General features: G+C 45.4%; 3 protein-coding genes and 1 long non-coding RNA gene across 5 annotated transcripts in view; 2 read left to right on the forward strand and 2 right to left on the reverse strand.

Moving 5' to 3' along the window:
* LOC135373826 (uncharacterized) overlaps positions 1–510 on the forward strand; it is a 643-nt gene extending 133 nt beyond the window's left edge. The window contains exon 2 of the long non-coding RNA XR_010416606.1: positions 389–510. This is a non-coding gene — a long non-coding RNA (uncharacterized LOC135373826). The remainder of the gene's footprint in view (positions 1–388) is intronic.
* A 4,752-nt stretch (positions 511–5,262) lies between these two features.
* LOC135373817 (uncharacterized) lies at positions 5,263–10,953 on the forward strand. The gene is made up of 3 exons (XM_064606881.1): positions 5,263–8,187; positions 9,096–9,252; positions 10,191–10,953. The coding sequence occupies exons 1-3, from the start codon at positions 7,986–7,988 to the stop codon at positions 10,450–10,452; spliced, it is 621 nt and encodes a 206-aa protein (XP_064462951.1). The 5' UTR covers positions 5,263–7,985; the 3' UTR covers positions 10,453–10,953.
* Positions 10,954–20,360: 9,407 nt separating this feature from the next.
* On the reverse strand, positions 20,361–47,940 carry LOC135373824 (uncharacterized). 2 transcript variants are annotated; one of them, XM_064606887.1, is made up of 11 exons: positions 47,815–47,940; positions 46,862–46,988; positions 42,950–43,083; positions 42,476–42,620; positions 41,336–41,469; positions 38,467–38,626; positions 31,402–31,532; positions 29,830–29,959; positions 26,388–26,521; positions 24,584–24,740; positions 20,361–20,643 (listed from the first exon to the last, which is right to left on the reverse strand). In XM_064606887.1, the coding sequence occupies exons 1-11, from the start codon at positions 47,855–47,857 to the stop codon at positions 20,394–20,396; spliced, it is 1,545 nt and encodes a 514-aa protein (XP_064462957.1). In that variant the 5' UTR covers positions 47,858–47,940; the 3' UTR covers positions 20,361–20,393. The 2 variants fall into 2 exon arrangements, with proteins under 2 accessions (XP_064462957.1, XP_064462956.1); XM_064606886.1 differs by having other exon boundaries at positions 46,862–47,000.
* Positions 47,941–71,175: 23,235 nt separating this feature from the next.
* On the reverse strand, positions 71,176–72,042 carry LOC135373809 (uncharacterized). Its single transcript, XM_064606876.1, has one exon. The coding sequence runs from the start codon at positions 72,040–72,042 to the stop codon at positions 71,176–71,178; it is 867 nt and encodes a 288-aa protein (XP_064462946.1).
* Positions 72,043–72,089: the final 47 nt, after the last annotated feature.

Below are 72,089 nucleotides of genomic sequence, written 5' to 3' on the forward strand. Positions count from 1 at the left end.
TTTGGTTATTTTTATTTCGAAACCATCACAGCTGGTAACCACAATACGCGGTCATGCGCTGTTTCTCGATTCGTTGCTTGCTGTTGTCACAATGAGCAACACAAGTTTAGAAATGCATGTCTATAGAACACCTCTACTTTATAGTGATTGTTGAGAGTATTGTCATCGGGTTATTTGCTTTAGCGTGTGGCATGTCCAAAGGCCGTACTCCAACGCAAATGCACGACACAGTATGAGAGACATATCGGAAAATGGAAACGTTAGCCGACTCTTTGATAATGCTGCTTGTTGTTGTTGCGTGGCACCCGATCAAGATCTTAGCCGTCCCACACTTTGTTCTGATTGAGAAAAGCATTCACAGGATGTTTCGTTTTCCTTTATTTTGCAGATTGCTTTTGTACAAGGATGATGCCAAACAAGAATCTGGTAATTTGTAACATGTCCTTCGGTAGTTAAATAAAAGAGTAGAAAAATAATGTGCTAAAATAAAAAAGGAATATATACACTGTTGTCTGGTCTCCGACATACATCATTATTTGGGTGTACTTATCACAGTGGCATGGGGAAAAAAATCATGCTGTCACGCGCCATGCATTTTTCAAACCGAAACCGAAACTACAGACGGTCTAAAGCTTGAAACAAGGGGGCTTCTGCAACCATTCAAAACCTAGGAATTCCAAACCGAAACTAAAACTACACATGGTCATAAACTATACGGAAACCAACCTTGGCGTCGGGTCCCGACATCCATTTTGTTAAAACCGAAACTGAAACTACAGACGGCCAAAGCTTGAAAATTATGGGGCGCTTGGTGGGAATTTCAAACCGAAACCAAAACTACACATGGTCAGAAACCAACCTAGCTGGCGCTCTAGCGCGGCAACCAACCTAGGTGGCGGGCCCCGACATCCATTTGTTTTTTCAAACGAAACCGAAACTACAGACGGCCAAAGCTTGAAAACTAGAGGGCGCTTGGTGGGAATTTCAAACCGAAACCAAAACTACACATGGTCGGAAACCTACCTGGCGCTCTGACGCGGCAACCAGCGTAGGTGACGGACTGATCGTGACGTCAACCCGATCGGAAAATGCTATTAAATGTCATCGGATGTTATTGCGTGTTATTAAATGTCATTTGCGTGTTATTACATGTCATTGCGTGTTATTAAACGTCATTGCGTGTTATTAAGTGTCATTAAATGTGCAACCAGGTGCCTATCAAACACTATCGACACGTGAGTTCCCATTATTTACCTGAGTTAACCGTTACCTTATCCTGGCGGCGCATGTTATTGAAACCTGGGAACCCATTGTTCACACTATCGATACATGATTTCCATTGTTTTCTGAGATATCTTATCGTGCGTGTGCGTGTCGCATGTAAATCTGAGCGGCCCATTGTTAACAAGTGCTATATCTATCACTACTGTATATGCTGACCCAGGGCAATGCTCTTCTGCGAAAGTTCTTCACGTTTCTCGCTGTTTATTCTAAATGATGATGCGGCCTTGCACCACAAAAGTAACAACTTTCGCATTGCACCCAAACATACAAGGTGCATATACTCTAGTGGCACCTGCTGCACAAGGTCAATAGGAAGCTCCATCAAAATAGTTGATCCTGTGTGATGCTCTTCCTGGGTTGCAGCTCTAAATGCCGCATCATCTCTTAATGGAGAATTCATCTCAGGAAAGCATACGTGTCCATTTTTGTACGATCCTTTCGTTGTGCACCGTGTGCAGCCGAAATAACCAGAATGAGATTTTACGCACAAGATGAATGCCCTGGCAGGTGCGTCGCACACAAATGCTTTAATTTTGATGGCCACGTGAGTACTGTTGATGAGGACTCCATCATGAAGTAACTGGTTCACTTCAGAGACAAATGGCTGCAAATATTCATTTACATTACGTGGTTTGTTGTTTCCACAATAAACACCGACAGCAAAGGGCTCACTTTTTTGCAGTTTACGACATGGCAGAGAATCGGCCAAAACTGCTCCGTTGTGCTTTTTGTTAGGGGCAAACCGTCTATATTCACGTTCAGCAGCAGCACTTCTGGCAGCATTTCTGTGTTCCGCAACGCGAACAGTAGTCCCGATGCGAGTCCAAAGTGATGGTACTTCCCCGGAGGAATATCTAAAATGTTAGACATGATTCGGGGAGTTTTAAGCAACGTCCTTGCTGAACTTGGGAGATCCGAGAAGGATGGTTGTGTTCGCAAAATCTTCAACAAGCCGGTTAAATGGCTGTGTTTTGTACCCGATTCCACACTCCAAACCCTCAATTTAGTGCAAAATGTATGCATAACATCTACATCGCTGCAGGCCTGCTCTGTACACAGCGTAGTGCGAAGGCCTTCGTTTGCGCTTTCCAAAGGGGAGGTGTATGACGCCTCGGTACCCACGTTGACTGGACAAGAACCACTAGAACCCTCCGTATCATGAGCTTCTGTCACTGCCAATGTTGACGTCTGTGCACTGACCTGCTCTTCGTTACCGTGAGAAGCTCCGAATTTTGCGCTCGCACCTCCTGTCAGATATGCGTTTTCTTGTGCCCGACATGTCACATCACTCTGCTGTTCAGCGAGCGCATCAGGGTCCACTGTAGCGATCGAGGGACCGTGGTCTGGGAGCGCACGACTTTCAAAACTTTCACTTTCGGGTAGCACGTCTTGGGCTACTGTGCTTTCTACATCATGCTGCACACGCCTGTACATGGACCGCTTTGACAACTTTGGCATGTCCCTAGCCTTTCAATGTAGTTCGAAGTGAAATATCAAGGAATTATCTTGCCTGAACTACCCATCTTCAACTTCCGCGCCGAACCACCAAAACATCACGACCATCAAACCGCCGAGGAAGAGGAAGGGGGACGGCCGTGCACTGGCTCAGGCAGTCAACGAGTTTCGAGGAGAGTTTCGTACATTTTCTATATCAATCAAAATAGGTTCAAAAATCTAACACAAATTCAAAAAGAAAGTATATGGAAGCCAGCGTAAATTTGTTTGTTGTCTGGTTTTAGTGGGTTTTAGCCACTGCTGAATTTATCGCTGCATTGAGAAATATATCACGATATACGATACCACCTAGACTTATTCTGAAGTAAGTAATTATCTGCAATTGTTATTGCAGATAACTATCATTAACAATTATTGCTACTGAACAAGCGTTGAACTATTTTCCAACACTCTGCACTGAGCACCATTTGCAATCGGTGCTACTATCGATGCTATTTCAGGATACTGAATAGCCACTTCAATCCGTATCCAATCCGGCGTGAGTTATGGTTGCGTGTGTGTTCGTATCATGGTTCATGTCCTTAACTTAAAAACCCGGGTTTTTAAGTTATGGATCTATACCACCAGCTCTCTTGCTACCTCTCTATCCGCTCGTTATGGTTCATATGTTCACTCTAGTTCCAGCAACAGACATACGATGCTCTGGCGATGTGCCAGTCGTGATTGTGGTGTTTCTTAAATATTGTGGTGCCCGCGTGTGGAAGTACGCCGCGTAGCTTCATAATACTCATCCCACAACGACATCGGTCGACGACGTGACTGCAGTTTGTACCCATGTCGGACGTACGCCGGGGATAAAATGCTTCGTTGTTTCCGTACACAGATAACGTTTTGTATTTGCCAGAACGAGAGCGTCTGAAGGACGGAGCTTTTTTTTTTTTGTGATTTCCCAGGTCCACGGTTTTCTCTTGCAACCACCAACCGTGTTATCGTAGTTCGCAAGTGGAACTTAAACAAAAAGAACACCTGTAATCGCAAACATCGTTTCATCGGGGGTGCTGTAAGTTAATAACACACCGTCAATGGCGTAGCCACGGGGGGGCTTGGGGGGCTCGAGCCCCCCCTACCTGCCACGACGGACCCACGCAAATCGCGCAAATCCGAGGAGAAAATAATAAATGGGGGGGGGGGGGCAGTGTGACGATCGCTAAAGTTCTTACAGTTCATGGCGTCTATCTAATCGGCACTCTTGAATGGTTTTCAGAGTATGAGCTTTTCAAAATCCTTCCGATCTCGTGACACCCCCTCATTGGACATCACTGCGTAATCGTATTGTGAACGCCCAAATCAATTACCGCATTTTGCGGTGTGCACAAGTATATTGTGTGTTGTCGCACCCAGGATCAGCGGGGGGGGGGGGGGGAGTTTTCGTATCGAGCCCCCCTACCTTGGCGGTCTCGCTACGCTACTGCACACCGTGTAGATCAGCGCTAGAATTTGGTACCAAATATATATTGAATATGGCAAACAAAACTTGCATAATAACTTTGAATCACTCACTCGTGGTTTATAACACAATTTAAACGACTTGTAGATTGTTTAAATTATGGGTTGGATGTGGAAGATCTTTCCTGAACCTCTTTTTTCGCTTGTATCTTTTTACCTGGTTAAAAAGTAGAGGTTACATGGCTAAATGAAAACTTTGCACATTCAAAACAACAACTCTTTGCATTATTTATACATTCCTCTTTGCACCGCTTTTGGGTTTTTGCCAAAAAGACATCCGGTTTCACAGACAGCACGCTCTGCGCCAACCACTGTGCTGATTGATACAGTTATCGCTTCTGATTTGAGGACAGAGAAGGTCGTATACGCCTTTTTCTGACAATTGAAATTGCCACGAAGAGGTGTACGACTCTTCAACGAAAGATTTAATTCTGCGTGGCGGTTGGCTCCGAGTGTCCTTAGTTGCGGAAGGACCGGAAGTCGTGGCGGGGCTTGTTTATGTTTACCCGAGAATGTAATGCATACATGCAAGGCATTCGGCGTTTCGTGGATCACCGGAATGTTGGCCAAGACTTGATGCATTCTCTGCATCATGAACAATACTATGCTATGGCAGGCTAAGAGCTCTAAGAGCGGTAGGTCAATAAATAACTTGTAGTAAATGTTACTAATGCCCGTGAAAACCATATCTACACAAAGCGTATGCTTCTCAGTAAAATGAGAGAGTGTCCTAGCGTCCTTACGCACACAAAACATATGCACATACAGTGCTGTCACTTTGCTTTACATTACTGATTTCTAAACAATTTTTTGCTGGGGACATGGTGAGCATTGTAGCGTCAAACTTGCTCTCACATGAGTCGAGACATGTATGCGATCGAGGAATCTCTGCAGCAGTACAAGATGAGTAAATGCTCTGTAGTGCACGTAACTAAGATCTACAAAATGGATATTCACACAAAGCATACGCTTATCACTTTTTCCGCACATATACGCTTAGCACTTAAGACACGCAAAATGTGGAACACAGATGTGTACACAAAAGTGTGCAGAAAATTTGTCATTAATTTGCTGGAATAACTTCTTCATCTCTAAACAAAAATTTGTTTACAAGGACATGGTGAACGTATGGGCCCTGAACTTGCTAAGTAATTAACCGTAATCGTTCTCTATGTCTGCATGCCACGGTGTCCTTCAGAATAACTTTGGCCACAGCAATCACGTGCACAGGACTTTCAGCAAACTGTCACGCTTGCAGTGCACATTTAGCCATTGTCTCTCTGCAATGATCTTAAATGTACTGGTGATAAGTGGCTCCAAAGCAACACATGCTCTTTGCCCAGACATAAGCACACCACAGCGAAGAACATTTGCACAAATAAAGAAGGATAAGATACACTGAAACTAGCATTCATAAAAAGAGGTAGCTGCTCCTCCTACTAGTAAAGAAGGATAGTGATACAGCCAAAAAAGGCTATTTGTTTTGTTGAGGTGACAAGCAGCTCACCAATGTGCTTCGGGTTTTCATTACTGAAGTACATTAGAACCGCAAAGTTTGAATAACCATGATTGATGATGCGAGAGGCAGCTCAATCAGATAATGATCTTTAAAACTTTCAGCATTGTCTTCTGTATTTTGCTGTGCCCTCCCTGGTGGTTCTTGGTGGCTTTGCATCAGGATTATATGCCACTGAGGTCTGGTGCAACTTTCAAAAAGGTCCACAATCGGTAAACTGAAACGTGGTTACAGGCTCGTGCATGACAGCAGCCATGTGAGCTGGAGTGTCTATTAGCAGCCGCTAAGGATATCAACCACAACATATATGAGCCCTTACTGCTTTTACTCATTTGTTGATTCTTTTTCAAAGTTTACGCTGACCCATTTCTGTGCCGTGCTGGCTCTGGTGGGACAGCCTGCGGATATCCTCGGGACAGTTGCCGTAGCGTGTCCCGTGACGGACGTCCTGGGTAATCCGAAACTTGTCCCGTATGGGACGCGGACGACGGGACCGAAATGGGACATCCTTGGGACTTTGTGTGTCGTCTGGGTAAGGGGCTACGGACGACGCGAAAGGTTCATGCGTGTTGTACGTCCATAGCCATGGGGGAATAAAAACGACCATTCAATCATTTCCCCACAAACGCACAGGGTCAATCGATTCCTCACAGTGTCATCCCGAGGATGACACTCGCGGATTGTTCGTGAAGAGTCATCAGGTACGTCCTGTGGCTGTTCCCCGGGGACCTAGCAGGATGAGAAATATTGTTTCTTCAGTTTACCTGCTAAAAATCCCGAAGCATTGAGTAACACATTTATTTCGTTTTCTAGGGCAATCCTAGGGGCGAGTGTCCTCTGTAGAATTTATCTGCCTAAAAACGTTCTATGATACATTGAGAATTTATCACGGAAAAAGATAGAAACATGAGAGAAACGATCCTGTCACACTGCTGACTGTTCTGCTGACTTTCAAATGTCTTACCCGACTGTATCGAGCCAGTGTCACTAAGAAACAGACTTTGCATCGAAGGGTAGTTAATGCTTCAAGCAATTCCTCGCTTGTGTATTGTTCGATCGTTTGCGTAATTGACTTCGACAGCGCACACTTCGCTTTGTGTCGGAGGCGACCAGGACTCTCGATTTTACGGAAGGCTGCGTAACAAGCAAAAAAAAATTAGTAACAGTACCTGTAGTATATATGTGTTTTATCTTTAGAACGGAATTCTCATATACCTTCGGAAGTGGGGTTCTCGAACTGAGTGCTCCTCATGATTTTTCTCCGTATTTGATAATTTATATTTCTCTATGCTTTCTTTCGAAACCGCCGGGCTCGTTGCCCGCCATAGGATGTACAGGAAAGGTACAGGTAAATTGCGGCTGTTTACCAAAGTGAGTGGAATCAGTAAAACAGAACACATCGGGACAATTCGTGTAGTTTCGTATCATTTACCATTTTTGGTAAAGAAAAGGAAGAAGCAAATAAGGTGCAATTAAACGAAACTACATTACGTCTCTAATGTATCATCACACTGTCCTAAAGTTGTCATTAATCGAGTTCTGAGGACATCCTGAGTGCACCATATAGTGCCCCACAGTGACGATGAGGACGCATGAATTGAGGATCAGATTTGACTTTCTTGCGGGTGCCACTCCTGTTCATACATGGTTCTCTTAGAACATCCTTGGGATGACAGTGTGTTCTTGGGTTTAGACCGAGATTAACGGGCAGCTTTACTACGGTGTTTACGACATCACATCCATTATTGTGTGACTGACGTGAACCAAAGTAATGAACACAGATAGTGAGGCATTATACGCACATATTCGTGAACTCTTATTTCGTGCAAAGAAAGGGCCGCTTGCTGGGACCCCCTCATGTAAACTGTTCACGCAGTAATGCAATCCTTCTCTTATTCATCTTCAGCCGCTTCGGAGGTATTTGAATAGATATGAGTTCGCCGTCCATTACACTTTGCTGTGCTTACGAAAAGACTATGTCCACTACCTGTCTCGGGTATTGCCCTCTCGCAATCATGCACCAGCTAGACACCGCCCTTCGACTCCTTTCCGGCACCATAATCGTTGAGAGATGCCCATTCCAGTGTCATACACACGGAACATTGTTCCACTGAAATCCCTCGAGTAGAATACTGCCACGACACGCACACTCTCCCTGAATTGTCACGGGCCCTCTTCTAAGAGAACCCATCAACGACCACGTGACAATTTAATAAACCTCAGTATGTCAAGCATTTCTAATTTACCTCCTATTTGCCAGTCTATTTTCGTTTTCCACCTCATTTTCAACCTTTTTTCCAGTCTAATGGAATACAGCAAGGATTGTGTTCCACGATTTCTGAAACATTACGGTTGCACTGATCCAGATTTTATTGAGATGTTCCTCGAGCAAGTACGCGATGAATGTGGAACTTCCAAGTGGAACTGTAAGTACAACAGCGAGAAGAATATCGTGGCATAATGCGCACTTCATTGCTTCATTGGCCACAGCCCGGTTGGTAACACCAGTGTTAAAGGAGCATGGAAAAGAAATTTCACTATATGAAAAAAGTTGGTTTTAGTTTGTCAAGCACATATGTAAAAATCATTCTCGTAAAATATTCTTACCGAACAATATATTGTTACAGCAGAATTCAATTTATAGAATCGCTTCCGTGGCGGAGGCTTAGCGCGATCGTCTCACGAGCCACTTCCCATTGACTGTGACGTCAAACGATAAAAGTGCTCTCATTCGTAACGGAAAATTCGAGGGATGCTCCTCTTTGACAGCTATTCATTGTGTTCTGTTGGTTTAAAGCATGAAACAAAGGTGCAAACAAAGGATAAAGCAATACGCTCATGATAATTTATAACGAGAATGCGATCGTGTCTTATAGCCCTTTTTATCTTATCGTATGTACGTATCTGTGTCACAAAGACTGCCGCTGGCTCACGTAAGGCGATAAGCAGGTTTCGGGCTGCTCACAAAGTAGTGCAACATGACGCGGCTCTTCTCATATTCGTCGCTGGAAAACAAGGCAAACAAAGTGCGCCCTTCATGTCTGAAACTGTCTTTGAAATCGTTCAACGATCGCAGCTTTGACAGGTACTGCAGCTGGACACACTTCCTTCCCCACGTTACCACCATATATTCACAAAAACGCGATTTAAGGAATGGGCGCCGCGATTAGTGCTGCCACCCCTGATCAGAATTTAACACGAAAAGCACAACATCGTATGAGACACTTAGCACACATGTCGTTAATGCCCCATAGCATCTTGTCGTTTTCATGCTAAATGTCTTATTAATTTACTGATATCTGAATTATACATATATTCGTATGTTCTGTTTCAGGTGGGACTGCACCGAAGTGCAACAAGGAAACAGTGACCGACGCCGACACTGAGTGCGGCACAAAATACACGCAGGAGCACGGCGTTAGTACTCTAAAACCCAATGAACAACCAGACAATGCAGACAAGAGCAACGAGATGCGCAAGCAACAGTGCTGGTATGTGGTTTTCTACTTGTGCGGTCCCGCAGTCATGATAAAGGAAGTGGACCAGTACTCTCAAACAGAGTTCGAGGTAACGAGTTACAAGTAACTCGTTTGGTTTGAGGCATGGAATGCATCTAATGGCATCTTGGCATACATTTACTGGTACTAAGTTCCTTTCAGAGGAACTCGTTCCTTTTTCAGGTAACCTTGCCACAGTAGGCTAAGTTAAGTTCCAAGTTACTTTTAACTCGCTTTTCACTCACGTCCAGATACTTTTTTTGTTGCTTCCTCCCAGGTTACTTCATGGCATTGTTCGCCATGAAACGTGACATTCAATCAATGACAGTATTCTGTTCAGGAAGTAATAACCGCTGCCATTGAAGCTGAACCATTCTGCGGTTACAGGGAGTAAGATGCAAAACGTCCTGAGAAACGTCATCATGACATTGGTGGACAGACTGGAACCGAAATCAATCGGAAGGAGAGGGCTGGGTTCCACGGGTTGCGCTCCTCCGCAAGCAACTCGAGGTCTAACTCAGCTGCTCATGCGCGCTGCACGTGCGTAATGCGAAGTAACTTGGAATTAACTTTTTACGTAGCTCAGTAGCTGCGAGTTACGTTTCCGGCTGAAGAACCTCATTATTAACATAGTTACATTTTTCACACGGTAACTTAACTTGCAACGAGTTTTTTTTTCTTTTTTTTTTACGCGTAACTTCTCAATCTATGCTCTCAAACATCACACCAATAGTGGACCGATATTGTTCCAATATCGGAAACCAATTTTGCAAATATTGGGCCAATGTGGCAAATGCAACGTGGTCCCACATATTTCTACACACCTTAATACGGCCTCTTTTCGCCAACGCACAACTGACGCTGATTTTCCCGTTACACCGGATCAAAGGCTATGTCCGAGTTTGCATGCATTTGAATGTCATCTTTTCCAGTTCCATGGAATACAGCAAGCACTGTGTTCCCGAAGTGCTAAAAAGGAAAGGATGCAGTGATGAGATTGCTGCGTCTTTCATTGCACAGAGGAAGAAGCTGATGGCGGTAATGTGTGGAACGTCGATGGGGCACTGTGATTTCTACAAGAACAAGAGCACTGGGCATCCCATACATCCCATACGGACTTTGTCAACATTCATCTTTGTGATGTCGGTGGGAACAAGCGGCTTTTACGGCCGGTTATGGTATCTGCAGGGTTAACTTCCCATTATAAATGATCATTGTCAGTTGTATTTTCTTGATATTTTAACTCGTTGAGCACTCTTGATCACAATAAAGATGGTATCGTCATATTCAACATCGAGGCACAGCAACAAGCAATAAATGTTGTGTCTCATTCTACAACAGATGGTATGCGGCAATGTCTTCCCTCTCACTCATGGGGTGTTGGGAACTTCTTCTCATTCTTTTTTCGAGGGGAGGGGGATATGCAATGTCTAGTGATCATTGTTACCGAAAATACACATCGCTGCGGCAAAGGCAGGGCGGGAAAGGTAATAGATTGAAGGATTCTGTGATATACTTGCGGTGGGCACCCTGTAAGCGTGAACAATGAACAACTCGAGACAAGCCGTGATGCTTGTAGGAGACGCTGGGACCCCACTGAGCAGCGCTCGTGTGACCGGACGACCCTCAAAGGCCTGTTGATGCGTCTACGCGTTAGCCTCGAGAGCGTGAGAGGAATAAATTCTGAATTTGAAGATCCTCTCAAGGACGACGTACTGGAGGGGACATATGCAATGATGCTGAAATACAAAGAGAACTGTATGATTTACATTGTCTTGCAAGATCCTTCCTGATCGACTACTGCTGGAACTAATGTGAGGATGGTGTTCTGTGCAAATAACGAGCACGGGAATGATTTCGCCCCCTTATTTCCTCTTTCCTTGGAATACCAGACCCTCACAAATGCCGGCGAAATGATAACATCTAAGACAGCCAAATATTCCGTTATGGAAGTCCCCCACAAAAGATGAGGGACTTCACCTCTGACGTCATTTATTTACAATCCTAGTAGTCCGCGCAACGGATGGATGGCGCTGACGGTCTCTATCGAAGCATGATACTGGAGACGCAGGGGCCCATGGGAGTTACGCTACCTGTTTAGATTGTGGGCATCCGCCTCGGATTAACGGACGCATGTGCATCTTAAGGTTTGTGTGATAGGAGGAGACTCTCCTATTTCCGATACGTCATTTAAGCAACGGCAGAAGGCAGTTGGGGGCCTTTTTTCCTTCTCTGGGTCGAGAGGCGGAACGTTGCTGCACTGCTTTGGAAAATGTAAGGAAATAAACAACTCATCTTCTGTTCAATTGCTCTGTTCGTGTTCTTCGGTGTTACGGCGTGTTGAATACGGAACCACCCAGGGTTTGTGGGCCGCGGTTCCCAGAAGATACACATTGCACGCAATATTCAGGCGAAAGCTGTATACGTACTAACAAATCAGAACATACTAACAATCTTTGTAAAAAAATATTGGGAACTGTAATAACACATATTGCGAACATAATTACTTTTGGCATTTCGTACATATGGCACCGTACCGCGTTGTCAGTGCATTGTGAGTGAGGTTCGGAAGCTACAACCACGTAAACCATAGATCTCCTCAGGGTGTTTTAAAGACATGGTTGCTGGGACATTGATGGCATCCTTTGGACGTCCATTATGATCCACGTGTTGTCGTAGGGAATGTGTTACTCGATGTTTTCATGCCGCGTCCACAAGATATCTTCATGGACGTCTTCTTTGGAAAGTCACTGGACGTTTTAGCTGTGGTGGTATAGGGCCTCAATAACGGCAGGAATTATGACAGGAATCTCGTAATGAAGGCGACGGAAACAAAAACAAAGAACACACCGCAGACAGCAGCAACTTTCAACCCCTTTACTAGGACATCACATGACTGGATACACCCAAAGCTGCATCGCTTCATGTGATGTCCCAGTAAAAGGGGTGAAAGCTGCGGATGTCTGTGGTAAGTAGTTTGGTTATTTGTATTTCTCCTACCTTCATTATGGGTTTGTACCAACTACCCAACAGGTCTGATGCATTCATGACAGGGTTCTCTGTCAGACTCATTTATTGTTCAGTAGGTATCACTAGTACGCATTTTGGAGCACATGTCAGTGTCGGTGTTCATTCATTGTAATGGTAACCAACGCGTACTTTTTAAACATGAGTTACCTCCTGGCAAACAAATTGGTTCGGTTATTTAGTTCTTGGGCACCAATAAAACATTATTATTATTATTATTATTGATGATCAAATACAGGCGGGCGATATCAAGCGCAACTATTGTCTCATATGTAACAGCTTACTACGTATTCTTAACGGAATATTTGCATCCGGTGTTATACCTGACGCACTCAAAATGGCTACAGTGAGGCCAATCTTTAAGAATGGGCAGAAAAACAAGGTTGAGAACTACCGAACAATATCGTTGCTCTCAATTCTGACCGTCATTATGGAAAAATATGTTCACACAGTCATGTCTCATTTCTTGAAAAAAAAAAAAACATCATAAGCTTAACACAATACGGCTTCACACAAGGCAGAGGGACTCAGCAGCTTCTTGAGGACTTTGTAGACTTGATCTACCACTCGTTCGACACAAACATATTTGTTACCTGCTTATTCCTTGATCTATCCAAGGCATTTGACACTGTTTCCCACTCAATACTACTTCAGAAATTATATGCATACGGTTTTCGCGGTCCAATTTATAAATGGTTGTGCAACTTCCTTCATAGGAGGACCCAGCATGTGTCTGTGTGTGGTCAACATAGCCCGTCTGTTGAGATTTAATCTGGGGTGCCTCAGGGTTCTGTCTTGGCTCGTTTGCTATTTAATTTATATATTAATGACCTCAACGGTGTGATTTCTAACTTCCAATTATTTCAATACGCAGATGATACTCTCATTGCCTCTGTTCATGTTAATGACGCGGAATCCATCAGAATCTTGCAGACGGATGCCTTTTCCGTTTATGATTGGTTTCACGAAAATCAAATTTATATTAATCAAAGAAAGGCACAACTGATCTCTTTTCATAATCCACTTAAACGTGTGACCTCCTATCTCCCAGTAGTTCTGCATTCATCCACATGTAACAACTGTGTTTGTAATCCCATTGAGTACAGTACCTCTGTTAAATACCTGGGAATCATATTCACTAATGATATGTCCTGGAACGATCACCTGTCTTACATTTGCGCAAGGGTCAGAAAAGTATCTTGTATTTTCTTTCGCCTACGCTGTATTGTCCCAGTGAAGGTCAAGACAACTATCCTCGAAAGCTTGGGCTACAGTGTACTACGATACGGTATTACTGCCTTCAGTCATTGCAGTGAATTAACTCCAATAACTCCATTCTGAATAGCTGTTTAAAGAGCGTAAACTATAGCTCAGCAATTTCCACTGATAGACCTTTTTCGTACCACTAAACTTCCTCATTTCGACAATATCTTCAGGTACACGGTAGTGTTGAAATATTTCTGGTCTAATGTGTATAAGCAGGCCAATATTGCACGGCGCGAACTTAGGCATCTAAAGAGTCCATACATAGTACCGTCGAGCTTCACTCGTTATGGAACATTTTGTCGATGCTATTACGTCCCCTATATTTTTAATCACCTACCTACAGAGATTGTAACAGTAAGTACAAAATCACAGCTAAAGCGTCTGTTAAAGCGTCTATTACCAGTTGTAATTTACTGTGCCTTTTCCCTCTGTATTTTTCTTCTCCATTACTTCCGTTTAGCACCTTTTCCCGTTATCTTGTGGGTATTGACGCGTACCGCTGCTGACTCCAGTCCCTGCTCACAAGCTCCCTCGGGCTTAGGCAGGACTGTTATTATTCCCTGTAACTTGCCACAAGTGTAAATAAACATTGAATTGAATTGAATTGAATTGAATTATTATTATTACTCATTTGAACTCAAGTGAATATAAATTAGGGTTTTGCTGCAAAACTGAACAAGCAGAACTAATTAAGAACTTTTTATATAGCCATTTCGTTAACGATAGCTTTCGAACGACGCATGTGCCATGAAATAATTCTGCCAAATTTCCTGCAAATTGGACCAAAGCCATAGATGAACAAGATCTGAAGCAATGCAGGTCCACACGGCAGGTACACAGACCAGGCTAATCGCAGTATTGCAGCATCAGTTGAATGCAACAGATTATTACGTGACATACCTGAACTTCGTCGGAGCTATTTCAGACGTAGTTTCAGCATCATTTTCGTAGAATCTGGGGCGTTGTTAATTTAAAGCTTTTTCTTGCTTGGTGATTTGTGCTTTGGAACAAGTTTGAGAAGTTGGTTGGTTGGTTGGTGGTTGGTAAAATAACAAGGGGAGGTATTATTTACAATTCTGGTAATTCTGTTCTTTCTGTTCTCTGCGATGCGTAAACTTGGCTTTATCTCGCGGATCACTAAAAACTTTCGAGGTCCATCTTGTTTCTTTCGCTTATTCTTCTCCACTGTACTCCCTCTTCTTGAATTTGCATCAGTGGCCTGGAACTGCCTAAATATAACTAATCTCAGCGACGCTTCATCTCTGTTTTTCATCTTCGTCATCTTGGTTGCAGCACATACTACAACTACTACCATATTCTGAACAAACTTGCTATCCCCACATTGTCTCATCGCAGAACGGTTCGTGACTGTCATTTCTTATATAAGGTCCTACATTCTGTCATTGATTGCCCCAAATTACTACAGAGCATCAACTTCCGAGTGCCCTCACGTTCTCTGAGGTCTCATCTTGTTTTTTATCCTCACTCTTTTGCAAAGCTTCATCCAAGCAAACGTTTACAACTAATCCTGAACTCCGCGTCACAACATTATCACTCCTGACATTTTCGCTCATTCTCATGAGTTTCTTTCTTACAAGTATTAGTGCCATTGTTTCTGCTTAACTTCGTGTTTCTCTGTTAACCTTGTTGCCTTATTGTATATTTGAATGTCTTTGTTTTTCCTACATAACCTTTGTCGTGCACCAATAAGAAGACCCTAGTGGTTGTTTTTGGGCACCTGAACAAAAATAAAATAAAGTAAATAAAGTTCAGAAAAGTCATTATCAATAATCCAATTCCTTAACTTAATTTTTTTTCTAGAAAACTTTTCTAGAAGAAGTTTTCTACGAGACTCACTAATACCTGCAGGAGTTATTTGGTGGATGAAGCAATGGATAACACATGTACTTACAGTATCATAGTACATCCCCTTGAACTGACTTAGTCATAGGTAACAGTATGCACGCTACATTCTACAGAACAGTATTTCCCCAGAATCATATTCTCTTGAGTCATGCTGAACAGTATCAAACTATGTCTCTTCCACGGATGTGTGAGAGTATGACAAAGGTACTGTAGTAAGTTATGATGGCTTCCTCATAATATAAACGAACAAAACAATGGTAAAACGTGTACTGAAAATCATCGAGCATGAAGAAAAACAATGTACAAGTTTCCGGCGATCTAGAATCAATTTTTTAATGTATATAGTAAATAGTTGATGCTCTTAACCGTCTTTGTTACTGAAAATCATGCTGAGAAACTTCATCAGAGCAAACTTTATTTTCCGTATTCCGTCTGTCAAGATGTAGTAGAGGGTGTTGCGTGTTACCTGGCCAAAATCAATCCCACCCAGACGACAGAGTTCCTCAATCTGCATTCGAGTAGGACAACAGCCATAATACTGAGCTTCCAAAAATAATCTGCCTGAATAACAGCCAAGGAGTGGCATACCAATCATAAAAGTTGTACAGGTACACCAAAGATAATGCTCCCTACATTAAACTCACAAAAAATCGAAATGATTTTGATAGCTGCTTTGAAGAATAGCTGAATACCACTCATGTACAGTGATTCAGTTCGCATCAGTTCTTCTGCTCAAATAGACAGTTTTAACGTTCTTCTTAAACCTCTTGGTGCTATACTAGCATCACAGAGAGTAGCTTAGCTGGGTTTAAAAAGCTATATCGGTAGTGCTAGTGGGGTTCAGCTGCAGCCGACTTTCAGGTTGCTCAAATGTAGCTGACCTATCGTACACGCATCCCTCTGAAGTAGGTTCGCTGTGCGCGGCCACCACCTGGAGCGGAGATGGCACTGAAGAATCAGTACCGCTCGAAGACAGAGTACTGGTCTTCAGAAACTGAAACACTGCTGTCCTCCGTTCCAGCTGGAGTGTCAACACGAGCTCCGCTCGTAGATGCTGTTCCGTAGATATGCTTCTCAAAAATATGAGCCAATGCTCGCTGCGTTGGTGTGCTGTTGTAATAATGCGGCGCTTGTCCCTTACTTTTGAAATTTCCAGTCTTCTCGCGGGAAGGAACGTACGAACCCGCAGTACACACATTATAGGTCAGATACACTGGAGCGAGACGCCAACCACCGATCGTGCAGCCAGAAGCGCAGCAAGTAAGTATCGAAACGCAGTTATATTCTATCGTGCTATTCCAAAAACAAACACACGCGAAATGCTTACATTCCTCAAATGCAGGCAGTTGTAGCTCGGAGAAACCAGAAACACACATACAAAAAAAAGAGAAAAAAACGTGAGGCGGCAATTCATGACCATGAAAGGTGAAAGGTGTCGATGCCGGTGCGGCTGATTTGCTAACGCGAGCTTCTTTGCTACTGGCGTGTGTACTGGAACGTGTTTGCTACTTGCGTGATGTTATTAAAATCGTGTAAGTATGGCGAGTTTCTACAAAAGCTGTAATTGCACGAGAAGGGGCTGTCTTATTTAAGGGAAAAAGTAATATTCAAGGCGCACGTTACTCCACGTACAGCACGTCCGTATACAGGATGTGCTTTTTCCTTCGATACAGTTTGTCCATTAAAAAAAAAGAAAACCAAGGGTTATAGACATCCCGTTTTCACTGTCATCATCTCTGTTGCAGCGGACGTTCTTGGTCGTCTGTTGCTCAGCTGTCCAATAACTAATTACCTAAGAATCATTAACTTTTTAATTGTAAAAGCTATGAAGTTGCCCAGTGAGAACACCTGTTCCTTTCGGTCACCCGATATCGTAGCCATTTTCAGAAACAAAACGCATTCGATAGACCGTCCGTAAAAAATTCGTGCTATTCGTGCTATTCGAGCTATGGAGGTTAGCTACAGAGGTGGAGGTGAGCTATGGAGGTGGTGGTGGAGAGGTTCACCCTCTCGCATTGGGGGTGATGGAAAGACGCCTCTCTGAACATGCACCATGAACGAAATAAAGAAAAAAAATGTGTTACTTCTTTCTTTTTTTTTCTTTTTTTTTTTGCGTACGATCTATCGGACGCTTTTTTGTTCTGAAAACAGCTACGGTATCACATGACCGAAAGGAACAGATGTTCTCATTCGTAAGTTTTATCATTGAAAAGTTAACTATTTTTAGGTAATTTGTCATTCTACGACTTAGCAGCAGATGGCCAACAACCAGGATCAGGACGCATACCAACCCCCCTGCCCCTCACTCCTTCCTGCTGCACACAGAAGAGATTCCAGAGATGATTATAGAAAGTCAGGATGTCCGTAGCCAATACAGTTTTTTTTATGAAAAACCTGTATCGAAGAAAAAATACACCCTGTATATATTCGGGTACATGATTTTTTATTAAAACGATGGCACCAGAATTAGCACAGTTAAAAGATATTGTATATTGAATGCGGCTTGGAGGAGCCCAGTGAATGTTAGTATGACGCTTGTATTATATCGTCTATCATATCGTCTTTCCGGTGCGCACTTGAACAAAGCGCCGACGTATTTGTCGTGACATCTGTTGCCCCTGCGGAAACAAGGTTCACTTTTCTGGCAATGCCTTCGCGCACGAGGCTTCTTTGTCTTCCTCCGTCAATGGTTCCCTGAAGTATAGACGGTGGCCATCACTGCTGTGAACGTCTGAAGTAATACGACAGGATCTATCTTGATGTCTTAGTTACTCCCACTCATGTGCGTACTAGTACTGTAGACTTCTTCCGACTTTTTTTTTCCGATTTCGTTTCCACAAAGGTTCACACATAGAGCTTTACCAGCTGCAGTGGCATAGTGGTTAGATGATCGCTTTCCACGCCCAGACTGGGATGTGACACGGGTTCGAACCCTGTCGCCGGTTGCGCTGTCTGAGGTTTTCCGGGGTTTTCCGAAAACTTTCCAAACGAGTGTCGGCACAGTTTCAGATGAAATCATACCAGAACGCATACCAACCCCCTGTCCCCTCACTCCTTTCTGCTGCCCTCTCTCCATCTGTCCACGTCTCTACGCCGCTCATAACCACAGTCGCTTCGCGGCACTAACACAGAATAAAAAAAAAGAATCTTGCGTACCTCCCCTGCATGCAGACCAGGAAATTTTCCCCTGCACATTCTTGCACGATGACCCCCTTTCTTACAACAGAAATATTGCTCTTGAGCCGCTAGAATGGTTTCCTTTTCTGCCAGAAGGATCACAGCGTCGCATAGCCCCGTGATGCGTTTGCGATGCGTAGCAGAATGAGCGTTCATTCGCCATTTCATGAGCACTGGTGCAGAGAAGGGACTCTGCCCGTAGTGCCTTGAATCCGCTGTTTGACTCTTCTCTTTCAGTTCAACTCTTCGATTACGCTCGAGGGCCATGCCTTTGACCCCTCCCGTCTCATTGTCCTCATGGGTTCATCGAGTGAACCTGAGAAGTTCCAATGTTTCGACTTCAAGTAGGATAAACTTTCGAATTCCCCCGTCGAATTCCATAGCTCGAACCAACTATCACCCAGTAGTCTCAACTCTACACTTGTCCCGTCTCCGTCGCCCTTCAAACCGGCTGAGCCGAGCGGTTGACTTCTGATGGTAATAATCCACTGCCACCTAAGTGGGCAACGTGGAAAGGATGGTAGCTGTAAGCATTATAGGGGGGAAAGGAGTCCGTTTCCATAGACAATGCTTTGACACCTAAAACGTTTGATTTTGCTCCTGAGCGCTCGAACCTGCTTGGCATTTTTCCCTCGAGGAAGTGTCATCAGCTTGTCAGGTACTGTCATTCAATACGACGCTCGTCTCCAAATCTTTCCAACAGGACTTCCATGGAGTCCATTCAGCACGCTTCCGAAGCTGATAAAACTGATATGGCTTCTGCAGTTGCTTCGTCCAGTAACGATCTCAAGTAAATTAACTTATCCGATTGTGTAATGTATGGCTCCTTTCCAAAAATCACTGATATGTCTGTCGCCTTGGCAAGCTTGTGCAGCCGAATCCCAGCGGGACTACTATGAGTTGACGCTTAAACCGCAGACACACGCCCGTGTAGTACACGCTTCGTTGAAGCTGGCACTTGAGTGGTAGCCGTTGCCATCAAGCATGGATCCTGCGGAGAATCTAGAACTGACATTCCCTTTATGCAGCAATCTGCATATTTCACAGTCACTTGATATTCAGCGTTCATCGTCATTGAGATGGTCTGCAAATTCCCTTCTGATGTAAGCCCCTCGAGTCTGACGCGTAGACGTTCCAACAAGCTTTCGAGTGTCCTCCATGCAGTCAGAGTGCTGCTCAGCTCAGGCCTCTCTCACAAGCGTTGTCGCGTGTGCCTTTCGAGACGTCCTGTTACGTGCTCTTTACGTTCTGTATATCCAACAACGAATACATCACTGCAGACAAACACTCCGTCCGCCTAGCCTTTCCCAGGTTTTCGGAATCATATTGCCAATCTTTGAAGCGACCACACAGCAACAACAGGCAACGCGGAGTTGAACGATGGGCTGAAATCCACGACACGCCGCGCAGCGAGCGATCCTTCCAGAATCACCTGTTCCTTCACTTGCATCAGTCTCAAGGACGGGTCAGGTCACCTTGGAGAAGCTTCCATATTTCCTCCTCTCCACCGACGCATGTTTTCTACAATGTTCACCGCTGTGCATAAAAGCTTGCGAGCTCTTAGTGGGAGCAAATACCCCATGCAAATACCGAAAACCGAATACCGAGCAAGTACCGAAATTCCCCATGAGTAACAGGGAAAATGCTGTTGCAGAATCCCATCAAAAACGTATTCCCAATCTTTGAGCACTGATGTTAAGTGCGACAATACCATCTGTATTGTGATCAAGAGTGCTCAACAACTGAAATTATAAAGAAAATGTGACTGACAATAATCATTATTTTAATGGGAAGTTAATCTAGCAGATGCTTTTGTAACAGCCGCTTGTTACCACCGACATCACAAAGATCGATGTTGCCAAAGTCCATATGGGATGTATGATATGGCCAGTGCTCTTGCTCTTGTAGAAATCGCAGTGCCCCATCGACGTTCCACACATTACCACCATTAGCTTCTTCCTCTGTGCAATGAAAGACGCGGCAATCTCATCACTGCATCCTTTCCGTTTGAGCACTTCGGGAACGCACTGCGTACTGTATTCCATGGAACTGGAAAAGATAACATTCAAATGCATACAAAACGCTGATCAATTAAACTCTGACATAGCCTGGTTGCAGAGGGCAAGAAGCACAGGGATAAAGATAGACGCACAGAGTCGCATAGATAATCCCGTAATGCATTTTAACTTTTTCTGCCTCTTCGAAATTTGCCGCAGGTCACCGCGAGCACTGGCGTGAAAACGCGACTTTCGACATCCTACGGCTAGGAGCGACCTGGACGTGTAAATCGCTCATCGCAGGGGCCTGAACCGGGTCCTGTACTATGCTTATACGAAACGTAGTAAGGGTGTTTTGGCCCAGGTGCAAAAAGAAAATCGAGTCTCAAGTGGGGTATAGTGGAACCACTTGGTCAGCAAAGTGCTCTGAAGGCGAAGTGGTTTGAATTAAAACCATTTTGTGTGCTCTTCGACATCCAAGTGGGTTTAGACAGAACCGCTGTGGGTTAAACAGGAACCACTTGGAGTCTTCATGCATTGAAGTAGGACCACTTTGAAAGTTAGTCAGTTAGACGGGTTTTTGGAGGGTGAGACGGGAAGTGGGCCTTGGCAAGAGGAACGCTAGCTGTAACCACTTGGAAATCAGAAATGGACGACTTTGGTGAAAGTAGGCGCTGGAAACATGGCTAGCGACAGCAGGAAAAAGAAGGCAATCCGACTGAATCCCTGTTTTTTCATGAACCCAGTATTGCATTTTATAGACCAACTCAATCCGATAACAAATAACTGGAAGGTGATGCTGCTGTACATTTGTTGTGGTAACTAACATGCATCTTGTAGATCTGCGAAGGCCATTTCATTCGGGCTTGAAACTGAGTAGAAGGTTGTTGTTATAACGAGAATCACGCGAAAACCCCGAGCACATGCTGAAATCAATATCTCTAGTCAATAACATTGATAGTCCGTATGCGTGCATATCACTGGCAGGAGCTCTTAACGTGACTAATTTATGTCCAGGGCCGTCGGTTGCTGGGTGCAGAGAGGGCAGTTGGCCCCTCCTGAAGTTTAGCTCTGGTGGTCCCGACAGCCCATTCCGAGAGAGACTCGCTTTTAGCTGTTACCGGCCAGTGTGAAAACACAGTTTAAAAAGTGAATGCGAAATTCGCCCGAATAGGTCCTATGTACCCGGTTACGGTATACACTCTTAGAAATGAACTTCACCGCATAGCACACTCCCAGCCAATCATCATTTCCAATGATATCGCTATCTGCCCTCATTTGTCGAAAGAGGGAGGCGTACGCCTTTTTTGTGATACGTATGCTGTTCATAATTGTCACAAAAATGGTGTACGCCTCCCGTTTTCAACCGATCAGGGCAGGTAACGATATCATTAGGGATAACGGCTGGCTAGGAGCGTGCTCTGCGGTGAAGTTCATTTTGAAGAGTGTACGGTACTGTATGTGCGGAACCGCTGTGCAAACAGTACCGATACGCCGTTCAGTATGGCCTTGCTCCGACGATAGTGGAAAACGATTTTGTGTCAACTACTGCCGCTTAAATCAGGTGTACACTCTTAGAAATGAACTTCGCCGCATAGCACGCTCCTAGCCAACCGTCATCTCGAATGATATCGTTATTTGCCCTGATTTGTTGTGAACTGGGGGCGTACACCTTTTTTGTGACAATTATGAACATCATAAGTGTCACAAAAACGGCGTACGCCTGCCGTTTTCAGCAAATGAGGGAAGATAGCGATATCATTCGAGATTATGGTTGGCTAGGAGCGTGGTATGCGGTGAAGTTCATTTCTAAGAGTGTAGATGACAGTGTTCTGCTTGCCTGTTACCCACTTTGCTGTAAAATTTGGAATACACACTCTTAAAAATGAACTTCACCACATAGCACGCTCCTAGACAACTATCATCCCGAATGACAACGTTCTCGCCCCTGATTTGTTGAAAACGGGAGGCGGAGCCTATTCTGTGCCGTGCATAATGGGCACAAAATAGGTTCCTCCTCCCGTTTTCAACAAATCAGGGGCGAGAATGGTTGGCTAGGAGCGTGCTATGTGGTGAAGTTCATTTTTAAGGGTGGAGGATCGCAGTGGTGCCGCTAACTGCATCTTTATATTATCCGTGAAAGCTTAAGATGAAGTGTCTGTTATCTATTCCTGGCTTTGTGATTCAATGCTGCTTTACATTGCCGCAAAACCAGCAGCGAACTTAAAAACCGGAAACAAAGGTACTATGCGTGTATGGCTGACAATAAGTGGGCTACAGAAGTGGAACCACTCGCAAATGGCTATGCAAAGTGGGTGATTTTGGTTTCAAGTGGGTGATTACCCAGTTGTTCTCCAAAGTCGTTCTTTTCATAAACCACCTGGGGGATATTTCGTGACTTGCGGTGTGTAACAATGGGGGGAGGGAGGAGAAGGAAATAGTTCTTTCATTTTTTTCTCGCTGCGGTAGTATGTTACGAAGAAGCTGAAGAACAATGACCCTTGTATGTTGTTCCAGCCTCAGAACATCAGTTGTCTCATGCTGCAGAACAGTTTTTGTGCGCTTTGCTGTAGGTGTGTGGTGTAGGTGTAGTCATATTTTTGCGTCCCTCGTTAGGTTTATTGGAAAGAAGCGTGTGTCTCTGTGCAGAACCATTATTTCGCGAAGGCAGTTCCAATGAGGTCGCTCGAATAATTACGCTTCCTGAAATCAGCGGGTATTTCATCAGCGCATCTGTGGAAATCGTCGCTATTGGAACATATGCGCTTCAATCGTGAAAAGAAATATTTCTTCTCTCTTTCATTCGTGTGATAAATATTGAAATGAAGATGCTGACGTCTGCCAGTTGGCTTCTTGTAAATGCCAGTGACTGGCTTTATTGAAATATTATATGAAACAAATGTTATATTATTGTCTGCTAATATGGGGTAATACGACTATAACTAATTTGAACGAACTACATGTTCTCCAAAGAAGGGCTATCCGCTTTATGATGAATGCTGACTGCTTTACTTCCTCTACCGAACTTTTTCGGCATGCTCACGTCCCTGCGATTTCAGACATATGTACATACTAAAGCTGAGAATAGACATTTTTAAGGAAGTACGGGAAAGACGTATATACCTCCCACATAAGAGGACCCCATATCCCATTCGAACGGCAAGAAAGTTCATGACTCTAATCCTAAGGACTAACTACGGTAAACAGACCATGCCATATCTGATACCACTCTTTCAGAATAAGTTTAACCACCTTCTAAAACAACGGCTGGTCCACATTTCTGTAAGACCAAAAATGGAATAGTAATAAAAAAATGTTGCAGGAGAATTGGGTAGTGCTTTCCAGAGAATTAAAGAGGACTTCAACCAAGAATTGTCACCTGACCAAACAACAAAAATGTGGTCGATGTATCTCAGGAAAATGAGCTGCTTGAAGGGGAAGGATTCAAGGGTATTTTTTTTAATTACCACGTGAAGAGGCTTGTATAACTAAGGAACACGCGGGATCCCATCCCTGTGCCGCGTACATGAAGAAAATGTCTACTGTTAAACTCAGTTATACTGTAGAACCAATTTAAGAAGTGGCAAAACAGGGCATTGAATTCGGGACATTCAATTGAAGCGCGTTAATGCGCAGGACATCGTCAGGACGCCATTGTAACATGGTATGTATGAATCCTGGTCAGAATTGCTCCTAAAGCTTAAAACACAATAGGCTGGGAAAATTTGGCTGCCGCTATAGGACCATCGTACAAGATACAGGACAAATACCAGACACAGTGACAGAGCATTGCCAAAACTGGCTGGCCGGTATCTGTTCCCAATAATGGTCCAATATGGGGCCACAGTTACCATATAGGACCATTCTACGCAATATTGGTTTCCAATATTAGAGAAACCTTTGTCCAATATCGGTGTGCTGTTTGGGAGTATTGGTCCACTTCTCTATCACAACAGCGGAACCCCCGTTGCCACATGTCAAAAATCACTTACCAGCACTGTTGTTTGTGCATCTCGGGGCTCATATCTGCATCGTCTGGCTTTCCGTCAGGTTTTCTAGTAGTAAGTCCACGTTCCAGTCTGTATTTTTTGCCGCACTCAGTGTCGGCGTCACTCACCGTTTCTTCGCTGCACTTCGGAGCAACGTCGCCTGAAAAAAAGAAAGAAAAGATAGATATGTGCAGGGATGTCCACCAACCATGATAGAAATTCATAGTAGAAAAACATGGGCCCCGGAGAGACATGCGGTCAAGGGATTGTATGCGGGACACATATTGGTAAAATTTTTATTTCATTTGAATTGACGGAAAGTTGATTTCTTGAATGGAACTCCGAAATTTCCCAAAACAATCAAACGTTTTTTTTGTTTTTTTTTTTGTTGTTGCGGAAATGGGTTCTCCATTGTCACTTTTTCAGTGTAGCGCATAATCCCACTCGTAATGCAATTGTACCTCCCGAAATTAATTCACCGAAAAGACGTGGAAGTAAGCCCTTGGCTCCGCGGGTGACACGCCTGAGGGGGGAAAGGGTTACAAGCCTTACCTACGGAACGAACACTCGCGGTGAGTGCAGGAATCTGAGCCACCTTATCAAAAGTGTGGTCACCCGACAGCTCCCCTTCCTGTGGCGTGTCAATGTAGCCTCCTTTCTCGTTAGCTTTGTGGAGCTTGGCGGAGCCTAGGACTCATTTCCACGGATTTTCGGCGAATTTATTTCGTTAATTGCCATAGCAGTACGAGTGGTATTAACTGTTATACTGAGAAAACGTGACCACGGGGAACCAATTTACGCAAATAAAACATTAGGTTGCCTCGGCAAATTTCGGAGATCAATTCAAGAAATTAAGTTTCAGTGAGTTGAAATGAAGTAAAAATGTTACCAATTTATGGCAAAAGTCATTGACAGAAAAAAATCCCTTGACCGCATGTTCCTCCAGGGCCGACGTTTTTACTGTTAATTTCTGTTATGCTTGGTGGACCACACTGTATATATTTCTACACATTGTGTCTTCTCTGACGTGTCCAGGAATTCTATTCAAGAAACGAGTGCTACTTATCGGCTACTTGACTAAGAAACTACTAGAGAAGCAGTACCTGTTTCTTACTCACGTAGCAGAAAGGCACCACTTGCTTTTCTTTTATTGCTCGTTCCAAATATAATTTCTGGACACGTTAGAGCAAACACCCTGTATACAAACGCTACAGAAAATTTATATTATGTCTACGCTACGGCGGAAGCTCCACCATCTACTGTACAAGTGGAAAATGACAGCTGGTCGTATTAAGTGACCTCATAGGGCTTCCAAGAGTTAAGGGAAGCCCAAGGCCAGTAAGGTGCTGGTAAAGTACCGCAGTAAAGTACTGGCTTCGCACTGGGCTTTCAGTGGTGAGTCGCTGACACGGCGGGAGGACATCGCGTGTCACTTGATCTTTCGGCGCCACTCGCTCAAACGTCGCATGCCTGCGCACGGCTGACGATCACCCGATAAGCCCGAAACAGCTGTGCAGTGCTGGTATGGCTACGTTCAGCATTTCTGAACTCTAATGTAGTTGGTACCTTTTTTAACTCCGCCGTCGCTCGTACCCCTTTCCTTCGGCATATATAAGACTTCTTCCTTGTTCGAAAGTCGGTTGAAGTACTCGATTTTTTTTATTCGCGAAATAATGCGTTAATGTGAACTGACACCAGTCCTGTATTACAGCGAACCCAAAAATGTGGACGTCTTCATCACGGATGTCACGAAGACGCTACGGAGGACAAATTACGCATCCAGCAGTCTTGCTACTGCGGTACTCACACTTCGAGGTCGATGGGTCACATGCAGCCAATATTCGCTTGCTCCACATTTCTTCGGAACTTGCGAGAATCCAAGCATCGCATCCTTTCTCTACGAGTCGAAGGGGAACGCAGTCCTTGCCGTAAAGCAACATGCTGGAAGAGATGGTCGAAACACGAATTCAATTATTTCCTTGTGGTTGTAGCACCATCGAGTCATAGACGGGGGGGGGGGGGGCAATATATACACGATACGCACACAACGCAACTGCAACGTGTTTCACCAATGAACGTAAATGCAAAGATACGTAAATCCCCAGTGCATAAGTCACGCGCTGCACATCTGTACGGTCAAAAGTATACAAAATATACCAACCAAATTCGTTATACGGACGTGATTTAACATTAACATTTATCGCTGTTGGAAGAATGACAAGCGGCCTGGCAAGGGACCTCGCGATGAGCGCTGTTTTAGAGCCTTGATGTGTGTCGCGCGAGAGCCGCCTTGGTCCGTTGAATTCAATTCAAATTCACCTATCTCATCTACGTTGCATCACGTTACGAAAATAATTATGCCTCTTCCTAAAGACGAAGAACAGGCGCAACGCAGGTATTGTTCAAAGATTCAGGTAGTCCGGCAAAACTACCCACGCAAAACACCCCTCATGCAGAACATCATGCCAGACACCCCTCAGAAGCCTTCGTTGAGATAGCAATACGTGGACTTGCATGCACATGCATGTCTTCGTTCCGCATTTGGGGGATGAAAATAGGCGATGGGACATTTTTTTTACCAGGTTCAGAACTGATTAGAAGGGTACTATGCTGCATAAAAGCGCATGTTTGAACGCTACGGCATAGTTTGTATGAAAATGCATGAATATAGTGCATTCTTTCAATAATCCGATATCGTCACCTGCCAGAGCACCAGCTTATCCAGGGACTTGCTCCGTTGCACCGTTGTCGTCGAATAATTTGTTTTCGTCTTTATCCCCTTAATATTCTTGTTACTGCAGTATATTTGTTGCTTCAATCGTACAGTCCCTACTGTCCACTTTGCGAAATTGGTTCGGCTTTAAAGTGGCTCGAAGCACACACACTAACACATACGTGAGACGTGCCTGGATAACGAGGGTGTTTAAATTCTTGTTATATCCCAGAAATCTCGTAATATCTCGTTATATTCTCAGAAATATGACCGGGACAAAACGAAAGAAAAGAAACCTCTTCCACTGCGGCCACTTTACTTCGCCTCTTCATTTATCGGCAGTGTTGTGCCCGTTACTCGAAAAACGAAATCCCGATATCGTTACACGCACCTAAAAGTTGCGCTACCGTTACCTGTAAAAAGTAACGCGATACTTCATGTGTACTTTTGAGGAAAGAAACAAACAGTATCGTTGATGGCGTACTTCAAACGTCTTAAAATAATACATAATAAAATAAAACAATATCTCAAAATAATAAATAATAAAAAATAATATCTCAAAATAATAAATCGACGTCCAATGGGTGTTACACGTAGGTCGCCTGAAGGCTAAAATTTGGAAAACCGTTTTTTACAGATTTACTAAAGCCTACTCGATATCCTGCATATATTTTCCTCTTCCTCTAAAGCAAATAAAGCACGAAGCAAGTCTACCGATAAAAGGTTCAAGAGCTTTGTCACAAAAAGAACTCAGATTGCCCGGAACGAGAAGCTAGTAAACATATCATACTGTGCATTTTCAAATTGGACGTTGACTTCCTTGACGCACAGATAAAGCTTTCCCACCAAGGCGCATAGTAGACATCTAAACATCACGTCTACTGTTTTGGTTGGTTGGTTGGTAGCAGGCCATGGTCCCTCCATTGCAGCGTACAAGAAATGGCAACGGTCAAGCACCTAAGCGTACGTGGTGCAATGTCATGTGGAATGTCATGACTGTCTGACTGTCATGTGAATGTCAGCGAGGACGGTTCCAGAATGCAGTAGGAGTGACGTCAGTTTGAAGAAAACTCCCACAATACACCAAATCTTCAAGAAGGTTAATCCCAAATAGGGAACACGTGGATGACAGTCTCTTTGCAAGATAACGGCCTCTGTGCCCTCCTTTCGGCTATTTGCCCGGTCTTCGCAGAATGAGTTGTGATATCGGGCAGCTTGTTCGAAGGCAGGCACAGTGGAGGCTTAATGATAGGTCGAACATGAGAGAAATGATCGCTTGATGATTGCCGCTTGCGTTGATCCCGTCGTGTGAATGTGTGTATGAGTGAGCACAAATGTAAGAGTGAAAGGAGGATGAGTGAGAGAGTGTGGCTGGTTTGTCCCTGCAGATGACGCTCCCCGAAAGTCGGTGGGGAGGCGTGTTAGCTTCGCTCAATTGGTAGAGCCCTGGACCGGTAATTCAGAAGATGTGGGTTCGAGTCCTACAGCAGACTAACCTTTTCAGCGACTTTCATCTTTCATCGATAGGTCGAAAACGAGTTGTCGCGAACCCCACCTCGGAAAGTAGCGGCAGCGCTCAAAGATCGCGCCACCGCAAATTTGTAAGGCAAGTTTTTCTTTAGTTACCAGTTTAAAAAAGTAGCGCGATCTCTACTCCGCTACCGAAAAAAGTAACAGACACGGTACCGCCGCTACTAGTAGCGGCGCTACGTACAACACTGTTTATCAGTACCAAGACGGATGGTGTTCACCCTTCAGCGGGTACAGCTTGGGAAAGAATTGTGGGAACACAGCGGTGTCGCGTTCGTTCATTCGAGCAACACCGTATATAGTAGCAAACAGGAACGGACACGTGCTGACAGCCGTACCGGGGAATTTGCGTCCTGGGCAGACTTCTGAGGGAAGGGAGGGAACCTTATCTGAGGGAACCTTATTCTCGTCAAAGTGTGCGACCTCGATTACTTTGTCTTTGCCTGTCATTTGTTGTTACGTGAAGAAGGCGCGACCGTCAAGGGGTGACGACCAATGGCAGACGAGACACACAGTAATCGAGGCAGATTACTTTGTCGACAATAAGGCCTCAGGCAGCACCACCAGCACCGGTATTCAAACTCGGTCTCGGCGTGACCTAGACAGCACGTTAACCACACGGCCACGCGAGCTGCCCTCTTTCCAAGCAGCACAACATCTTGGCCCAAATATTGGACCAACATTGATTCACCCTTCGTTCAACTTTGAGCCGACATTGCCAATATTCGTCCAATATTTGACTCTCCAATGTTGTGCTGCTTGGGTTCTGGGGCTAAAATGCAAAGGAAACCGTGCGCAACCCGCATCCTGTTATTGCAACCCTCTCTCGCTCTCCCACCATTCCCATGCAGTTTTGCCCTCTGCCATTTCACAGTCGCTTTGTGCGCTGCTACGCGAATCAAGCGATTAGCACTAGAGCTATGCACATAACAGCTTGTCTTCGAAAGCGCCCTCCGTATGATAATGGTGCTTCGGAGTCCTTATTTCACTGGGAGGTAACACTTACCAGCATCTGGTCGTATCGGGAACCAAATGTGTGGGTTTTCCGGCAGTGAGACCATGTTGTTGTCTGTACCTCGCATCGCACTCAGCGTCGGCCTCAGAAAATCTCTCAACCATATCTTCTCTTTTGCACTCTGGTGCAATAGAGCGAAATATTATATCGAGATGCATTCGTATACGCTTCGAAATAAGAGGCAGTGCGTAAAAAATAGTATTTTTGCCAATTGAGTCGTTGCGCACACCCGATACAGCGCTGGGAACGAAATGCTTTCGATTGAGTAAGGTTCGTTTTCCCCTTTATACTTCGCAAAAGAAGCAAGTTCACTGCATCGCCCTCTACTACATTTCGAACAAACAGGATGTTTCGTATTCGTTTTCTAAACCCGACAGCATTTGGAGCCATTGCGTTTATGTCACGGGATGAGCGGTAAGTGGATTAGCTGCAAATCATCATATTCGCGGTGGAAGCGATATGCCTACCTATATACCTTAAACATCTTCATTACGCTTTTCGCGTTGCGTGTTCGTGGTTCCATGCCGAATTTTGTGATCCAAGTACGTCGTATAAAAACCAAGGAATCGTGCGAATATAGCATACATAGTGCGGGCATGCAGAGACTTTGGCTCTAAGTGACCTTAACAGGAAGTGAATAAAATGGCGAGCGACACCTGTGTTTCTCAATGAGGCGCATGACAGCCTTCTGTATAGTTGCGTCTGGCGCGGTTCATGTAAAGCTCCAGTCAAACTTAATAGTAACACAGGAGAAAATTCGGTCCCAGTTCCCAGCGCGATAACAGTCACCCTTGGGACATTGGGCGAATGTTGAGTGATCAAAATCCTTGCGTTAAACTAACGAATAATTTTGTGCAATTAAGATTTCCTCATGACCCCAAGGGTAGCTGTAATCGCGATCGGGAACGAGACCACATTTTTTCCAGTGTTATCATTAAGTGTCATACCTCATGCTGTCAAGATTGGGTTAAAAAATGTTGCCAATAAAATTTACTTCGAGGTATCAGAATGGCAGTTACTATGTTGTTTTTGATGGCTGGCAAATTCGTAAAACGAAACGAATTTTAAAGCTAATAGGCGGTTTTAGCAGACCGTTGCTAAGGTTATAGTGTATATCGGAACCAATCACAGTCGCGTGTGACTCAGAATGTTATCAACTGGTTGGCTCCTCATGATGGACACTTCATGATGTAATATTTCCTTTCCTTGATTGGCGGATGCCGTCACGACGGAAATCACTGGTCGCAATAGGGCAACAACATGGCTCACACGTGTGAGCACACTCGACTAAGCCACCTTCTGTACTTTGGCTTGACATGATTCCTTTCTATCTCACGTTGGTTGGCACTTTTCGTCCCTTTTCCTGCTCTTTTGCTTACCAGTCACGTTTATATCATGTTAGTTGCTTCGTGAAAATGAAACTTAGGCTGCTTTGAGTCGCGTGTGCTCTGGTTGTGCCCCGTCTCAAACGTGTTACGTCGCGCAGAAAAAAAAAATACTGTGGTCTCTTCACTAGGTCCTGTCTGGTTGTTACAGTACGTCGCTTTCCATAATATCGCTTACCTGTACAGTTCCACTTGGATGCTCCACATTCGGTCCGTATATTCTCAAGAAAAATCTCAAGAAAATCTGGATCACTGCATCCGTGTTCTTTTAGATATCCCAGAATGCAATCCCTGCTGTATTCCATTACACTGGAAAAGGTAGCATGTAAATATTACATAAATCAGAGACGTCGCGGTTGGTTGCTTCTCATAGAGTAGACAGCAATGTGCGCGCTTCGCAGGAGAGAAAAACAGTTTATCTCTCTCTTTTTTTTTTTTTTTGCATTGAAGCCGCTGGCTACATCAAACGTAAATCGTCATACTTCAGCGGGACCAGACAACATCACTTACGACGCACAGGGTAACCTTGACGTCTGGTCACGCCGAGCGCTCCTTCATGTTTACAACACATCTTTGTAACAGGGAGCCCTACCAACTACATGGAAGGAGGCGTTGTTTGTTGTTCCTGAAATCAGGCAAAACCCCAAATGCCCTGTCCTCTTTTCACCCAGTGAGCCCCCAGCTTGCAAGCTGTGTGGTTAAAATTACGGAGAGAATTGTTTTGCGTCATCTCGACTGGTGTCTCGAAAAGCAAGGTGAATTCCCTCACGACATGGCAGGCTTTCGTCGCCACCGTCACGGATGCAGTGCTCGACGTCCTCTCAACAGTCCAACATGGTAGTGCACATCGGAGGCTCGTTCTATCAGTTTTCCTCGACATCAAGCACGCCTATGATACCGTCTCGCACGTTTGTGGCTGCATGCCTTCGGCTTTTTTGTTCTTTTCTGAGTATCTGGTCGACTCTTCAACTGGCTCCACGATTTCTTTACGAACAGAGCTTTCGCTGTCCGCACATCCCTCAGCCAACGCCCCGAACATCTGTTCATCAAGGAGTACCCCAAGGAAGCATTCTGAGCCTTACACTCTTTAACGTGGTAATCACAGTCCTATTAATTCCTCGCAAAGTAACCTTCTCTGTGTATGCCGATGACGTTGTTCTTCTGAGAGTATTAAATCACAACCAGCCATTCAGCGCAGTTTGCAGCTAGCCTTAAATGTACATTTGTACCCCGCGCTACTTGTGATGGACTTTTCGCCGGAAAAGTGCGTCAGGCTCCCTTTCATCCGCAAATTTCGTGTCGTTCCGCGTCGTGACACGAATTACGCTTTGGGAAATAACACGCGATTCTTGAGGTCTCTGCACCGAGAACTAATTTGTTTTTTTTTTCTCTTTCAGATCCTACAGCTGCAAGGTCTGTAATAATTTACCAGCGAACATCAGAGTGTCACTTCTATCCATCTATTTATAAATAAGGCTCGAAAATACTTCCTCTGTCACTAGTGATATCCGTAAATTAGCCCATGTTTATTGTGCAATTAATGTATTATTGTAATCAATGTATGTAATTAATGTACGTGATGTAACTATTTTTCAGTGTCCAAAAGTGCCTATTTATGCAGTCTGTGGTATCGAATACATTTGTCCTCTCAGGACTGTAAAACATGTTCCGCCTTAACATTTCCTTATCTAATTATGTATTCTACCAAATAAATAAATAAAGAGAAAACGATTGGTAGGTGGCAGTGATGCCGCTGCTGCTGTCACACACAAAACTTTTACACCCTGTTGAGTGTAAGGTGGGTGTTCCATAATTCACACATCTTCGAATGTAGAAGTTCACAGGTGAAATGAAATACTCTTACCTCTCAAGGTGTATTTAACAACACACACACACATACACACACAGCTCTGAAAGGGTGCAACATCTACTTAGCGGATGTTCGGCTTGTTGATCTACACTGGTAATTGAACGATACCCTATAACAAACTGATTCAGTTTTTCGTGTGGCGTAACGTGTGCAGCTTTGGTTCTATGGTGAGTGTATCATGCACATCAACCAAAGTAAAGGGATAACATGAACATCTAATGCATTGTCTCCTCCCAATATAGCAATTACGGACTGGTGTCATATTAGATCAGTATACGGTCTGATATACGGATAAGAATATACGCGCTTAAATTTAGAAATCAATTTGAAGCATCACATACATGGGACGGCCAACTTAGAAAGGCATTTCCTTTCAAAAAGCAAAACAGATTATATATTAATTCCCTGTCTTGTAAGCGTCTGCGAATTCGATTGCCCTGCTCGCATTGCAAAACGAAGCCCGCAAAACGAAGGGTGAGATGTCAAGTTTAATTTGATTACGCACATAAAAAAACACTGAACTGTGGAATTGTTTGGTGTATCAACCCACCATCAGGATAACGTTTGTGTTCCTTACTTGTTTTGACATGAGGGAAAATTAAGACTCAGTATACACGTCATTCATATTGAATGATAATATTAAACATTTTACAATAGGGCAACGCAGCCTTAAACCACTGCACCCTTATTACACCCTTAGTACACGCTTAACACGTCAATATAGATGTCCACGCACTTCACACCCATCTATGAGAGGATCAGCCTCGAAGGGATGTAACATGAGTGTGATCTGGGGTGTATTTTGTAAAATACACCCGCCTTACACTAACGTAGGTGTAAAACAGTAGTGTGCACGACCTCCACGTTGAAGAATGAACTGTCCTCAATTGAGAAGACATTTTAGGACAAAGCGCGTAGGGCACGGAAATCTAGTGGTCGCGATACAGTCTTGCAGCCTTGACTCGCTGGTGAAATCAGGTCCGCTTCAACGTTGGTGTTCTTGTCTATTCTGGCGGGAGTTATAGAATAAGTTACTAGTCACGAGAAGAATTCACATCAAGTCACCATCAAACCGACATCAAATCACAAGAAGAGCGATTGCTCTCTCCAAGAAACGTCAGTGGCAAAGTACTCCACCGCAACTGCGTATGACTAATGTGGAAATCCAGCCTACGTGCCATCTGCGCTCAAAGATATTTTGACTTCTCTAACTCTCTCTTACTGCTAAACTACTTTCGGAATTCAAACAAGACCTGCGAAATGAGCTTAAAGAACTCCGTGACGGTATTGAAAGAGATTTCAGAAAAGAGGTCAGGGAAATAAATGCTAGCTTGACATTCATGAATAAGTCCTTCAAGGAAGACTTCAAAGAAACAGTGGAAATAATGTCAAAGGAAAATACAGTGTTAAAGAAAATGAACGAGAGCGTAATACAAGATTGCAAGACCCTAAAGAAACAACTCGCAACCTCGAAATCAAGGGCGTACCTATTCAAACAAATGAAAATGTGTTCGATATTGTCACGAAGGTCAGCGAAATAGTGGGGGAGAGCTTGAGCACTAATGATATCGAAATATGTCACAGAGTTCCTGTTGCTGGTAGGAGAGCCATGGCAAATACAATAGTGCAATTTGTGCATCGCTCCAAAAGAGATGCAATTCTAGATAAAGCTAAGACAAAGCGTATGACTACTGCTGATCTGTGTATTACTGCTATGGCTCCAGTATTTATCAACGAACACCTTTGCCCTGCACTTAAACAAATACTTGGCGCTGCCATTGCACGTAAACGCGAATTCGGTTGGAAGTATGTATGGGCAAAAAATGGAAGGCTGTTCGCGCGTAAATCAGAGGGTACACCGGTCCATCAGATCGCTGGTTATGATGACCTTTCCGTGATAAGCTAAGATTTCCTGTGTGTAGATAGTATTTTTATCTAGATAACAATGCCTGTTGCCCCTAGCGAACTTCTGAAGATTGCACACGATGCGCAAACAAATAACTTGTTATCGATCCTTCACCACAATGTAAGATCTGTTCGAAACAAGGAAGATGATATCTTTACCCTACTTACTTGTACCAGAGTATCTTTTGATGTAACAATGTTTTCCGAAACATGGCTACAACGAGATGATGACATGCTTTTACTGCCAAATTATAGTAATTTTTGTCTGTGTTGGGGGACGTGATAGAAGAGGCGGTGGAGCTCCGATACTCACAAAAACGTCTATGAAGTGCGAAAAAGTTGCTTCGCTCGCTGTATGTTTGATTGATTATGAAGTGTTATGTGTACAGTCAAACTTGTGTATTTACGCTGTGATTTACCGGCCACCCAGTGGAAATATTAATCACTTCGTGAACTATCTTGAACGACTCTTTCATTTTTGTACCGAGAATGGTTATAGATTATATTTGGGAGGGGATTTTAATATCAATTTGCTAGAAAGTTGTGGAGTTAGGTTAATGTTTCAGAATTTAATTCTTTAGGCTTTCACAATGTTATTGAAAATCCGGCTGGTATTACCACTGATTCTATAGCGCTAATAGATTTGTTTATTACGAATTAACCTCAGTCCATCCATCGTGCTGGTACTCTAGTAGCTGACTACAGCGATCACTTGCCTGTGTTTCTACTTGCGGAAAATGACCACCCCATTGTTGTCACTAATGAGACATTGACGTACCAATGTGTTAGTGATCACGCGCTGAACAGTTTCCGCGAAGAAATTTCTAAAGTCATTTGGAACTTTGTTTATGCTGAAGGTGATCCTAAAGATGCGTATAATATGTTTCTAGACACGTTTATTTCTATTTATAAGCGGCATTTCGTTTACAAGGTGCTCAAAGCATCTAGACACATACGGAAACCATGGGTCACTAGTTCACACCTTCAGATGATACGAAAGAAAGGTCGCATGTACAAAAAATTCTTGAAAACGCGTGATCCCGAGAAGCTGCGTGACTTCAAGAGATACCGTAACATGTTAAATCTCGAGCTGCGGCGGGCCAAGCAAACTTACTATAGCAACATGTTTGACACTTCTTGCCTTAGCAACAACCATACCCTGTGGAAGAGGATTGACATGGCGCTGCACCGTAAAAAGAACACACTACAGATAACAGACCTTTGTATTAACGGGAAGAATGTGTCGGGTTCAGCCCTAGCAGATCATTTCAATGATTATTTCGTGAACGCTGTATCTGGTAGAACGGTGAGACAACCTCTCTGCTCACGGACTGTTGAACGAGCGAAATATTTTTTTCTCTGCCCAGTAAATGCAACCGATGTCTTATCTGCACTGTCTCAATTACGCAATAGTAAGAGCTGTGACATTTTTGGCATTCAGATAAGACCAGTTAAATACGTTGGCGATATAATCGCGCCTGTGGTGGCGGATATCGTTAATAAATGCTTCTCGAGCGCCGTCTTTCCACAAAGGATGCAAATAGCGAAGGTGATAGCAATTCACAAGGGTGGAGAAAGGCAGCTATTAGGAAGTTATCGGCCTATATCGCTTTTACCAGTTTTCTCCAAGCTAGTGGAAAAGCTGATATTTATTCAGTTGGATTCCTTCTTCATAAAACATTCGGTTATAGTTGACTCGCAGTATGGCTTTCGTAAAGGTCGATCCACAGAGCTCGCCTTACTAAGGCAAAAAGACATTATTCTAACTGACTTCGAAAATAAGCGGTTAACATTAGGCGTATATGTAGATTTGAAAAAAAGCTTTCGATTCTTTAAATCACAGTGTATTGTTAAAAAAACTGCACTCTTATGGTGTACGTGGTACCCCACTCACTCTAATAGAGTCTTATCTTGGCAGTCGAAGGCAGTCAGTTGAAATTAATGGCCACTTATCTTCCGATCTTGAGATCACTTCCGGCGTGCCTCAGGCCAGTATATTGGGGCCATTGTTATTTAATATCTACATTAACGATATTGTAAACATCTGCCCTCGTGCATATTTTGTAATTTACGCCGATGGCGCCAGTCTTTTCTTTTCTGGCATTGATGCAGATAAAATAACCCGCACTGCTAATATGACACTCAAGACACTAGATGAGTGGTCACGCAATAACTTCCTACAGATTAATACAACAAAGACAAAGGGCGTTTTGTTCAGACCAAAGAAGAAACTTGTCATAGGAAATATTCCTTTGACTATATCTGGCGATGAAATAGAGCTAGTGAATAACATCAAGACACCCGGTGTCTTTTTTTCTTATTATGACTTGAGCTGGGATATCCACGTCGATAAATTATCTAGTAGACTGTCGCAGGTGCCTGGTACTTTGTGGAAGTGCAAGGCAGTACTACCTGCGCAAGTTAAGCTCCGCCTTTATAACGCGCTCTTCTCTTTTCTCCTTTGTTACGGACACTTGATTTGGGGAACTACCGCAAAGGCGAACCTCAATAAATTGACACTAATCCAAAAACGAGCAGCTCGTGCTATTTGTAACGAACACTTCCTTGCACATTCCAAGCCCATTTTCCTTAAGCTGGGCATAATTTCAGTCACATATTTATATGAATACAGAGTCTTAGTAATGTCAAAATTTGGTCGTGCCGTTATTCACGAATTGCACACTTTGTCACACTTAACAAAGAATGACACAGTTGCTCGTACACGGGCCAGGGAAGTTTGGCTGACTCCGTGATGCCGGACCACGAGGTAGCGTATCATTTGTGTTCCGTATGTACATACGGAACACAAATGATACGCTACCAGTTACCAACGTTATTAAACAAATACTCTTACCTGTTCGAACATCCTGACTTCAAAAAGGTCTCGAAAAAAGCACTCCGTGCACACTACCTAAATACCATTCAATCACATTAGAACGTTTTTTTTCTTTTTATTACTCCTTTTCGCTTTTGGGTTATTACGAGGACATTTCCTGCGCTCTTCTGTTTTTGCTGATCGATTATTAAGTAGCTGTGTTTTTTTGTCACGAGTTCAAATCGTTATTGATGATAGGAGAGACATGCGTGTGTGTAATTACGGCAAAGCTGTTACTGTCTGTGTTATTGTGGTGCTTTTTGCACGATTGTTTATCTTTGAATTTATTGATGCTCGTAATCATCCGACATGTGCTTATTTCGTTGTTACTGAAGTGTCGCGTATGTGAATGCCAGTTCTTTGGTATGTGTCAGCACTGCTATTGACGTCGCGGTCCCCAGGCGTTTTCAAGCTGCATCATGGCAGCTTTTTGTCTGGGAACACCGCCATCTCTTGATGAAAACGGAAAACAATAAAAAAAATATTTCCTTTAGCCAGGGGTAGAACTGGATGAGAACAGTTTTCATCCACATTCATTACCATGATGTCGCAGCGCGACTTGAACGGCCGCTTGCACGCGGAAAAGCGCTTACCAGCATTGTTCTTTGTGCATATCCTCCCGGCTCAGATCTCTAGGTTGTAGGTCTGCACGACGTTTCGGACCTGTTGGCTCATGTGCTTCTTTATATCTTTGCTCGCAAATGAGCCTGGCGTCTGATAATGTTTTATCATTGCACTGTGGTGGAGGGACGCCTGAAAACGAAAGATGTGGTATAAGCAGAGCGCCCCAACAAACATGCGTCAAGGATTTAGAAGAGATTGTACTGCATAGGATTGTACTCTGTCCCAAATGTCAGTGGCCCTCTTCGTCTTCCTTTAACTCTCCTCATTCGATATTCGAAATTTATTTGAGAATCCCTCAAAAACGTTTAGTAGTAGCTTTCGCCAATCTCAGACCAATAGGAGAATATTTCCTGTCAGAAGAAAACGCGGCGTTCAACGTCCGTCCCGCACCTCCCCCTCCCATATTGTCCCGTTTTCGTCATTTTAATCTCAACTAGGTGTACATTAGTGCTCAATCTTGCTACTTCAGACGTTGAGCATATTGGTACGCGACCTGTATATACAGGGTGTCTTTTTTTTACGCGATACAGATTTTTCATTAAAAAACTATAAGGGCTATAGACATGCTGTTTTCACGTGTATCGTCTTTGGGCCAGCGGGCGTTCTTGGCCAAATGTTGCTCGACCGTCAAATGAATAATTACCTAAAAATCGTTAACTAAATTTCTAATTATAAGAGATTCGAAGTTATCCAAATGAGAACATATGCTCCTTTCGGTGACCTGATACCGTAGCCGTTTTCAGAACAAAAATCCGTTAGGTAGACCGTCCGCAAAAAATTCGTGAAGGAACACCATATTTTCCTTTATTTTGTTCATGGCGCACCTTCGGAGACCCGTCTTTCCTTCACCCCCAATGCGAGAGGGGGAAAGAGCACATTGTGGCCTCTTGCGTCCTGGAAAATGATTAACAGAAAATGCAGCCCAAGATAAGGGCAGTTCCGACAGCGTCGCCCGATACATGTGTTTTTGTTTTGTTTCCGCAAGTTAAAGCTCTTCTTCGACGCATGAGGCTCCTTCACCATCTCACATTCGGAGGGAAGGAGAGACGCGTCTCGTAAGATGCGCAAACAAAGAAAATATAGAAAAAAATGGTGTTCCTTCACGAATTTTTTGCGGACGATCTACCGAACGGATTTTTGTTCCGAAAACGGCTACGACATCAGGTCACCGAAAGGAACAGATGTTCTCATTGGGACAACTTCGTAGCTTTTATAACTAAAAATTTACTGAACAATTTTAGGTTATTAGTGATTTGACGGTTGAGCAACATATGGCCAAGAACGTCCGCCGGCCCAGAGTTGATAGAAGTGAAAACAGCATGTCTATAGCCCTTATAGTTTTTTGATGAAAAATCTGTATCGCCTAAAAAAAGACACCCTGTATTGTCCACTGGCGCGACAACGCAACCTAAAAGTGCAAATACCGAAGACGGCAATACAAACAACATAGACAGGCAGCGAATCGAACTTCCTTTTTACCCACGAACGACAGGCTTAGAAAACATGACAAACTACATCTCTCTGCTTCAAAGTCCAAAGGCCAATACGCATGAGACTTTTTTTCCCCTAGCGAGACGACGCACACACGCGAAGGACGCCAAGCGTGTGCAGCGTTTGCGACTGCCTGAAACGCATGGAAAGTCTCTAGAACGTGCGATCTCGCGTGCGACGCCGTACCCGATTTTTATTTCTTTACAACCCATGTTGCAGCAATACGGATGTCGCCTGGTCGTCTGAAGAATGAATATTTCATTGCTTCGAGTGTCCTTAGAGTCACTAAATAAGCTTCGCTTCAGAGAATCGACACTGAGGTCCAAGGGAGAGCAGGAACGCCATCTTGTTTCCGCACCACTCCTGTACCATCCCCAGTTGAAGGTCGAAGACGACTAATATAATACTCACTGTGCGATAGAGAAGCGTGTATGATTATTGTGCGATAATCCATGTATTGTCAAGCAGAACGTCCCGAGGGTGTGAAGGAGAGCTCGAGGCCTACAGCCTTGATGAGCTGCTTTAAAGAGAAAGGAACATTTAACCTGTGCACGATAGATAGCATCGTGCACTAAAGTGCGCGTGCGCGTGGCTACCGTGGCGTGGAAACAAGATGGCGCGTGCTAGCTCTTGGAATTCAGTGTCGATAAGTGAAACGAAGGTTATCTAGTGGCTTTAAGTGTCCTAGTGGCATTGCAATTCTTCTGCAATCACTTGACGGGAGTGCGCGCCAGGAATAGCAACGTAAAACAAAATTGAAGCAGGGAAGTGAGGGAAGGAGGTTGAGTGAGGGACAGCCTCGGGGACGTCATTTCATATGCCAAAGTTGCAGAATGATGAAGCTCTGAGGATTAGATTTTGACATCCTAGGGATACCATCCCTGTCCCCATCCGACGACCTTAGAATAACCCTGGGATGATTGTTTTCTGGGGTGCTGTGGGGTTCTTGGTAGTTCCGGGCTCCGAGGCCGAGTGAAGTGAACTGTTGAACTAATGTGTTGCTCGTCGGTGAACTTGTTCGTTCAGTTCACTCGAATGCATCGTTCAGTTGGAAGGGTTCATTGAAGAACGACACATCAGTGCGCCCAAACACTCCCCCCTCCCAAATGTCAGTGACACCCCCTTTCTGACCTCTGTACCCCCAACAGGATTGTCCTTGCAATTTCTGCTTTAGACACATGAGGGTAATGATATGTTAAGCTCTAATGACGTAACTATAATACTTACCCCAATTTTTTTCAACACCCCTCCATGCTTGGTATTCCGGATAAACCACTGCTCCCAATTGAGCCACGGAGGCCGGTAAAATGGCAAAGTTTTCGGAACCATCCCTTCTGTAATACTCACACTTCGGTTTGGACGATGGACAAGTTGTTTTCATTCTCGTCTCTATCGCCGTACCAGAACGTAGAACAGCGTCGGGGTGGCAACCTTTTTCTTCTAGGAGTTTCGGAACGCAATACTTGTTGTATTTTAACATACTGGAAAAGATAGCATTTACACAGCCCTTAAAGGGACTATCGCATCCGTCCCGGTCGATTCCGAAACTGTAGTGCTTTTTTACTCCGCGTTCATCACTGATAATAACGCCGAAAACCCGACGCGAATTGGCAGCGTTGTTCCTGTGTAGTTTGATATAAAACTTGGCAAGAGCAGACGACGCATTCCTAGATTCCCTCTCTGGAAACGTCACACGGACGAGGCCAATCACTGCGCGCCCTTTGACATGGAGAATACCAATCACGGAGCGGCCGGAGGGACCTTGGTAGCCTTGGCAACCGACCGACAGGCGGGCAGCGAGGCGGAATGCTAGGGGACAGCGTCTTCTCTGTTACCGGCTCGCGGAATGTTGTTTCTGGTTAACGTTGAACGTGTTCGTACAGCCAGGAGCGTAACGCCGTGTTTCACGTAACATGGTTACGTCTGCACTCACACTGGTAAGCGAAAGTCAGCGTATTTACCGAGGACTTTTCACTCAGTATATTGCGATGCGAACGACAAGCAGACGATCTCGGAGACAATCGCCTGCGCTGCGCTCCAATTCGTGCGCCTGGCTTACGTCATCATCGTCGTGGCTGCAGATGGAGTGCGGACCTTTAAAACTCGTTTACTTAATATGTAAACTTTTTCGGAAGAGAATTTGGCAAAGTTAACTCTGAAGTTGCGAGGAACATTACCCTTTCGGTATCGTACATACGTTCCCGGATGCGATAGTCCCTTTAAATGACAGAGACCTTCTGATGCGCAACGTAGCCTGACATAGCCTTCGATCGGGTGTATTTAAGGTGACCTACGACCGATGAAGCAACAAACAAGATTATCGGGGTTTCCGTCTAGGGATGCTACATTTACATTAGAGTGGTTTTCTGTTCGCTTATTGTGACCTTCCATTAGCGTGGCCTTCACTTCCTGCGATGGGTAATACTTTTTGTTTCCTTTTGATGGCACCGCTCTAAGACCATGGCCCGAACATGAAACAGCGCTTACCAGCAGAGTAGTTCCACATCCCCACTTGGTTCAAGTGGGTCACTAGGCTTTCGAGTATTGACGCCGTGTTCCTGGTTGTATGTTTTGTAGCAATCAGTGTTCGCGTCGGATATTGTTGGGGCGTCGCATTTTGCTTCAAGGAGGCCTGAAAAACGAACAATATGATATGCGAACACATAGGATACAAAGCAGACCTCCGCATAGATCTACAGTGGAAAGGTGTAATTGCTAATATTGTCATTATCCATCAAAGCCGTATCGATTTTCTTAATCGAATCTCAGAGCCTAAGGTTTATTCCTCGTCTGAAGTTCGGTTGAACCAGTCGATCTTGTTTTTTTTTTTCATGAAGTAGACTGACACCAGTCATGTACTACACTGATTCTAAAATGTGGATATATTCATCACCGACGTCACGGAGACTCTATGAAGGACAGATTATGCGTCTAGCAGTCTTGTAGCACGGTTGTACTCACAGTTCCAGTTTGATGGTTCACATGCAGCCTCTATTAGCTTGCCCCACATCTTTTTTAAACGCGCAATATTCCGCTGATCGCATCCTTTTTCTGAGAGCCGTAAGGGAATGCAAGCCATGCCGTAAATCAGCATACTGGAAGAGATGTATACAAACGAATTGTATTGTTTACCGTTATTTACTGTTGGGCTGGAGCGCCACGAAGCCGTATATGTTGTGAGTAAGAAGTACTCAATACTTCGAATGAATGTAAACGCAAAGACATGTAAATCCCCAGTGAATAAGTCATCAGTGATGGCCACTAACTACTTCTACAGTAGTTTAACTATAACTACTAACTACTTTGTGACTGAATAGTTTAACTAGTAGTTCAACTACTTTTCAGGGGAGTAGTTAAAACTACTTTTTTAACTACTGCAATGTAGTTTAACTGCATCTATAACTACTTAACGATGTCCACCAACACCAATCCCTTGTAGTGTTCTTGGACACCTAAATATGAATCACAAGCAATAATAAACTTTGGCTCAAGCCATTGCTACGATCGTCAATACAAAGCTTGCGGCGGGATTCTTTCTGTACCTACGTGATAAACTAAGTTGCAGAATTATTTCTCAGCAAATGAGGCTTCACTAGACAAGCATTAAAAGTGAAGATTTAGTACATATGCACGACACAATTGCTCTGCACCTCCGTTCTCATCAAACAAGTAGCTCAAGGTAAAAGTCGGAAGCACAATCGTGCCGTAAAGCTTACGGCACAATCGGAAGTAGTCGGCGCCTTCAGTAACCTAACTACTGTAGTTAACTACTTAAAATGGTAGTTTAACTAGTAGTTGCCACTAGATTTCTGCAAGTAGTTGATAACTACTTTTTAACAACAATCAGGTAGTTTAACTAGTAGTTTAACTACATGTAGTTTACTACTGGCCATCACTGTAAGTCATACAGTGCGCATCGGTACGATCAAAATTAGACGAGATTTACTAAAGGAAATTAATTCTGCCGACACGAATTAACGTTGATAATTATCACTGTTGAAAGAATGACAAGAAGTCTGGCGTGGGCGTCGCGCTGTGCTGCTTTTTGCGGCAGATGTCCAAAAGAACGCACATAAAACACCAATGATTCTAGAAAAGGATTGCTTCAGCACCTGATTATGCGTCGCGCGAGAGCTGCTTGATCGGTTAAATTCAATCCGGTCACGGCGGGCTCCGGAGGTGTTGCTAACACCCTGTACTCCAACAAGCTCGAAACGGCCGTCCACAACTGGTTTTCTGGACGCTTGACGTGTAACCCTATGTCCTCACGTGCAGCCACGGTCATTCTGTTCATTTCTCTGTTTGTTAACTGTACTTGCTAGCTTTGCACTGCGGCTAATACCTTGGGACGTTGATGTCACCCCGAGAGTCACTGTTGGTATCGAGCCTAAAGTGTGTCACATCCCAACGCTGTGTCGATAAGAGCCAGCAAATACGAAAGAGGAACTGACTGTGATGATCCATGCTTACATAATGCAAGAAATTTACAAGTCATTGCTCATAAGTTTGCACCAACAGTTGCCGATTCCCAAAGTAGTAATGTTTCCTAAAAGGTTTTCAGCTTCCTTTCGCACATTCGCTGCACACCGTATTTTGGAGACGAAGAACTGCAAAAAGGTATCTTCTCAAACTAGATAAGTAAATGTAAAACCCAGCAGCGGTTGCCAATGCTAGTAACAGACGGTTAGGTGGTCTGTGCAAAAGAAAAACAGTGCGAAATTGTGTGTTGAGAATGACAACCCAGGAAGCACACCAATATTAGCCGAATATCGGGCCAACGCGGGCTGCGTAGTTTGCCATATAGTTCCCATATGGGTTGCCAATATTGGTCCCGCGTAAAAAGTGTAACTGCAGGCTCTCGCCATTGGGCCAATATGGGCTGCCCATATTGGCAAATCCATTCTGCCCGTATTGTGCCAATTCTGCCGTGATAATATCGATATGAGCCGGCGTAATAATAATGTTTTTCTTTTTTTCGGTATAATATCCAGAAGTAAAAGTGACATTACTTAATTCGTCGTTCTTTTATTTGTTTCGTGCTGATCTTCTAACTGAACCACGTTGCATCGCGTTAGAAAATAATGCCTCGTCGTAAGAACGAAGAATAGGCACAGTGCCAGTCTCGCTCAATGAGCCAGGTAATCGAGCAGAAGCAGGGTTATGGAGAATATGCTTCGTCATCATGCAGAACATCCCTCAGAAGCCTGCGTTCTGATCGCAATATCGTGACTAGACTGTGGACTTCCATGCACATGCATGTTTTTCGTTTATATATGCTTTCCTACGTTTACAATGAAAAGCAGTCTTTGTCCAGGTTTCGAACTGATTAGAAGGATGCTATATGCTACATAAGAACGAATATTTTGAACGCATAGTTTGTATAAAAAAACACGAATACTGATTGTTTTTCTTTTTTTTCATAATTCGGTAGAGACAGATGTCAGAGAACCAGCTTATCCAGAGTCTTGCTCTGGTGTCCCATTGTCGTGGAATGTTTTGCTTCCCGACTTCTTTGGCTAAATCGGGTTGGAATCTAGTATTTTCGACGCTTCAGAAATATTGTTGTTTCAGTTGCATTGTCTTCACTGCCCACTTTGCCTTCCCAGTGCCGTGTTCAGTAAACTTTTTCCCCCACCCTATAGGTGTATTTTGTCCCACTGCTTCAAATAGCTTCTTTAGCACGAGTCGCATGTAATGAAGAAGTAGCACGACAGTGGGGAAGCACAACAGATGCTTGTTTATACCCATACTATGGCATGTGTGATTTTGCAGCACGTTCGCTGACAGAATGCTAAAAATGCAGATCGCTATTTCCAAGCGCAAGGAAAAACATCGCGTACTCTGAGCGCTTTCACTACAAGTTCTGGAGATTTTTAGTTTGCAGTTTGATGTACATTTGAGGGTTTTCAGTGCACACTCATCCGTGCTCTATTGATAACTATTGCTTTGTACTCGTTGAAATGTGCGATGTTACAGACTGCAATGCCTCAGATATTCTCCCCACAATGTTAATACTCTTTAATTCGATGGACGTGCCGTTCCTCCTTTGGTCGACACTGGTGCTTCTCTCTGCTGTATCCGTTGGAGGAGCTATACAAATTGGCAACTCCTTTCACCAGCCGCTAATGAATATTTTCATAGGGGAACCCGTTTTGCAAATCGCAGTGCACACCACTAGGCTTAATACTGAAGTCGTCTACTACCCGGCTAAGTTCCTACTTCTTCCTATGCTTGTCATTACGACGTATTTCTCACTTCAGACTGTCTGTGCAATGACAACGTATTCGTCGACTGTACCCACAGCGAGGTGCGTTCATCTGCTATGCCGAACTACAGCGATCTTGCACGACCTGGTGATTTATTTTAGCTCTCTCAAAGGCACTTCGAAAGAGCTCGCCGTTATGGGCCTCAGAGAGATGGACAACATCACAAATAAGGCCCCGGGGAATATGCGTCCTAGGCAGACTTCTAAGTAAACGGAATTCTAAGGGAACTGTGCCGACGTATGTCCGACAGCGTCTGAGGAAAACCGTGCAAACAGCTCAGCCAGCACAGCAGGCACCAGGACTGAAACCCTGGTGCCTACATGTCCCGACGTGACATGGACAGCACGTCTACCACTCAGCCCCGTGAACTTGTCGTCTCTTGCGCCACCTCTTGTGGGGCTGAAATACAAACGCAGTCGTCCGGTTATTGCGATCGTCCCTCGCTGTCCTGTCGCGCCCAAGAAGTTACGTCCTGTGCTATTTCACAGTCATTTTGCGCGCTGCTACGCGGGCCAAGCGATTAGCCGTACTGCTCTGCACATAACTGTGGCGCAGTATATCACAATGCTGCTTCGGAGCCCCTGTCTAAATATGGAACAATACTTGCCAGCATCTTGTGATGTGAAACAAATCTGAGGGTTTTCTAGTACCGAGACCGTGTTCCTGTCTATATCTTGCATCGCACTCAGCCTTGGCTTCAGATAACGACTCCAGCATATCTTTTGCGCACTCTGCTGCAGTGAAATCTGGAAATATTATATCGGGATACATCGGGATACAGAAATAGAAAGCAGTGCTTGGCATTTCCGACCAAAAATTAGTTTTAGGACAAGAGAAAAACTGATGTTCTGAGGCTGGAATAACAAGGGGACAGATACAAACAAAGCCTCAAGTTGCCTTTCAGTGACTTTCATCTTTCATCGTAGATTTGGGAGTCTGCTAATGCCCTCCTATAGGGAGTGCCGTTCAGCATATGCTATATTGCAATTGATTTCATCTGCAGAAAGTAATAGATATATTTTTTAAAAAATATGGTCACATTTAGCTGGGACACCCTGTATATAATTATTTATATAAATATTGGTATTTGCAAAAAAAAAAAAAGAAAGAAATAGAGGCTGACAACGAAGGTGTAGGAAGTAAGGAAAAGTTATTTATTTAAAGCTGGAAAGTGAAGGGGCTAGATTAACGTTGCGGCGGAAGCCTCGGCTGGATATATACTAAGGATCTACATTGGGACATACTAAGGATCTACACGGATCGATAGCACCAGGATCCATTTGGTACGTGGTACATAGTACAACATACACTCTGTACTGGTGCACGCGGTACTTGTTAAGAATTGACACAACGCGGGGTTTCTGCATAAAGGTGCCAATTGGTCATTGAATGTAGGCTGCATCATCAGGCGGCAAGCGCGTTACTCTCATCTCACAAGGACACGCACTCAGACTCTTATCCATTTAAGAGCAACGCTTCATAATCGCCCGAAATAGGCGAAGATGCAAAACATGTACAGTCAAAAACTCCCGGCTATTGAAAGGTTTTTACTGGACTCACCTGAGAAACAGAGTGATACAAGAGCGAGGATAACTAGCTTCATTTTAGAATAACTTGCTTTGTCCAGCACCGACCCAGCATGTGTAGTGTATCGTTCAATCAGCACATGCAATGTTCCATACCCGCACGTGCCTATACGTACAGTCATACGTGCCGACAATCATAACAGTAATGATAATGATGATTGGGCTTTATATAGCTGATAACCAACAGAGCAACGCAACAGAGACTACAGTGTGCCAACACTATCATAAGCCATAGTGTGGTTCATAGCGGGTTACTTATAATGCACCATAATCATCATATTTGCCATGGAATTTTCCAGAGGGAAAGGTCCCTTCCAACAGTATCCTAACCTCGCAGATGGCTATGCGATATTCGGTTATGTGAAGTACGCATGTCCTTCCATACTTCGCTCCAAATATGACTCCCTCGTTTTACTTGCAGTGTACATTTGCCTCAAAACCACGTCTCCGCATCTCAGCTGTGCTCTGCGGCCGCCGAGTTCGCAGTTTTTCAGAACTGCAACAGGGCAAACACACGCTCAAAGTCGTGTGCGCATACGACAGGCCTGACAGATGAGATACGATTTTGCTAAGAGGTTTTCCGAAGGGGACCAGAGAAACACATCTGGCTCCACTCCTAATTACGTGTGACCTCATCGCCCATTACCTACAGTGGCGATGGAGCAAGGGCCAGCGCAGTGAACTCGTTGTGGGCTATTCCTATGACGGTGACCTTCTAGTTGCAAACACTGGAGAGCATGCGTATCAGAATCCGTCCCACACAAATTTTAATTTGAGACACTTGACATTAATTTATTAATTAACATTGATTAATGACAGACACCTGCGTATCGGGTTGACTCCACGTCGCTTTTCTGATTGAAGTTTTCTTTATTGCTTCATTTTATCCGGATCTCGACACTGCTCTTTCTTAATTTTGTTGCCGTTCTGTAGACTTTCTACAAAACGGTGCATACCGGGTATAGACAAGAAATAGAGTTCATATTGAGTCCTTTTGGACGGCAATCTACCACTTCATTTTGCCTCTGTATGACTATTTGGTGCAGGTTGTCCAAGGAGGTTCCTTTAATGGAAAAGTTGTACACCCTTTGTCCTTTGCGATTCTACATGTAACAGTCCCGTAATCTGTAATCCGATTACTGACCACGTGGCTCACTCCGGGCAGAAGCCCATACTCCAAGGAGGAGTTCCAAAATCGTGATACGCGATCTACACGAGCCACTCACAGCGCTAACGAATGGCCAGCGCGGCAAAAATCTCCGGTGAATTGCGCATGCGCAGACCGATCTTCTTTCTTAACCTCCCCTCCGTTCTCGTCGGGATTTTGTTCGTGCCCCCCCCCCCTTCGCCAGCTTCGCATATTCTTTCCCATTGTTGCTTATCAGTAGAACCTGCGGTTAGGAGTACATGTCCCGCATGAGTCGACAGCACAGTTGACAGTTGAGCCTCCTGTTCTTTTTCTTCTTTGTCTTTTTCAAGTAATAACCTTCATCAAGCATTTTGTCCGGCTTTCAAAGCGTATTGTTCTTTGAGACCGCCTGTTCTGAGATGCTCTGTGTACAATCCGCCGTAAGCGGCTCATTGAAATTTAAGTCATTGAGAGATATTGTTCTTCCGAAACGCTTCTATTCGGTGTTCCTGATGTCAACAGCACAGTCGACACGGAGTGCTTCTCAGACGATATGCTTCTTCAAACCTATTGTCCGCGCATTATATCGCTTCATTTTCAGGAGGTGAGGCTGCTCTGTGTTGTTCTGTTACGTGTGTTCACAGTATAATGTAGTATGCTAAGAGTGGCTGCTTTTCTGAGACACTATGCTTATTGAAGCATATATGCTTTGCGAGTCGTACCGTTGTGTACTGTTGAAAGCGTTTGACGTGTAAACAAAGCACGGGATATTCTTTGCAAGCTTACCCAAGCAGCAAGCCAATATTGGTCCAATATTGGAACCATATGGGTTGCCAAGCTTGTCCATATTGGACCAATATGGGGAGTGCAGCAAGGCTCCATATTGGACCAATATGGGCTGCCCATATTGCCAAGCCCATTTTGCGCCAACATCGCCAATATTTCTGTGATAACACCAACGGGGAGACCGTGTAATAATAAAGCATTATCCGAATTAATATCCACCACTGATATTACTTCTCTCTTCTGTTTGTCTTCTGATTTTTGGAGATCTCATTTATCCATGTAGCATACAATTAAAGGAAAAGAAACGCTGCATCGCCCCAAAGACAAAGAACGGGTGGTACGCCCGTCTTGCTGAAGGACACAAGCAGTCCCACACAACGCAGGCAGGCAGCGTTTGAGCGGACGGCGTCAGAAGGTTACGTAACACGTGATTGCTCCCGTCAGGGTGAGCTAACTCACCACTGAAATCCCAGTGCAACGCCAGTTAGTATACTAGAGATAAAATAGCCGGAGCTCTCTGGCCGCACGTATAGCATATGTTTGTAACTCAAACGTCGCCATGCCAGCACTGGACAGTTGTTTCGGCGTTCTTGGGCCTCATGAGCAGTACGCAGGCAGGCAGCGTTTGAGCGGATGGCGTCAGAAGGTTACGTAACACGTGATTCCCCCCGTCAGGGTGAGCTAACTCACTACTGAAAGCCCAGCGCAACGCCAGTTAAGTATACTAGAGAAAAAATAGCCCGAGCTCTCTGGCCGCACGTATAGCATGTGTTTGTAACTCAAACGTCGCCATGCCAGCACTGGACAGTTGTTTCGGCGTTCTTGGGCCTCATCAGCAGTACGCAGGCAGGCAGCGTTTGAGCGGATGGCGTCAGAAGGTTGCGTAACACGTGATTCCCCCGTCAGGGTGAGCTAACTCACTACTGAAAGCCCAGTGCAACGCCAGTTAAGTATACTAGAGAAAAAATAGCCGGAGCTCTCTGGCCGCACGTATAGCATATGTTCACGAATTTTTTGCGGACGATCTACCGAACGGATTTTTCTTCCGAGAACGGTTTTGGTATCTGGTGACCGAATAGATCAGATGTTCTCATTGGAGCAACTTCGTAGCTTTTATAATTAAAAAAGTTAATTATTGAAAGTTAATTAAGTCATTGCCTTAGGAGTCTGTTAATGCCCCCCTAGGGAGTGCCCTTCAGCATGTCCTATATTGCAATTGATTTCATCTCGGAAAAAGTGATTTATATATTTTTAAAAAATCTGTTCACACTTAGCGTGGACACCCTGTATATATATATATATATATATATATATACGCTACAAAATGGAGGTTCGAACGACCAGGATGTTGTATATAGATAGGGGAGAAAAGACACCAGAGACTGAAGTAGGGAGTAGGGGAAAGTTATTTATTAAGCTGGCATTTAAACTAAGGGTCTGGGGAAGTCTACGTTTCGGCGGAAGCTCCGCCTTCTTAGGCAAGACTCACTGACGACTGCATCGCAGTGGAATTGTACCGGCTGTGACGACACTTTTGTAACCTTTTAAAAGCCCTTGTACATAGATTTTCGTCTCAGTCCCGAAGAAGAAGAGCTTCCGCCGAAACGTAGACTTCCCCAGACCCTTAGTTTAAATGCCAGCTTAATAAATAACTTTCCCCTACTCCCTACTTCAGTCTCTGGTGTCTTTTATCCCCTATCTATCTATCTATATAGTGAAAAAAAAGCATAGGCCCCTTGGTCGTCCCAAACGTCGTCACACCAGCATTGGACAGCTGTTTCGGCCTTATTGGGCCTTCGTCAGCAATGCGTAGGTGGGCGACGTTTGAACGAGTGGCGTCGGAAGGTCACGTGGACCGTGATGCCCTCCCGTCAGGGTGAGAAACTCACCTCTGAAAGCAAAGTGCGAAGCCAGTAAAGCATTAAGTGAAAAAAAAAAAAAACAGCATAGGCTCTTTGGCTGCACGTTGAACATATGTTTATAAGTCCCAAACGTCGCCACGCCAGCATTGGACAGCTGTTAGTAGTAACCATTCAACTCAAGTTTTACACAGAAAATCCACGACAAGTATTGCACTTTTTACTTTAGATTATTTTAAAATTGCTTCAATTTCTTTGTTTATTTTTAAATTGGGCAAAATCTAACTCAGTGCAATACTTGTGGTGGATTTTCTATGTAAAACTCGGGTTGTAGAAAAAAAAACTAGATAGAAAGGAAGCAGAGAGTGGGAAATAATTTATTTGAAAATCAACGACGCCATCTTGAAGAAATCACGCCGGTGCGGGTGACTGGGGGCACGACGGTTGCAGAGGCAGGTGGCCACCTAGTTCCAAGGCATCACACCAGATGGCGCACCAGCGTCGTAGCGCTATGCGAGAAAGACAGAGAACAACAAAGTACTAGCGGCACGTAAAAATGGCAGCAATGCTCAACAAGTCTAGGCATGCGAGAGCAAAGGCCTAACCACAGCGTAACAACACTATGCGGGTAACACAAGGCGGGAACCAATAGCCAGACGATGGTGAATGTGCGTCAACAGGCTTGGTACGGGACACCGCTAAACAAGTCTAAAGATGCGCGTACAGCGAGAAAAGGCTTAGCACGAGCACGGTAAAACAACACAGAAACATCGGTAAATCACTCACCTTTTTCTAATGTGACTGCTCATCAACCAGACAGAAACTGAACGGAAGCGGGGACTGCGGAGCAACCCAGCGCACGTCTGCTCTCCGCGACAGCAGCGAGAAACTGACTGGGACACCGCTCGGCGGCCGCTACGCATGCGCGCTCCTAGCGCCCTCTGGGGCGACCACCTGCGAGAGGCTAAGAGAGAAGAGCATATCCTGCGCGCCCTGCTGGCCGTTCTCATTGGTCATGACGTCATCCTATTGCCTCAGGGCTACACTGTTTTTCTCCCGCTAATGCTCCTTTGGACAAGGTCAATCCTCAATGAAGCCATGGCATGACGTCATCATGCACCTGCGTGGCTCAAGGACGCGTGCGCTCTTGACAGGGGACCTATTATTTATTGAATCTCTATCCCAAGATTATTTCCTTTATTCTTCTATAACGATTTCATAGGAAACTATTGCAGAAGAGCACCATGTATGAAAGCTGATCGTAGGAATTCCAAAGTCTTACTAAATGAGACTTGCAAAAGAACAAAACATCCTAACACGTAACTCCATCAATGGCTAATAAGAGGACTAGGCACTCAACAAATCAACACAGTGTACGGGTAACAAGGAGCGCAGAACGATGCGTCTACTCCATCCGACAGCCAGGCACGGAATTGAATCGTAATGCTTTTTCTCCTCTATGAAGTCATGCATCTGTCCCTCTTGCGGTTGATTTCTGAACTAATTTAACCATAAAATTATTAAGAATAACGCTATTCCAATTCAGGGCAGGACTATCGACATCGTCAAGACAAGAATGTTCCTTGTCAAAGAAAGAAAAAATACAAAGCGTCAACAAAGGAAAGCATGCATGTCAGGGCATGTCAGGACAAATCGTACTACGCGGGCAACAGAGGAAAACAAACACAGAGACACTTGAACAGAGTGAAAAAGACACTCACCATCATTTTTCACGTTCACAGCATTCCCTCATTGTAAATCCGTTCACCACAAAATCCACCTGCATCGTCGAACACCATTCAGCAGTGACGAACCACACATCCGCACCCCATCAGGGGCAGACAGAACCCCACCGCAGCTACGCTCTTCCACTGAGGGCCAACGCAATTGCCAGGAGCAGAATTAGCATACCCGCACCCGTCAGTGTCCAAGAGTGAATCCTTGCGCACCCTGCAGGCCACTGTCATTGGTCGTGACGTCATCCTATTGTCTCAAGGCTACACTGTTTTTTTCCACTAATGCTCCTCTAGACAAGGTCATCCTGAAACAATAGTCTCGCGGTATGACGTCATCATCCAGGGGCGTGGCTCAAGGACACCTACGCTCTGGACAGGGGACCTGTTATTTATTGAATCACTATCCCAAGATTATTTCCTTTATTCTACTATAATGATTGCATAGGGAACTATTGCAGAAAAACACCACACATGAGAGGAGAATTAAGCATTTCATTCCCAAAGACTTACTGTACAGGAAAAAAAAAAAGGTTCAGCAAGACATGTCCATCCCGTCCGAGAGCCAGGCTGCTAACTGAATAATGACACTTTGTTCCTCCTGAATGAAGTCACACACCTGTCCGCCTCGCGGTTACTCTCTGAACTAAATGAGTCGCAAAATTATTAAGAATAGCAATACAGTCAACCCTCGATTTATGAACCTTCGATTTATGAATTCCCTCGTTTTATGAACAGGAGCACGAGGAACCAAACTTCTTATGAACACACGAGGGTCTTATGAATGATGCCGGAACGGACCAATCTTTTTCCAGGTATTGCACACCAGCGGCATGGCCGAGTCGGCTAAGGCGTCCGCTCATTGGCGGTAACCCAGGTCGTGCTGTAGACTGGGAGGTGGTGGGCTCGAATCCTACCACCGGCTGTGCTGTCTGAGGTTTCCCCTGGGTTTTTCGAAGACTTTCCAGACGAATGTCGGCACAGTTTCCCCTGAAGTCGGCCCAGAACGCTTACTAACCCCGCATGTCCCCCACTCCTTCCTGCTGTCCTCTCTCCATCTGTCCACCTCTGTACGCCGCTTATATCCACAGTTGCTTAACGGCGCTAACACGCAATCAAAAAAAAAGAAAAGGTATTGTATCCTCGGTTTCTGACCCCTGGAAATCCGAACAACAAACGGGTTTTCCAGGGACGCATTTGGGACGACCAAGTGTATGGCAGAAGGCATGGTCGAAAGCAAAATTACACAATATACATGTATTGCATTCTAAACACAATCCCAACTCACAAATACTGTTTCGTCAGCCGATAGAACTGACTTAACGGAATTTTCGATTTATGAACGATTTTTCCGGGAACCGAGGGTGTTCATAAATCGAGGCTTGACTGTATACCCATTCAGGTCAGCACTATCGACATTGTCAAGAATGTTTCTTTTCAAAAAGAAAAAAATTACGTGTAGAAGGAAAGCATGTCAGAACAGGCCCAGGCATGTCAGCAGATGTTTGTCAGACAACAAGGGGGAAAAAAGCGAAAAGAAACACTTGAACAAAGAAGAAAACCAGTATCAAACTATTTCTAAGCACAAGCACTCCTCTTATTCAAAAACAGTGCTCATCATAAATCCGTCCAGGGCAATACACACCATTTTTCTATCGCTACATTTTTTTCCAGTAATGGTCAACGCATTGCTACAGACTGCGTGACGTCATCGCATCCTGTCTGAAGAAGACAGCGGCAAAGACAAAGACTCCTATTGAATCGCAAGATTATTTCCTTTGTCTTGCTCTTGACGATATTCATTCTCACATTAAAATTCAACAAAAAGCACCGTGCATGTTAACGATTTTTACCCCCAAAGGCTCATCATGGTCATTAGAATCCCATCACCAGTAAGCTACCAGTGCTCTTTTAAAATAATAAGTGAGACCACTCAATATCATCAACAGGCTCATGTAATACCTGACCCTTTCTATGCTCATACATGCGTTGTCTGAGGCTACACCTGCGAGCAAAAAGGCGCGAACGCCGGGGGCAAAGTTCTATTCGCGCTCGACGGAGGACTAGACAGATTACGGGAACATGATGGCATTCCTATACTATATTAATGGTTATTGCATTGCAGTTTAGAAAAGCTACTACAAAACTATAATTTTAACAACAACAACAACTTTATTTTCGGCCTTGGAGAGGGGGGAGTTTCATCGCAACAGGCGATACTCTACCCCAGTGCTTGGTGGAATGGGGGGAATAAAATAACGTGCCCCTTTACAATAACGATCGAAGTCCGATGGTGTCCAGAAATGTCAGAAGACCTTTGAGCGCAGAGCGTTGCTGGGCTGGATTGGGCCAGGGACCAAGCAATTGCGGTAGGGAGAAAGGGCGAGAGTCCAGCTGACGAAGAGACTCGGAGAGTGTGGTTCGGGAAGGTTCGTAGTGAGGGCAATGAAGAAGAATGTGCTCCAGATCCTCAAGAGCACCACAGTGGCAGCAGGTGGGAGGATCAATTTGTCTCAAGCGGTAACGCCACTGAGCTGTAAAGGCCACATCGAGGCGCATGCGGTGGATTAATGCAGCATCCTGACGAGATGTGTTTCGTGGCATGCGGAAAGCGAGCGTGGGATCAACTCTGTTCAACATAGAGGGGGGAAGAATGTCGGTTGTCCGTTGGCGGGAAGCCAGGGGTGTCACTAGACGTCGCAGAATTGAACGGCGGTCTCCTCTGAGCAGAACAATACGGGTCCGGTTCCGAGACGAGAGTGCTGCGTCTGCGGCGCTGTCGGCCTGCTCGTTCCCCACGACACCACAATGGGCTGGAACCCACTGGAGAACTAGCCTGTGGCCTGCGGCGTAGATAGTGTGGTAAGCCATTAACACGTCTGTGACTAGGGGTGCGGATGGGCCTCGTATGCCGGAAGTTTCAATTGCTTGAAGTGCAGATTTGGAGTCTGTAAAGACTGCCCATTCCCGGGGTGGAAAATCAGCGATGTGTTGTAGAAAGAAAAGGATGGCATAGAGTTCCGCAGCTGTGGAGGAGGTTGGATGTGAAAGGCGTCTTCCGTGCACGACGCCTTCGGATGGAATGACGAAGGCTGAGGCGGACTTGTTGTTTCGGGATGCGCCATCAGTATATGCTGCCGTAAACGTAGAAAACTTCTCGTCTACCAGAGCATGAAAATGGGCTCGGAGGACTATAATTTTAGGAGCCTATTAAAACTCTACTTTCTATGGAAACTATAATTGCCCTATTACTTTGATCGCCATTAATGAAGCGTTCCAATTTTTTCTCTCTTCCAATTTCAGCCTTGTCATGCAGTGAAGCAGACTCACATCCGAAATAATTAATTTACACTGAGGGTGTCGTGCTTCAGGAATTCCTATCTTGCGCTCAGATGCACGCTTTTCTGCACGAATACCTATAACAGCGTTCTTCTTCAACATACCGTGGTCCTAACATCTAACAAACAAGCAGAGAAACCCACTTCTCAGCTGTACCACGGTCCCTTGATAGCTTCCTGGTCATGCAGCTCCGGCGAAAAGTTGGCCCAGGGACAAAAGGCGCCGCGTGGAGGCGCCGCTATCGGAACACGGGAGAAGTCCCCGCGTGAGCTAGCTGTGGAAGTGGTAGATGCGTTGTTGCTTTTGCGTTTTTCCTAACTTCCTACAACGAAATTATCTGTTGCGATCAATTCCTGCTAAGTTACAGCAGCTGTGATGTGAATTATCGTTTTCTGTTCGACTTTATTCCATGCGGAAAGTTGCTGCAGATCGCTGCGAGTGACATCGACGTATTGTCGTGAGTCTCTGATCTTCGTAACCCTCAACCGTAAATTCTGGCACGGTTTATGTGCATCGTGCCCGGCGGTAAGATGTCCCGTAATTTGTTAAGCGCACAGAGACGTTCCACGATAGATCGCGGACAGTTACTGCGCGCACGACAGCGTAGTAATTGACGCGGTCGGCCGCTCGCGATCACATGGCATATTGCATATGCCTTTTTGTTTGTTGCAATACGGGTATAAAAAAATAACAACCCGATAGGGATTCCACTTCTGGACTACTCAGGCACTTCTGGTCATGGTGAGAGATCACGAAAATGCACAAAGCGAAGGGACAATGTACAGTCACTAAATGTACTGCACTTGTTGGCATGCCAGGGGGCAAATCGAGCTGAAAAGCCCAAATGCTTGAGCAATTCTCTTCGAGATTCTATCATCAAGAGTACTGAGTAGTCAATGGCCCCTTATGCCGCAACCCGAGCTATAATTATCTTCCCTATTTTTATTTTATTCATCTCATTCGTGGTGGTGCCAGTGTGGTCTCCACAATGTGGCCTTCTCATTGATTACGCAGGAGTGAGCCTCATGCTGAAGCATTTGGGTGGCCCTGAAAAGGGCAGTTTTGTGTTCTTGTACTGGGTGGTCTCCCTTGCAAAAAATTTTTTGGACATGCTTTAGAATTCTAATTGAAAAAAGTCAAAAGAGGCAATTGTCAAAAGAACCTCTTTTGAACTTCTGCAATTGCCATTCAGTTGACACTTTTACGACTTCAATTGGTCTTTCTGCCATTCATTTCTTGCCATTCATTTGATTTTCTTTTGACATAATGCTCAAATTTACCTCGTTGGCCCATATAGCACCCAGTACCGCTGGTGTTCACGACAAACAAGCCATCTCTTAGTGAAAATACACATAATTTATTACGGGTGATTATTCCATTTTCGAAAGCATGGATACAACACTCTCCTTGATCTCTCGCAGACTTGTTGTTTTCTTGCATCTGCATGATGCAAAAGAAGTGCAGATTACCATCTTGGTCTACTTCTGGCAGTCCAGCTGCAACTCTTAGAACATGGTTGTTGCTGCCAATGGCACTGCAAAAGTGTGCCACATGAATGTGATTGATCCAGCAAGCCAAATCGCGAGGTTGACACCGCAAACACCTAAGCCGATGTCCAGCTGCATAGAAAAGAGGTATTACACATATTATCCTGCAAACAGTTAACTTCAAATTATATATCTTTCAAGCACACTCTTACGGCTCATCCTACCACTTGCCAAACACAAATAAAATATCAAAATCTGAGTTCCGCAGGTGAGACGAACATTACCATTGGTGCTGCTGTAACAGCAGCAGCGTTCTCGTTGGAGGCAGTCTGGATTAGATTATCCATTTGATCCACCGTGTTGGTCATGACTGAAAATAAGTACCTGTTACATGCCTGTCACAACATATGTAAAAAAAAAGCCAGCTTACCACAATGGCCTCAGTAGTGAGACTTAGCTTATGTGTTCGGTCAGGTTTCTGTGCAAAATTCATGCCGGGGTATCTTCACGTTGGAACGGCATCAGTAGTGAGACCTGGCTTATGTTTGGTCAGGTATCGGTGCACAATTCATGCCGGGGTATCTTCACGTTGGAACGGAATCAGTAGTGAGACTTAGCTTATGTGTTCGGTCAGGTTTCTGTGCAAAATTCATGCCGGGGTATCTTCACGTTGGAACGGCATCAGTAGTGAGACTAGCTCATGTGTTCGGTCAGGTTTCTGTGCAAAATCCATGCCGGGGTATCTTCACGTTGGAACGGCATCAGTAGTGAGACTTAGCTTATGTGTTCGGTCAGGTATCGGTGCACAATTCATGCCGGGGTATCTTCACGTTGGAACGGCATCAGTAGTGAGACCTGGCTTATGTTTGGTTAGGTATCGGTGCACAATTCATGCCGGGGTATCTTCACGTTGGAACGGAATCAGTAGTGAGACTTAGCTTATGTGTTCGGTCAGGTTTCTGTGCAAAATTCATGGCGGGGTATCTTCACGTTGGAACGGCATCAGTAGTGAGACTTAGCTTATGTGTTCGGACGTCGTCGGAATAATCTCCTGCAAAAAGACACCAGATAGCAGTCAGCACGGGGCCAAGCATGGTTCTTGTTACCGGCTCGCAAGGAAAAGGATACGAACAAGCTCTTGGCCACATCGCGTACCTGTGTCTGCAACTGCCTGTGTCTCGTCAGTGCCTAGCAGGGAACTCTCATGTGCAGCAGACGGTGGCGTGGACGCTGTGTCCGTCGTTGGAGTCGACGGCGCACGCTTTCTTTTCACCGGGCCGTTTCCCTGGGCTCGTTGTCTGACGGAGCGGCTTCGCGGTTTCGGCGTGCTCAAGTACGACGGACAGCCATCGAATATGCGCGGTACCGCATCTTCCCGAAGCTTTAGTTTGCCACGCTTGTGCAGCACAACCTCGCCGTTGATGATGAACTGGTCATGCCAAACGACGTCGGACTTGTCGAAATGCTTCTCGCAGACACGTGTGTGAGGCGAGTCGAACGTGAACCGCCCACCTTCAATGTGAGCAATAGCACGTTTCCACTTTTCACGCTTGTCGGGATCCGCAGGAAACGCGAACATGGACACCTTGTCACCTCCAGGATACCCAGAACGGCATTTGGTAACACAGCATGTTTCTGGCATGCTGCTAGCACACAGTTATCGCGTGACAACAGCCGAAACACATGTACTGCAATGGGAGACGCAGGCGTTTCGCTCCCGTGTTCCGATGGCAACGCCACCACGCGGGCGCTTCGGTCCCTGGGCGAAGCTCCCCCATAGAGTTACGGAGGAGCTGCGTGACCAGAAAGCTAATAAGGGACCGTGGCTGTACCATGCGACTTTCTTCTGCGCAAAAGCAGTGATTTGAGGAAGGAGCCGCAAAAATTGCGCGCACTTGTGCTTGACTTCAAAGAACTGAAGCATATGCTAATAAACTAAGAAAAAGACACCCATTGCTGGTATCACATAATTCTTGTATAATGCTACATGCAGAGCCGCATTGTCCCAAAGCTACATACACAGCCGCATTGTCGCAAAGAAAGCACAGAACAAGGGCACACAAATTCCTTTAAGCGAGCAGGGAAAAGGCTTAAGGCCTCAGGAATAATCGCACTGTTTTATCACTTAAACAGAAGCAGAGCTGACACTGTAGTACCCTCGCGATAAATCTTTGATTCCAGCGCCAGCAGAATGTATTCAGAAAAGGCTTCGGGTGTGTAAGGTCAGCCCAAGGCGTGTTGATGGAAGGCGCTGCTCTGTTGGGTACCCAAGCTTGCAGGCAGCGATGCTGGAATGATTACTTGATTTGATTTGATTTTGAGTCATTATCGGCTCACCTATTTAGTTAAGACCTATGAACACATGTTAAGTGGTTTGGTTTAAAAATGATGAGAGCTACAGTGTATAGCGAATGATGTTCACATTTACCCGTTCTGCTCTATAGTATTCTTGCAGAATATATGGGTGCAAGGAAATAAAAGAAAAAACGAAAGTGAATTCACTCCTGTATAATGATCGCTGCGTAGAAGCACGGCACCGTTTTCTTCGGATGTATAGCGAACATGCATTCCTTTCTTTTTTGCTTTGCGACGGTCGACTGGTGATATCCTATTACATCCGGAACGAAGACTTTTGGGCCCGCATACATGTGTGAGCCATCTTTTGACGCTGGTTGGATAATTATTGACCTGAGGAATAATATGGATTTATGTGGCTGTGAATAGACTGTGTTTGTGAGTGTGAAAATGTGAGTGTGTCTGTGTGTGCGCACGCGCACGCGCTGGGACCCCACTTGACAAGTAAGTGTTTGCCTCTTCGTGTAACACGAGTGATACATTTATTTACTATTGCGTGAAACAGTGGTTTAAAAAAATAAGGGTAGTCGCGTTTGCATTGCTCTCTGTAGGATACGACGAGCGTTTTTAATAGAATTGCCTCGCGAACCCGGTGAGGTCTTTGTTTTGGAGAGGGTGTTTTATGAGTGCCCGACGTCGGTCCTGCTGTTGTTTGTTTGCTAGTATGTATGTGTCACGTTCGTGGCGCTGTTCAAGCTTTGTTTTCTTTGCAAAAATTCAGACTTTATGGTATTAAGCTGCTTCCGAGTGGAAGTGACTTTCCCTGCTCGCTTAAGATAAATTGTGTGTCCATTTCCTGCGCTTTCTTCACGTAGGGAGAATGCAATTGAGTATTTAGCATTATGCAATAATTATCTGATAGCAGAAATGGGTGTCTTTGTCACAGTTTATTAGCGTGTGCCTCATTATTTTATTTTTTTCTCTTATCGCTATGCGAGCAAAAGTGCGGGTAATTTTCGCTGCTCTTTTCTTATTTTCTCTACTTTTACGCAGAAGAAAGCCTCCTGGTAAAAGCTAAATAGTGTTCCATCATTGGAAGTGGGGTTGTTTGTTTGATTTTGTTGGGTGTTCGATATCTTGATGAAGTAAGCAGTGCTTAATTTTTTGAGGGTTTTTGAGCAGAAATGCTGGTATCTGAGCACGGAGTAGAAATTCCTATATTTCTCTGCTCCCTAAAAACTTTGTACGTCGTTTGCCGAGCAAACCGCGTTTAGTTTACGCGAAATAGAAAAATGAAGTTGTGTACGCTCTATATGATTTTCTGGCGCAGGCTTAGGCCTTTCCCCCGATAAGCAGTATTTTGTATGCGATGTCGCATGTCTGGACTTGTTAAGTAGTGTCTTGCAAATTTTACCCTTCGCTAATATCTTGTTGCTGTCATGTTGTGCTAGCCGCGTATAGCGATAAGCGGTGATTCTCCGATTATTCCTGAGCGGTTCGACTTAAGCCTTTTCCCTGTTCACTTAAGGAAATTTGTGTATCCCTGTCCTGTGCTTTCTTTACGCAAGGGCAATGCGACTCTGTATGTGGCATTATGCAAGAATTATCAGGTGGCAGAAATGGGTGTCTTTTTCTCAGCTTATTAGCGTGCGCTACGGTTTCTTGCTGTTACAGTTAGTGGGGAACAAATGCCGTGTAATTTTTCGTGGTTCTTTTCTTCTTGCGCTGCTTTTACTCAGAATGTAGGTGAGGGGGAAAAGTCAGCATTCAGGTAGAGCAAGAGAAGGCCGCTCGGCAGAGGAGAGTTCATGAGAATGGAATTTGTTTGTTTTTTGTTATATGTATATGCATATATGTATATATGCATGTATGTATGTATGTATGTATGTTGTTTTGTATGTATGCAGTTATAAGTATTTGCGCAGAAATGCTGGTATGTGAGCGTGGGGGAGAAATTACAATATAGCACCTCTCCTTGTGCATTCCTGAGCTGATGACTGTGTGTGTGTGTGCTTTTTTCCTGATTTGTGACGTCATCATGACATGTTGGGGCTTGTTTAGCAGTGTTGCAATTTTACCCACCGCTATTGTTACTCGCCGCTTGTTGTTATCTTGCGTTAGCCGCGTAGCGATGTGTGGTGACTCTGCGATTATTCCTGAGGTCTTAAGCATTTTCCCTGCTCACTTAAAGGAATTTGTGTGCCCTTGTCCTGTGCTTTCTTTGCGACAATGCGGCTGTGTATGTAGCTTTGGGACAATGCGGCTGTGCATGTAGCATTATGCAAGAATTATCTGATACCAGAAATGGGTGTCTTTTTCTTAGTTTATTAGCATATGCTTCAGCTTTTTGAAGTCAAGCACAAGTGCGCGCAATGTTTGCTGCTCTTTCCTCAAATCACTGATTTTGCACAGAAAAAAGTCGCATGGCACAGCTGAGAAGTGGGTTTTTCTGCTTGCTTGTTAGATATTGTTAGGACCTCGGTATGTTGAAGAAGTACGCTGTTATAGGTATTCGTGCAGAAACGATTGCATCTGAGCGCAGGATAGGAATTCCTGAAGCACGGCACCCTCAGTGTAAATTAATTATTTTGGATGTGAGTCTGCTTCACTGCATGACATGGCTGAAATTGGAAGAGATAAAAAATTGGAACGCTTCATTAATGGCAATCCAAGTAATAGGGCAATTATAGTTTCCATAGAAAGTAGAATTTTAATAGGCTCCTAAAATTATAGCTTTGTAGTAGCTTTTCTAAACTGCAATGCAATAATGATTAATATAGTAAAGGAATGCCATCATGTACCCATAAAGGCGTTCTGTCTAGTCCTCCGTCGAGCGCGAATAGAACTTTGCCCCCCGGCGTTCGCGCCTTTTTGCCCGCAGGTGTAGCCTCAGACAACGAATGTATGAGCATAAAAAGGGTCATGTATTACATGAGCCTGGTGATGATGTTGAGTGGTCTCACTTATTATTTTGAAGGAGCAGTGGTAGTTTACTGGTGATGCGATTCTAATGACCATGATGAGCCTTTGGGGGTGAAAATCGCTAATATACATGGCGCTTTTTTGTTGATTTTTATTGTAAAAGTGGACGTCATTAAGAATCGGACAAAGGAAATACTCTTGCAATTCAATAATTAATAGGAGCCTTTGTCGCTGTCTTCTTCAGACAGGATGTGATGACGTCACACAGGCTGTAGCAATGCGCTGACTGTTACTGGATTTTAGTGAAGCAATAGAAAAATGGTGTGTATTGCCCTGGACGGATTTATGATGAGCACTGTTTTTGAATAAGAGGAGTGCGTGTGCTTAGAAATAGTTTGATCCTGGTTTTCTTCTTTGTTCAAGTGTTTCTTTTCGCTTTTTTCCACCTTGCTGTCTGACAAACATGCGCTGACATGCCTGGGCCTGACATGCTTTCCTTCTACATGTAGTTTTCCTTTTTGAAAAGAAACATTCTCGACGATGTCGATAGTGCTGCCGTGAATGGGAATAGTGCTATTCTTAATACTTTTACGATTCATTTAGTTCAGAGAGTAACCGCGAGGGGGGCAGGTGTGTGACTTTATTCAGGAGGAAAAAAGCATCATTATTCAGTTCTCTGCCTGGCTCTTGGATGGGATGGACATGTCTTGCTGAACCACTACTGTATTTTTTCCTGTACAGTAAGACTTTGGGAATGAAATGCTTAATTCCTACAATCTCCTCTCATGTATGGTGTTTTTCTACAATAGTTCCCTATGCAATCATTATAGTAGAATAAAAGAAATAATCTTGGGATAGTGATTCAATAAATAACAGGTCCCCTGTCTAGAGCGTAGGCGTCCTTGAGCGTCGCACCTGCATGATGACGTCATACCGCGAGACTATTGTTTCAGGTTGACCTTGTCTAGAGGAGCATTAGTGAAAAAAAAAAACACTGTAGCCCTGAGACAATAGGATGACGTCGCGACCAATGAGAACGGCCTGGAGGAGGCACAAGGATTCACTTCTCTCTTGGATACTGACGAGTGTGGACACACTAATTCTGCTCCTGGCAATTGCGTTGGCCATCAGTGGAAGAGCGTAGCATCGGTGGGGTTCTGTCTGCCTCTGATGGGGTGCGGATGTGTTGTTTAGTCACTGGTGAATGGTGCTCGACGATGCAGGTGGATTTTGTTACGAACGGATTTACAATGAGGGAATGCTGTGAACGTAAAAAATGATGGTGAGTGTCTTTTTCACTCTGTTCAAGTGTCTCTGTGTTTGTTTTCCTCTGTTGCCCAGCAGTCGTACGATTTATCCTGACATGCCCCGACATGCATGCTTTCCTTTGTTGACGCATTGTATTTTTTCTTTTTTGACAAGAGACATTATTGCCTTGACGATGTCGATAGTGCTGCCCTGAATGGCAATAGCGCTATTCTTAATAATTTTATGGTTAAGTTAGTTCAGAAATCAGCCGCAAGAGGGACAGATGCATGACTTTATAGAGGAGAAAAAGCATTACGATTCAGTTCCGTGCCTGGCTGTCACATGGAGTAGACGCATCGTTCTGCGCTCCTTGTTACCCGTACTCTGTGTTGATTTCTTGAGGGCCTAGTCCTCTTATTACCCATTGATGGAGTGATGTGTTAGGATATTTTGTTCTTTTGCAAGTCTCATTTAGTAAGACTTTGAAATTCCTATGATTAGTTTTCATGCACGGTGCTCTCCTGCAATAGTTTCCTATGCAATCGTGATAGAAGAATAAAGGAAATAATATTGGGATAGTGATTCAATAAAATAGCTCCTCTGTGTAGAGTGTACGCATCCTTGAGCCACGCAGGAGCATGATGACGTCATACCGCGGTTTCATTGGAGATTGACCTTGTCCAAAGGAGCATTAGAGAAAAGAAACAGTGTAGCCTTGGGACAATGGGATGACGTCACGACCAATGAGAACGGCCAGCAGGGGGGCAGGAATGCTCTTCCCTCTTAGCCTCTCGCAGGTGGCCGCCGCAGAGGGCGCTGAGATAGCGCGCGCATGCGTAGCGGGCGCGGCGTGTGGCCCCGGTCAGTTTCTCGCTGGCTGTCGCAGAGAGCAGACGTGCACTCGGCTGCTCCGCAGTCCCCGCACTAGCTCAGTTTCTGCCTGCCTCTCGGATGGAGCAGTCGCATCGGTCTGCGCTCCTGTTGTGGTGGGTTGATTTGTTATGTAACGAATTCTTTCGCCAACTTTGTCCCCGCTTTGTTTGCGATTTTCATGCCGGTGCACGTCGGGCGCTGGTTGCTGTTGTCCGGGCATCCCCTCCATTTTCTGTCTTCTTCTGCCTTGGGAACGAGAGTAGCGCCTGCGTGATTCTTAATAATTTTGTCGTGAGATTAGTTGAGAAAGGAACCGCTAGGGGGTGCAGTTGCCGAGCTTTATACTCTTATACTCTCTGCTTGGCTGTCGGATGGAGCAGTCGCATCGTTCTGCGCTCCTGTATAGGTGGGCTCATTTGTTGTGTAACTAATTCTTTTTCTTGTTAGCTATTGATGGTTAGCATAAACTTGCTTTCCCAGCCTCTGTATTACAAGTGTTTTTCTCCTCGCATGTCCAGAGCTGTCCTAACCTGCCCAGACATGTTATGAAGACGTCACAGGATGTCCGGAACTTGTGGTCATAGCTGCGATGCTTTGCAACCTGCCTCTGTGCTCCGGCGATGGTCAGCGACCGTTCCGGACCGCTTTCTCCAATATGGCGTCGTTGATCTTCAACTAAACTTCTTCTCTCCACTCTATCTCTATCTGTTTTTTTTTCTTTTTTATGGACTCTCGTAGTGCACAACGCTCGGGTGGTCTAGGACACGAGTTAGATGCTCCCCAATTAGTGTGGTGGCTCCCTGGAGGGCGCTCATTAATGGGGGTCCCAATTAGCTCTAATTGCTAATTAAACGTGTCCAGAAGCCTTCTAGCGTTGTGCACTATGAGAGTCCATCCCATACTACTGCAATCTACACTGATGGGACCAAAGTAAGTAGTGGTGTGGCGGCCGTTGCCCTTGAAGGTGATTCTATTATGAATGCACGCCTGAACACGAGCGCCACCTTTTTCACCGCAGAGCTTTACTCGATTCTCCTGGCTCTGCGGCATATTCAGCAAGGCGACCTTGAAAATTCAGTTATTTACTCGGATTCGCTGAGCTCTGTCCGTGCGCTGCTTTCATGCTATGACAGCAAGAATCACCTCGTCAAGCTAGTACGAGTGCTTGCGACTCAACTATGTTCCCGAGGCTTTTCATTCTGTCTCTGCTGGGTCCCCAGCCACACTGGTGTCCCGGGGAATGAACGAGCCGACCGTGAAGCTCGGCGAGCGTTGGCACAAGGGGAGTCGGATCTAGGACTACCCTACCAAGACATCCTGCCAGTATTAAAGAGAGCTGTCTGCACACAAAGGCAGCAGGAGCGGGACATGGAAGAAAATAACAAGCTACACGTCACACAGCCACACGTATCCCCCTCGCATTGGACTGAACACATCAACAGATCCTCCGAAGTTCTTTACGCGAGATTGAGGATTGGGCACATATGGCTCACGCATCACCACCTACTCAGAAGTCAGGATCCGCCAGCTTGCGCGCACTGCGGTGACAGCTTGACTGTCTTGCACGTACTGGCATCCTGCCCTCACTTCGAACACCAACGCCAACAGTATTTCACCGCATTCTACAGATACCATGTCCCACTCCACCCAGCCCTTCTACTGGGTGACACTCCTCTTGTGCCGTTTGATAATGTCATCCAATTTTTGACTATGTGTGCGCTGCTAAGTCAGATGTAGATGTTAAGCATTGCTCAGCTTTTGTCCAATATCGCCGAACTTTTCATGTACATATCTCATCCTGGATCACCTCATCGCTCACACTTTTAGATAGCTTTTAACTGCCATACTCACTTGTTATCGTCATTCTCCTCTCTCTCCTATCCTGGTCCATCTCATCGCTATTACCTGTAGATAGCTTTTAACTACCACACACACTCCCTCTCACATCATCTCTCCCATAATCATCTCACACCACCACACACTCACCATAGTTTTGGCGCTCGATGGCCTTTGCTGCCTTTGTGTCATTAAACTCATAGTCTCTTTCTCTCTCTCATTCTTTTCGGCTGTGGTTCGAGTCACGCAGGCTCCTCCTCATGGCGTGCGTCATATATGTCACGTGAGGAGAGAAAGAGAGAGCAAGGAATGGGAGGGAATGGCGGGAAGTCCGAAGACGAGGAAGTCAGATTGGTATGTGCCCGGCGGCAGAACTGTTGGCAAGTAGGGCAAATTATGCGACTTCTTTGGGAGTTCTAACTTCGAAAAAGGAATTAAGAGCGGTTATATGTACGCAGACCGTCAGACTGAGAACAGGATAAACATTCACTTAAATGCTCCGTTGAAACAGCGCTTCCAGCATCTTACGAACTATTATTTACGACGTTGCTGGCGTACCGCTGTCGGAGGCTTTTTGCCAATTCCCAGTAAACCATTCATATCCATAGGACATCCCCATAAGATCGCGAACGTCCTGAATATCTTGAAGGGACGAGACAGTAAGGGGGAGAGAACGTCTTTACTGGTCAAAGGCCGAACGTAGACTAAGCAACTGCAGTCAAGTCTCGCGCCTCTGTGTCGCAGGACGTCTTCGTCCTCTACACCACTCTCCCTCCCCCCTTTGAGTCCGGAAGCGCACTCTCTTAGAGAAGGCCCTCTTCGCAGCAGTGGGCGGAGGAAGGAGGCCAGGATCGGAGTCTGTAAATACAAAGGCGGGCTTGAGGCGGTCTAAGGTGACTGTGTCCAGGCGATCGCCGATTTTAAGTTTGAAGGTGGCCGGCCCACGCTCGATCACTTCATATGGTCCGTCGTAGGGCCGCTGCAGAGGCTTTCGGACAGCGTCATGGCGGAGGAAGACAAACTTGGTAGTCTGTAGTTCCTTGGGGATATATGTGGGTCGGGACGCGGAGGTCCTCGTAGCGGTGGGGCGGAGCTGTGCCATGCTTCGTCGCATGCGCTCGACGAATTCGACGGTGGGTTCAGCGTCGTGGGGTGAGGATGAAAAGAAATCTCCTGGTAAGCGCAGGGTGGTACCATAGAGCAGCTCCGCAGCGGTGCATCCTAGGTCATCGCGGATGACGGATCGGAAGCCAAGCAGGATAAATGGCAAATGCTGAGTCCAGTCGTTTGGTGACGGATAGGATCGGAGAGTGGCCTTAAGTTGGCGGTGACATCGTTCCACGAGTCCGTTCGCTGCGGGGTGGTACGCAGTCGTCCTGATATGCTTGGAGCCCAGAAGTGTAACCAGGCTCCGGAATAGACGGGATTCAAATTGCCTACCGCGGTCCGTGGTGAGCCTGAGCGGGGCGCCGTAACTTGAGAGCCAGGAAGACGCGAATGCGCGGGCCACTTGCTCAGCAGTGATGTCCGGCAGGGGCACGGCCTCGAGCCAGCGGGAGAACCTGTCGATCATGGTCAGTATGTACTTGTTGCCTTGGGAAGATGGTAATGGGCCAACAAGATCCAGATGAACATGATCAAATCTGGCGTCTGGCATGGGGAATTTGACGAGAGGACGAGTGGTATGACGATGTACTTTAGAAGCTTGGCAAGGGATGATGGATCGTACCCAGTTGCGCACGTCGGTTCGCATGTCGTGCCACACGTAACGAGAGGATATGAGGCGCTGCGAAGCACGGATGCCGGGGTGGGATAAGCTGGAGACGTTCGAAGATAGTGCGTCGTACGGATGCGGGGAGATAAACTCTGGGAGGGTTGGTGGAGACGTCGCACCAGAGTCGGACGTCTGAGTCAGGGAAGGGAACGCGTTCCAGCCGGAGTGAGTAGTCAGGGTGTGGAAGGCCAGCGAGTTCCGGGTCGCGCTCTTGAGCGCGCGCAAGCTCATTCAAGTCGATCAGATCAGGCACCGTCAGGGCATGCGTCTGTACAGCCCGAGACGGAGCGTCGGCGACAGTGTTGTCTTGTCCCTTTGTGTGCCGGACGTCAGCGGTGAATTCAAGCACGAAAGCGATATGTCGTATTTCCCTCGGTGATAACCCTGATCCAGCGGCACGGAAGGCTCCGACGAGTGGCTTGTGGTCGGTAAAAGGGAGAACTCGTGTCCTTCGACGAAGAAGCGGAAATACTTGACGGCCTCAAATGCCGCGAGTAGCTCCCGACCGAACGTGCTGTATTGCCGCTGCGTAGAGTTGAGGACTTTAGAAAAGAACGCCAGGGGGACCCAGGCACCGTTGACGTGCTGCTGAAGCACGGCGACGATGGCGACATTGAAGGCGTCAACCATGATGGAGGTGGGTGCAGAAGGATGGGGATGTGCGAGCATGGTGGTATCCGCCAGAAGGCCCTTCACCGTGCGAAAGGCTTCTGCAGCGTCGGGTGTCCAAATCAAATCTTCATTGGGGTCTGTCAGGTGGGCCAGCATGTCCGTTAGCGGTTGAAGTAGCGTGGCGCACCTGGGCAAGAAACGGCGGCAAAAATTGATGAGCCCCAGGAACTCCCGGAGGCGGCGGAGGGTGGTAGGCTGCGGAAATTCCTGGATTGCCTGGACCTTGGCTGGTAGTGGTCGTACGCCCTCTTTATCGACATGATGGCCAAGAAATTCTAAATGGTCTACTCCAAACTGGGATTTCGCGGCGTTGACAACTATGCCGTATTCAGAAAGGCGCGTGAAGAGTTGGTGGAGGTGGCGTTCATGCTCTTCGGGGTTCGCGGATGCCACAAGTAGGTCGTCTATGTATGCGTAAGCAAATGGCAGACCGCGAAGGACAGAGTCGACGAAACGCTGGAACGTTTGTGCCGCGTTCCGGAGGCCGAAGGGCATGCGGACGTATTCGTACAATCCAAACGGTGTAGTGATGGCTGTCTTGGGGATGCTGTCGGGGTCCATGGGAATTTGATGATGTGCCTTAATAAGGTCAAGCTTGGAGAAAATCGTCGCGCCGTGTAGATCCCGCCGCGTCGGGATGTGAGGGACGGGATACCGGTCGGGTCTTATAACACGGTTAAGCGCCCTGTAGTCTCCACAGGGCCGCCAGTCCCCGGTCTTCTTGGGGACCATGTGTAGTGGAGATGCCCATGTACTGGATGACGGTCTGACGATCCCCAGTTCAAGCATGCTTTCGAATTCTTTTTGTGCTACCGCGCGACGATCCGGCGGAAGGCGTCGAGGTCGGGCGAAAACAGGTGGACCGTCAGTCTCGATACAGTGTGTCACGCTGTGCTTGGGTTGGAGTCGTAGATTGCACGGCATCGTCAACGCAGGGTACTGGGCGAGGATGGCTTCGAACTTGTTCCTGGGAATGGGAGCAATCGCAGTAGGGATGCCAGCAGAAGGGTCGGCCGCAGTTCCGGTGATAGAACCCATTGTCACCGCGTCGATTAGACGGCGCTTGCGAACGTCGACGATGAGGTGAAAGTAGTTCAAGAAGTCCGCACCGAGAAGGGGGCGTACCACGTTCGCGACAACAAACGCCCATTTGAACTTGCGATGTAAACCGAAGTCTACCGTTACGGTGCGGTCGCCGAAGGATCGAATGGGTGAACCATTCGCAGCTTGTAGGAGGAGGCATGGGGAGCGCTTGGCACTGTCGCCGGGAAGTGGGGCACGGCGCTGATTTGAGCTCCGGTATCAACAAGAAAGCGGAGTCCGGAAAGTGTCGGTGATGTAGAACAGATGACTTTGCGCCGCGCGGGTTCCGTTCGTCGTCGCTAACGGGCGGCTGACCAGTTTCCCGCCCACTGGCAGGGCGGACGACATTGGCTGGCAGCTGCACCGAATTCGAGGTGATACCAGCAGAGAAGCGATTCCGGCGGTGGAGGTGACGGAGAACGGTAGGCGGCCGTGCCGCCTTGCGGCCGACTGCCGATGCGCCGTGGGGAGGGGGAACGACGGCGCGACCGGTCGGATCGTAGCTCCAGACGAAAGCTCTCAAGCGACTTCTCCAACGTCTGTAGCCGAGAATCCAGGTCGGGCTGGGCGTGGTGGGTGTGAGACGAGTGAACAGCCGCCACGGACGGGGACATATCTTCCGTGAGTTGGTCAGCCAACGCTGCGAGCTCCGTGAGTGACTTGGTCTGGGACACCGTGAGCAGGCTGCGCGCGGAGCGCGGCAGGCGTTGAAGGAACAATTCCCGCAAGCATTCTTCGTCGAACGAGCTTGCCTTGTCCGCAAGGAGCGCTTTCAATCGACGCAGGAGCTGAGATGGTTTGTCGTCGCCTAGCTCTTCTGTTGAGAGCAGCCGCTGAAGGCGCTGTGTCGTGCTTGCTTGGAGTCGCTGTAGCAGCTCCTGTTTGAGGTATTGGTAAGGAGTATCGGTCGGTGGGTTGGCCACTATGTCGGCAACTTCGCTTATGTCTCGCTCCGAAAGGGCCCGTATGGTCATGTGGTACTTCGTCGATTCGGAGCGAATACCTTTGAGTGCAAACTCTGACTCGGCTTGCGCAAACCAAAGGCGGACATTATTGGGCCAGAAGTCCGGTAGTCTGCCGGGCGCGGAGATTGCGGCTATGGGAGAAGCGGAGGCGTCGCCGTGATCCGAGGCAGACTGCCGTTGTGACGTAGCACTCGGGTCCATGTCCGGTGCTGTAGAGCTAGGAGTAGTGGTGTTTTGTTCGGGTCACC

Source organism: Ornithodoros turicata, unplaced genomic scaffold (assembly GCF_037126465.1).
Source record: "Ornithodoros turicata isolate Travis unplaced genomic scaffold, ASM3712646v1 Chromosome32, whole genome shotgun sequence".
Taxonomy (NCBI): domain Eukaryota; kingdom Metazoa; phylum Arthropoda; class Arachnida; order Ixodida; family Argasidae; genus Ornithodoros; species Ornithodoros turicata.

Coding starts and splice junctions, on each gene's coding strand:
- LOC135373824 (XM_064606886.1), bottom strand. CDS start 47,857: ATGAAGCTAGTTATCCTCGCTCTTGTATCACTCTGTTTCTCAG. Junction 47,001..47,814: donor TGTATCACTCTGTTTCTCAG/GTGAGTCCAGTA, acceptor TAATATTTCCAG/ATTTCACTGCAGCAGAGTGC. Junction 29,960..31,401: donor ATCCAAGTGGAACTGTACAG/GTAAGCGATATT, acceptor CTATTGCACCAG/AGTGCAAAAGAGAAGATATG.
- LOC135373809 (XM_064606876.1), bottom strand. CDS start 72,042: ATGGACCCGAGTGCTACGTCACAACGGCAGTCTGCCTCGGATCACGGC.
- LOC135373817 (XM_064606881.1), top strand. CDS start 7,986: ATGTCAAGCATTTCTAATTTACCTCCTATTTGCCAGTCTATTTTCGTT. Junction 8,188..9,095: donor TGGAACTTCCAAGTGGAACT/GTAAGTACAACA, acceptor GTTCTGTTTCAG/GTGGGACTGCACCGAAGTGC. Junction 9,253..10,190: donor ATGCGCAAGCAACAGTGCTG/GTATGTGGTTTT, acceptor CATCTTTTCCAG/TTCCATGGAATACAGCAAGC.